General features: G+C 44.9%; 1 protein-coding gene and 1 pseudogene across 1 annotated transcript; both read left to right on the top strand.

The window, feature by feature from the left end:
- The first annotated feature begins 16170 nt into the window (after positions 1 to 16170).
- Tcp11l2 (t-complex 11 like 2) lies at positions 16171 to 53422 on the top strand. The gene is made up of 10 exons (XM_021174104.2): positions 16171 to 16389; positions 24129 to 24433; positions 26486 to 26621; positions 29330 to 29450; positions 30820 to 31040; positions 34311 to 34447; positions 43168 to 43349; positions 43547 to 43728; positions 47303 to 47475; positions 52542 to 53422. The coding sequence occupies exons 2-10, from the start codon at positions 24277 to 24279 to the stop codon at positions 52784 to 52786; spliced, it is 1554 nt and encodes a 517-aa protein (XP_021029763.1). The 5' UTR covers positions 16171 to 16389; positions 24129 to 24276; the 3' UTR covers positions 52787 to 53422.
- A 394-nt stretch (positions 53423 to 53816) lies between these two features.
- On the top strand, positions 53817 to 53911 carry LOC147002705 (U6 spliceosomal RNA; annotated as a pseudogene).
- Positions 53912 to 60948: the final 7037 nt, after the last annotated feature.

Consider the following 60948-nt stretch of genomic DNA (forward strand, 5'->3'; position numbering starts at 1 on the left):
CAGAGGCTGAAGCTAGTGAGTGGGACCACACAATCCAATTCCCAGCAGATACACTGCTTGGTTACGCCTAGGGTTGTAGCTCACAGCCATGTTCCATTGTGAAGGCAACTGTCTCAGCACACAGAGACACTCCTTGCTCCTTACGTGTGGGGCTGGGAAACTTGCAGTTGGCCTCATTTGGAAAGGAAGATATTTATGCTTTGAGCAAGTGCCTGCTGAGAAGCTGAATAGGTCAGAGCGATGTACAAAGCTATTCAGTTACACTGTGTGAGCAGGCAGAAGGTCAAGGGACTTCCTGCTCTTTTCTGTGTAAGCTAGTGTGTGTCGGATATCTGTCTCTTGAGCCCAGCACCTGACTGCACTAAGGCAGCCATCTTGGCACTCCTTCCTTCATCCCCTGGTACACTTGTTGCCCTGGCAAGGAGTGGTAGTTCCAAGGATGCCAGAGTCTCTGGTTCCACGCAGAGGTTTTCCTAGTGGCCTTTGATGACCCTGAGTTCTTCCTCCTGTACCATTCAGTTCTGTCCAACCTTTTCAGCATCGAGTATCGGAGGCAGAAATTTCATCTGTAAACCAGGACAGGATGTAAAGGGGACAACATGCGCTGATATTCACAAGCATGCTCTGCCCTAAGGGACAGGCTCAACAGCATCGGCAGCTGCACAGTTCCCTTCGCCCACAGCTTAGATGACTATGACAGCCTTCCTTATTGACTTCTGCCACGCCCATTGTGAGCAAGCAGGTTAGTCCTTTGAAATAGATCACCTGTCATTTGCCTGCCATTATTCCAGTGCATGAGCTGGCCCCTGGTTGGCTTCAGCCTCTTCTTTCCCAGACTTCCTTCTTCACTGTTTTTTTCCCCAACTCACTCTCTGCCATATCCTTGTATTTATTATGATTATCATTATTGTGTACTGCATGCATGCTCATGTGTGTGTGTGTGCTTGTGTGTGTGGTGTGTGTATGTATGGTATGTGTGTGTGCCCGTGTGTGATGTGTGTCCATGTGTATTTGTGGTGTGTGTGTGCATGTATGTGCGTGTATATGGTGAATGTGCATGTGGGGGTGTGTGCAGGTGTGTGCATGCGTGCATGTGTGTGGTGTATGTGTGAGTGTGGTGTGTGTACATGTGTGGTATGTGTGTGTACATGAATGTGTGGTGTGTGTGTAGTGTGTGTGTATGAGGTATGTTTCTATGTGTGATGTATGTGTATGCATGGTGTGTGTGTCTATATGGTGTATGTGTGTGCATGTGGTGTGTGCATGTAGTATGTGTGTCTATGTGTGATGTATGTGTGTATGTGGCATGTTTGTGTGTCTATGTGTGATGTATGTGTGTATGTGGTGTGTTTGTGTGTCTATGTGTGGTGTGTGTGCATGTGCTAGAGGTTGATGTTGGATATCCTTTTCTGTCACTCTTCACCTTATTCTTTGAGACAGAGTCTCTCACTAAATCTGTAACTCAGATTAGACTCAGGTCTAATCTCTAGTTAGTCCATGTGCGCAGTGAGGTCCAGGGATCCACCTGTCTCCGTGCCCCCTCCCCTTCAATGCTAGAGTTGCAGAAACACACTGCCATGCGCTTCGGTGTTGGGGATACAAAGTCAGGTCTGTATGCTGGCACGGCAGTCACTGGACTAGCTGAGCCATTGTTTGTTTCCTAGGCGTGCTAATTCTTCTGCTCAAGCTCTTGGCACTTGCTACTCTTGCTTATACCCTCAGCACGAAGAGACTTCTACTCTGGATTAAGTAATAGCTAAACTGAGGCCTTGCCTGGCCAGGATACCTCAAATGGCCGCCTACTGCGGTCTCTGCGCTCTGCTTTGCCTTTCTCCATTGCGCTTGATGGACATAGCATCATGATCCGGTTGTTTGTTTTTTGTTTGTTTTATTGGTTGGTTTCTATGCTGTGTACCTCCCCTCTATCAAGAGTTGAACTTCTGAAGGCCGAGAGTTGACCTCTTCCACTCACTGTTGGATTCTCTGGATGCAAACCCCTCAAGATACTGAGCACCTAGAGGTGCCAGGTAAACACTCCAACTCTCTGTCTCTGTCTCTCAGTGTGTGTGTATATATGTATGTGTGCATGTACATATGTGTGTATTACAAATTCCACTCCACAATGAACTGTATCCCTTCAAAGCCAGGAACGGAAAGAAATAGTCAAGTATTTCATCCCATTGACGTGAAAAGCAACCAATACCAATAGTTGGCAGTAACAATAACAATAGCGACAGTGACTACATAGACCTGTGATTCTGGCCTATGGCACCTGAGGGCTTAAGAGCATCTCACATTCTTTCAGAACTCGTGGATTACGGTTCACAAACATCTCAACCTACATCACATCGAATATTATCTGATTAATTAAAGAGGCAACCAACGGCAAACTGCATGTGTGTGTGTTCACAGCTATTCATGCCTCCTGTGAACTTGGAGCATCTGGAAGGCAGGAACCAAATCTGACCTCTGACCTCTGAACCTTCTCTGTCTGACCGTCCATTGTTACAAATTCCATCACTGCTCACTTCAGTTAAGTGAACAGGGCTGCCTTTCCAAACACACACGTACTCAAGTACACAGGAGGAGTGAATAGCTGTGAACAAAAATAGATGCGTGCACAAAGGATTTTCTAAACACAAGGCCATTTCCACACCTAAGATTCTATTGCTCTGGTCTACTTATCTGTTTGATGAGATTCTATTGTTCTGGTCTACTTATCTGTTTGATGAAGCAGAGGTCCACGGGGAGTACCGAGAAGGGCAGGATTACTTCCAGATGTGGCTCTCCAGAAGATTAGAAGCAGTTGTCTGGGCTGATGAGCAGAGATCTGGGGGCCAGTGCTTGTATGTGCATATATCATAGTAGAGCCACAGTTTAGGGGGCCTTAAAGTATAGCAGCAAAATTGGTGGGGTTACAAGACTACCACCTGGATGCATGCACTGAGAATCCACATGTGGTCAGATATCATGAAGCCATGGCTCTACTCTGCTGCCCGCTCTCAGGAGTGCTACAACCTGAAAGGGGCTGGACCAGCTCTCCTGCTGTCACACCCTCGGGGCTGGCTCACCCATGCCTTTGCTATCAGGGCCAGCTGTAATGTTTTGTCCAGGCAAGGTGCAGAGCCTGCTCTCCTAACTGTTGCAGCTAGTGAGAGACCAGCTCTCCTGAACTCATGACCTTGGGGTCAGCTCTCCTGACTGCCTCAGGTGGCAAAGGCACTTCCCTCTTGCCCATGTCACTTCACAGCAGGCAAGAGGTGGTGCCAACTCTCCAGAATGCCACAGCCAGTGGGGGGCAGGGCCAGTGCCAGGTCTGCACAGTCCTTAGTCCCAGGTAGCAGCTTAGACCAGGGGCATCTGCATGGTCTTAATTGGTAAGATGAGCCATGGGCATAGCCACCAACCTAGACAAGGTCCTCAGTGGGAGCACAGGCTTGGACTTCACCTTGCCTCAGGTGGCAGGGCTGGCTACTGACAACAGGCTGTTCTTCGCCGCCCTCACGGCTCCAGTTTCCACCTCTCTTCATAACACTCAAGCTGTTTAGCCTCTTTCTCTCCCATCTGTCCACCACATACTTACACATTGTAGTGGCTCCTGCTGTGGGCAGGCCACGAGGTTGGCAGGCTCCTGAGTGTCCTCCTCTGCCTGTACCATGTGGCATGGAGGCAGGCAGGTCTCTGGGTGTCTTCCAATGCCTACACTGCGTTTTGTGGCTACCGTTAAACTTCTTAAGTCTAGATTTGTCCCCTTAGGTATGCATGCTAGTTCTTCCTCTGAACCCTTTGTCAAGCTGCCTTATCTAGAATGTTCCGACTCCTTCTCTTCTAGAAAACTTATTTGTCCAGACAGTTTCAAGCCACCTCATTCATTAATCCACTTACAGAATATGGATGAAGACTCAAATGTTGTACCAAATAGACATTCGTGTAGAGGATGGATAGATGCAGTCCCTACTGGACAAGGACCCCTGGGAGACATGGATGTACCCAGATGTGTAAACATCACAGAAAAGATATCTGTTACATTTGCTGCCCCCAAGACAGCAGGTAACAGTTGTTGCCAACACCATAAATCAGACTGTGTGGATAGACTCTTACATGAAGTGATCAGAATTCAGGTTCCTGACTCTTGGCTCTTCTCCCACTCACAGGCAAAAGGGTGATGGACTAGAGAAAGGACTAGAATAGGAACATGTAATACCTTTTGAAAACTCTACAGGGGGTTGGAGAGATGGCTCTGTACTTAAGAGCACTGACTGCTCTTCCAAAGGTCCTGAGTTCAATTCCCAGCAACCACACGGTGGCTCACAACCATCTGTAATGGGATCCTATACCCTCTTCTGGGGTGTCTGAAGACAGCTACAGTGTACTCATATAAATGAAATAAATAAATCTTAAAAAAAAAAAAACAACTCTACAGGGCTGTCTTCTAAATGTAGGCAACGGGGAAGAAGTTGTAAATATTGAGAGGAATCAAGAAAACCCAAGAGGCTGTGATGTACAAAAGCATTGATGTTGAGGTCAGTTTCCAATCAATACAGAAATGGAGGACCTGAGAGTCAGCTCTGCATTTAGCAACAGGGATTTTTTCCAGAAGCTTCCCCATAGTTCTCAAATTTGCCTAAATATACCTTTTCCATAGTCCCTTATGGGCTTAAGCACTTAAAACCATTCTCTAATGAAATCGGCTCTTTGCTTCTTAACCCTGGCTACTTAAATTCAAGTATTTAATTAAAATGAAATGAAATCCAATGCCACGTTCTTCAGTTTCACTTGGCCACATTGCTAGTATCAACTGGCATATGTATGTGTTGAGCCTACTGAAAGCACAGATTGTGGACCATCTCCACTGTCAGAGAAAGTTCCGTTACATAACGCTGCTCTGTCTGTGTGTGAGAGACAACAACTGGGCTAGGCAGGAAGGACACAAACCGAGCAGCCTGTTCTTAGATAATGATTCCCATCCCTCCTCTTCCATCATCCCCATTCCAACAAATCTTCATCCCTCGAGCAGTTTAAGCCCAATGTCTTGCCCTACACAGCAGACTTCAGAGAGAGAACCTGCCTGAGAACTAGGAGTGCTTCCCAAAAGGCAGAAGGTCAAAGGAATGGCAGGGAATGAGAAGAGCATTTCCCTCTTGCCCACGGCTACTTCACAGCAAGCAAGTGGTAAGGCCAGCTTCCCCGCACCCCCCTCGGAGCCAGCTCACTCCGTTTCCCTGCCACCAGGGGCTGGGCAGTGCAGTAGAGCGCTGCCCAGCCCAGGTGCAGGGCCCACTCTTCTGGTGAGAAGTGGAGCCAGCTCTCCAGAATGCCACATGAAGGAATAACTGTTGGGATGGTGGACCAGCATATCTCTCTCTCTCTCTCTCTCTCTCTCTCTCTCTCTCTCTCTCTCTCTCTCTCTCTCTCTCTCTCTGTCTCTCTCTCCCTGAAGTCTCCCTATAGCACATTCCTCCAATCACTTGGAAGCAGTAAACCCTTAGGTTGCCTGAGTCCTCTATCCTGTCCTGCTCCCCCCTCCCCCCCCCCCCACCAAGAGGCTGAATCAACTCTGGGAGAAGATGAGAACGAGGCAGCAAGCTCGTTTAATTCTCAAGGAGTGTCCTTTATAACCTCCACTATGTCCCATTGGTGCCAAGCAAGCATGTCTTCCAGGTGTCAGTTCCCTATTTGCTGTCATTGTCTGCGTGCCACCAATCTCAGGCAGACTTCAGTTTGCCCCTCATCCTTGGGCAGTTGCCTCCGAGGCTGTGGGCCCCACTCGCTTGACGTTGATGTTAATGCTGAAGCAACTTCAGCCTGGTCAGTGAGGCCTGCCTTTCCTCCTCCACCTTAGCAGGGGAGAAATACAAATAGCTGAGTCTTGGCCTCAGCATCACAGAATAGAGCTTTGGAAACTTGGGCAGTGTTACAAATCACTCATTTAATAGCCAGATGACCACGGAGAGGTCTTCACACTGCCCACCTCCTTTGCTGCCCTCACTCCCTCTTTCCATAGTACCCAACTGCTACCTAAAGTCATTACATACATTTATTTATGAGTTTGCCTGTTTCCCCTCCTAGCCTGTCAAACTCCCGGCAACTTTGACTATCCAGTGCCCAGGACAGTGCCTGGCTCATGGTAACTGTTCAATAAAACACATTTGAGTGGTGCTGGGGAGATGCTCAGCGGATAAAGTGCTTGCAAGCATGAGGACCTGAGTTCCCATCACCCTGTAGAATCCGGGTATGACAGCGTGTGCCTGCAGTCCCAGCACTGGGAAGGCAGATCCAGAAGGATCCCTGGAACTCACTGGGATCCAGGTATCTTCTGTCTCATGTCTTTTATTCTCTGGCGCCACTCTAGCCAGAGATCATAAAGTCTAAAGACCAGAAAGTGGCAGCTGCCACCTCCTTCCCATTCATCTGGCCAGAATCCAGCACTTCATAAGTCTTTCGCCGTGGGGCTGTGTCAAGAGAAAAAAGGTAGTTCAACTGACGACACATGTCCCCACGTACATCACACACACACACACACACACACACACACACACACACACACACAGACACGCACACACGTGCTTGCGGGCGTGAGATTTAATGTCCAATTAAGCATCTGCCATCCAATTTTCTAGATAGGTTAACTGATGCTTTGAAAGATTAAGCAGCTCACCCAAAGCGGCTGCCAGTCAGAAAAGCTGCAGTGCCAACCCAGGTTCCTGGGAACGGATTCTCTCTTTTTCTACTCGACTATGCTCGCTTCCCTTGCTCTCCTCACCACCTCCCGAAGGAAACTCTTAGACTGCTATGTGTCTTTACAAATAATTATAGTCATTTGAACCATCAAACCCGGGGCTTTACTAGGTTCTGGGGATTTGTAATGAATCCTTCACTTAGTTTGGTTTGTCTGGCGTGTGTTGCAGCTTAGCCTGGCTCTGTAAGAGCTGTCTAGAGTTTCCTCGTAAACTTCTCTTCTAAGCTTCTAGGTAGCCTTGGATCTTTAAAAACAGTTGAGCAATTCCTCTGCCATTTAGAAAGACATAAAAGAATGAATCTCCCTCTCCATCTTCATGGCGAGCACGCTGGTTACTGTGTGCATTTCCTATTTTAAGACAAAGAAGAGAGAAAGAGCAGAACGGAAACCTGGCTTCAGTGAAGCCCCCTCCCTGCCTGTTGACTCCCTGTACTCCCAACCAGTCTTTGTAAGTTTCCCTTTCCTTTATTGCGGTCAATCACACACTATAAAATCATAACATATCATTTGCACACACCCACATAATCCTCTAGAGCACAGCTTCTTAAACTGCAGGCTGCCACCCCCATGTGGAGTCATACGGATGGGTGCTTGTACACACACGTGTGCAGAAAGGTGTAGGTCTGTAGGAGGCAAAAGTTGACACTATCCACTTTTTATTTATTTAGAGAGAGAATGCCACTATGAAGGGGACACTCCTCTCACTGCTTCTTCAGTGCTGGGACTATAGACATGCACCCCTGTGCTCAGTTTTTGCGTGAGTGGGAGGGATCCAAGTCCAAGTCCCTGACTGTTCTGACAGCAAGTCCTACCTACTCTGCCATCTCTCCAGCCTTTCATATAGCATTCTTTAGAGAATTAAATAATAATAATAATAATAATAATAAACCCTGCACGTATTAGGCACAGCATTTTTTCTTTTGAATAGTTTGAATGCCAGGCTCTCAGATACCAAGGCTGCGTCTTCTGTGTCACAGATACCGTGTGTAAAGGATTCATTTAAACGTGAAGTAGGTTGTCTGATAACAGGCTTGAGGCAAACACCAGCCAACACTGCTTACTAGGCTGCACTACACAGTTGGAAAGAGTCCTATCTTAGTTAGGGTTTCCATTGCTGTGAAGAGACAGCATAATCAAGGCCACTCTAATAAAGGACAACATTTAACTGGGGCTAGCTTACAGGTTCAGAGTTTCAGTCCATGATCATCGTGGTGGGAAGCATGGCAGCTTCCTGGCAGACGTGGTGTTGGAGGAGCTGAGAGTTCTACCTCTTGATCTAAAGGCAACTAGGAAAGACTGTCTTCCAGGCAGTTTGGAGGAGGGTCTCAAAGTCCCCCTCCCCCACCCCCACCCCCCAGTGACACACTTCCACTAATGAAGCCATACCTACTCGAACAAGGATGTGAACACAACATCTTTGGGGCTTGAGAAGGGGCTAGAGGAAGCCAGGCATTGCTGAGATTGCTATGGATGCTAAGGCTAGTGCCATCATTGGGGTTCCCTGTCCTTTGCAGACTCTGTGAGACTCATCTCTGCCTTCCTGTACTGGTCAGCATCTAATGGCACCTGCTTAAGAGTTAGTGTCCACACAGCAGTGGTCAGTCTGTGAAAACTAATCTTCCCATTTCCAACAGTAAAATATGAGTGGGCTCACCATATCATACATATTTTGGTTCCTGTAATAAATGAATAATGCAAATACCTTTGTGAGATGTTAATATTGTCAACTTCATGAGGTTTAGGATCACCATGAAAACAAATCTCGGGGCAAGTTTGTGAGGAATTTTCTAGATTATGCTAATTGAAGTGGGAAGACCCACCCTTAACATGAGCAGTACAATTCTGTGACCTGGAATGAATATAAAGGAGATCAGCATATTCCTGCTGACATACCTTCCCTGCCACAGTAGACTGTATCCCCTAAACTATAAGCCAGAATAAATCCTGCCTCAGATATTTTGGCCTAGCACTGCGTAACTAAGTAACTGTACACTTTGGGAAGCTGGCTAGTTTCTCTGACTTGGATATAACGTCAGCATATCCCTGAAGGTGAAGTAGAATAGGATAGAAAAGACCATTTTCTAGACACTGATTTATTAATGCATCTGAGGGTTTACTGCTTTCTTGCTCATTTCCATGCAAGACTGCACCTGCTACCTGGAACAGAAAGATCTGGAGAAATACCCAACCCAACAGGTCATTGCCCTTAACAACCTGACCACAGAGCTTACACCTGTCAGCTTTTGAAGAAAGCCTTTTAAGAGAGAAGGCTGACCACCATTTGTGCTTCTGTAAATACCTTGCTTGCTTGTCCACCCCACATTGTCATTTTAGAGTATAAACTGAGAATGCAAACTGGACCTGGGACCAAGCCTTCCCGGGGGCTGCCCTGGTTTCCACTCTCGTAGGTGTGGGAATGATTCTTGCAGAGAGATTCCTGCCACGACATTTTGTGTATGGAAATGTCATCCCAACTGTGACACTTAAGGTCACAGACACATAATCAGACCAGGTGCTTGGTCGGGGGGGGGGGGGGGGCTTTGGTTGCTAATTAAGAGTAAAGCCACCAGGGTGGTCTTTGTGGATGAATTCCTGTGGTAGAAAGAGATCAGTGGGAACAGTTTGTGTGTTTGACCTTGCCCTTGAAGAAACGTGAACTAAAATAAGCCTCCTTTGTAACCCATCCAGCCTGTGGTGTGATGTTACTGGAAACAAAAAATAGACTAAAGTAGCAAATAGTGCCCTGAGAACGTCCCTAATGCCACCGGACACCTGTGAAGATAAGGACCCGTGCACAGTGAGTGGTGAAACCTGACTATGAACCCGGAATGCAAACCCTCACCCCACCCCTCGATACAGCACTTTCTTCTAATTGGTTTGTTCATTGAGAAAAAAGTACTGATTAACTATGCTTATACGTTTTTAAAAAGTCATTCATACATTTTACATGCATCCTTTCTTCCAATAAAGAATTGGGCTTGAAGTCTAAAATTTGCTCATAACTGAGCCCCGGCACACAGGTTTATAACCCCATCTGCTCAGGGAAGCTAAGGCTGCAGGCACCTGTCTGCATTCACCGTTGAAAACACTGACCAAAATCACCACTGAGGGAGGTTAGGGCAGGAGCTCAAGGCAGAAACTGAAGCAGATGCACTGAAGAACATTATTTACTGGCTCATTTTCCAGATCACTGTCAGTTACCTTCCTTACAGCAACCCCACAGGACACCCGCTCAGGGACAGCACTGGCCCACACGGGCTGGGTCCTCCCACATCAACCATCAGTCAAGAAAATGTGTCCAGCATTTTCTCATTCGAGGCTCCCTCTTCTAAGATAACTAACTCTATCTAATCTGTAACAAGTAGGCAAAAATAAATAAATAAATAAATAAATAAGCCAGTATAAAGCTCAAGTTCAAGTCTAGCCTGGGCTCTAGAATGAGTCCAAAGGCAGTACAGACAATTTGGTGACACCCTGTCTCAAAGTAGAAAATGAGAAAAAGAGAGCCAGGTATTTACAGGTCAGATGTACAACGCAAGCAAGATTTGAGGTCTTGATTCCAATCCCCACTACTGAAGAAAAAAGAAAAGACAGAAAAACCATTTGTACAACTGTGTTATAGCCTGTTGTATGAAACATGTTAAGGCATAAAATCTTTCTCCAGAAACCATTCAGAAGTGCCTTGTATGATTCTTAAACTTCGAGTTTCTCAGAGCAAAATTTAGGTCTTTTTTCTTTCTCTACTTCATTTGTACACATAAGCACATAATACATATGTGGGTACAATATGTGTATATGCATACATGTGATAGAACATAGACAGTCTCTTACTGTAGGATGGTTAAGAGCAGTCTACTCTCCTTGCTTTTTTAGAAGGCATGGCCACCCAGATACCTGGGCCAGGTACTCTACCAAGTCATGGAATGTGGTCATAAATATTTCAGGCACTTAGTTGGCATGGAGGCTGTGTGCTGTTTTCATGTTACTATGGAAACGCGATGGTCAAGAGGTAAAGCCCTATGCATGTGACACTTCCCACATGTGTTTACGTGTGTGCGTCTGCGGAGGAGCCATGCAGTAAGTTCTTCTGGTTTCTATTTTTGATGTGCGGTTCAGTGAGTCACTGCTGAGAATGTTTTTGTTCAGTCATGAGCCCTCACTGTCCTCGTGTGATGACTCCCTTAGGGGGTCAGGAGCTCTGGGAAGAACCACTGTGAAAGGGGGCTGAAGGGTCAGGGCTCTTCAAACTGGTAGAACTGCTGAAGTCGTGTAATTATTGAGCCACCTCTGGACAACCTGCAATTGTGTTTCAAATGCCTTTATACCCTTCTATGGGTATATCAAGGCTATCATCAAAGAGAAAGGGCAAAGGCTGGTTGAAATGAAAGAAAACGCCATGCAGGAAGATAGACCTTCAAGTCAGCAACCTAAAAGAGTAAGGGTCAATGACCCCGCCCCCGCCCGTCCCCGCCCGCCCCCTCCCGCTCCAACTATGTATAAAGAATTTTTAACAAGCCATACAGAGGGATGGTTTGCTATCATGACTTTCAGAGATGGGGAAGCCATCTTTTGTACCGTATGTAGTCATGAGAACTTGCAATGGTAAGACTGGTGGTGTTGTACTGTGGGATGCACTGTGCTTTGAATGAACTTGTGTCCACTGAAAACAACATGAACTGTCTAGATGGATAGATCAATCTGGAGCGCTCCCAGACGGCCATGCCCAAGGCACCGCTTCATCGATCAGGTTTCTTCCTGTCCTTTTGGCTGTGTTTCAAAAGTACTTGGGCAGGGTGTACCCAGGAGGAAACCCTCTCTGGCAGCAATGACAGCGCCTTGCAATTGCCGCTCTGTAACTTGTGTTTGGGAGTTGAATGCTATCTTGAAAGTCACATTTCTCCATGTTTCCCTTCCGTCTTCCAGGTTTTACATCTTATTTTCGAAGCTCTTGGGCGCTGTTGGATATTTGATTTAAAAAGCAAGCGAGGGCCTACGTGTTGACTCACAAAAGCATTTAGAAAACAACTGCCTGGTGGGCCAGAGGTGTGCAGGAGAGGAATATCCTGGTGAGGAAACATAGCCAAGCATCTCTCGCCCCTCCTATTGGTTTTCCTTGGCCCCGCCCACTGCAGTTTGCTGGCCAAAGCACTCTTGGCTTTGTTTCTCATTCTTTTGAGTCCCATAGGAGAGCAGCATTGTCCAGGTAAGTGGAAAGACGGTAGAGGAGATGAAGAAAGCTCTAAGGCTGTTGGTGTTTTTAGTATTTGTCTGGGTTAGGGTCGGCTGTGTCTAAATGTGAGGGGAGATACATTTGATATGAAGAATGACTTTATGCACACTCGGTTCAGCGGAATCCAGAGAAAAATGGCTTTGATGAAAGCTGATTGAGCTACTCAGTTCATAGTTACGACATAGTTATAGCTAATCTTCAAAGACAAAGGGAAAATACCAATATTTTGAGAAATATACCAATAAGGTGAGGGTAGTTATTTTTTAATAGACTTTTTAAGAGCAGTTTTAGGTTCATAACAAATGTGAACAGAAGGCGTGTGGTTGTGGTTTGAGCACTCAGTGCCTTATTCTCTATTGTCTGTATTAGTCAGGTTGTCCCCTTCCCCTGCCTGCAATGGCTTGTCCCCTCAGTTACTGATTTGTTCCTAATCCCCTCTCTAGTGCCTTAAGATGGATAAAAAAAAAAATCTGATTCCATTTAGATTTTCATCTTTCAATGGAATCATATCTTATATGTCTATAAAAGGGAGTACATAAGGCCAAGGATATATTTTGTATAGCCAAAATGTCTTAGAAATTGCTTAAATGAGCTATTATAAAACCTGAGATGCACATAGTTGCTGTGGTTTTGTTTATTTTATTTTCCCTCCAATATTGAAATGGATACAGATTTTTTTTTCCAACCGACCACTGGGTAAAAGAATAAGACTTGCATAAGGGAGCAGGTTCAAGGTCTTCCTGGACCACAGAACAAGTTCAAGATCAGTCTGGAAACCCTAGCAAGGTCTTGTATCAAAAACAAAATAAGTAAATAAGGGTCTGGGAATACAGATGAGTGGCAGAGCGCATGGGTAGCATTCAGGCGAGACCCTAAGCTCAAACCACAGTACTAGAAAGCAAAACAAAACCTAGACTCAGGTTCTTTGTGGGGAGACCAGGGCCAGCTACATAATTCGTGGGGTTCCGCTCAAAATGAAAATGCAGGAACCCCTCATTCAGAAAGTATTAGGAAATGTCAAAACAACAGCAATGGGACATTAAACCAAGCAGTTTGTGGTGGTGGTAATGATGATAATTGTGGTATTTAGTCTTCAAAAACTGAGCCTTTTGCAAATTCATAGTAGCAGTCTCAAGGAATGGAGAAAAATGAGAAGCTTTGAAGTCAGATCAACCCAGGAAGAAGAGCTTCCCAGCCCCAGCAGAGAAATACAGAGGGCTGAATCACTGACAGTGTTTCCTCATTCTTTGGGGCTTATACCACCCCCCAGTCCCACCCCCACAGGCTGTGAGTGTGATACAGCTGTATTGGGGTTCCCTTTAATTAACCCAAGATGCAACTCCATCAGCAAATTGGTTGAGAGAGAGTTGTAGGTCTACCTATTACAATGCTGGTTTGGGGATTTTCTGATTTTTTTTTCCTCCAAGAATTCATTCTAATTTAGAACTCAGATTTCAGAGGTTTGGACTTAGGGTTTGTTTATGGCTTCCAGCTCCTAGCAGCATTAAAAACAAAACAAAACAAAACAAAACAAAAAAACCAAACACACAAAGTGGCTACCACCACACCAAAAAGGGTGTGGGGACTACAACTTTTCAGAGATATAAAAAGGGAAGTATGTGCATTCATGCAAAAATTTTGACCTTGTCTTTTTGCTGGCCTTTTGTTTGTTTTGCCAATAATATCAGATAAAATGTGTAATTTTTAAAACAAGTTGTACTTTGAGGGGAAACAAAGCTATTACCACTAGTCTTCCCAATGGTTCTGAGCAGGTAATTTACAAATATGAAGTACAAAACTGGATGCCATGCCACCTGCTTGTAAACACAGCACTCCAGAGGCCTGAGGAAGAAAGATCAGAAGTTTGTGGCCAGCCCAGGATATGTGGTGAGGCCCTGCCTCAAATAAACAAATACAAGCCCCAGATTAGATGCAATAATAAGATTTCTTCAAATAAAACTTTAATTATTTTACTTACTAAAGTGGTTTCCTTTTCAAATATTTGCCTCCAAGAAAGTCAAACACTACCTAAGAGGTGAGGACTTTATGTTTTGATCTGTGTGGCAAGGATGTGATACAAAGGTTTTTTTTGAGAGGGGGGCGAGAGATCTGCCTTCTATTTAACTGCACAACTCAGGCAGAGAGCAGAAATTCTCCAGTGGGCTTTTGAATAAGAAGTTATTTAAATGAAAGCAATAGAAGACTTGTTTCCTGTATCTTCTGTCTTCCTAGCTTGGCTCTCTGAGGTTAGCCTCTACCCTAGTCCATTCCACTTGGAGAATCTCACTCAACAAGCTGCAAATGGACTCATCTGCTCTGAGGGAAATGGCTCCTTTGTGTTTTCGAGAGTTACATAGTTAAACTTTTCAAAAGAAGTGTCAAAATGGGTTAGTCACCCAGAGTGACTGGACAACTGTGCTGATGTATGCTCACCTGCTCCTAGCTAATGACACAGCACAACACTTAGAAGGTTTAGTAGGAAGCTTTGCAAAGCCCACACTGTTTTCATGTGTCATTGTTACATGGCCACCAGGAATGTAGAAATATTTTTGGTTAATCTTTTTGCTATGGAGGTTTGTAGGGCAGTTGGGTGGTGGCGGTTGTTTGGCAAGCCTTGAGACTGGAGGCTTCTGACATCTGTTTATTCCATCAAGTGATATTATAAATAACAGTGGGTTTATGGGAAAGAGCCTGGGCGACAGCAGCACTTTCTCTTTAATCTCTTGATCTGTAGCAGGTTGTATATTTTACTGCCTTTTTAAGATTTATTTTACCATTGAGGTGAATGTCCCTCTTTGTGGGAGAGTGAGTGTACACGCGCTTATGGCTGTGTGTGCTTGTGTGTGGAGTCGTCCAGAAGACAGCACTGCATCCTTTAGAACTAGAGTGTTCTATAGTGTTTGAGAGCCATCCAGTGTGGATGCTGAGATCTGAAATTGCCTGTGGTCCTCATGATAGAGCAGCAAGGATTCTTAGCAGCCAGTGGCTCCACTTTAGGTTGTGTAATTTCTAGAGTGACAGATACAAATGGATACAAATCTCTAGGTAGGTTTTCTTGTTCAGAATAACTTGCCAACTAGGTTCAGTAGCTAACAGTGAGCTTCTAAGAGTCCTTTAGTTCCATTCCTATCCCACTGAACAAGATCTCTTGGTAGGCAAATGTTAGGGACTTGGTTATAACCTCAGACCAGCCCACGCTGTACAATTGTATTTCTATCTTGCTTTAAACTACTGTCTGCTTTTGGTTTTCTTCTTTCTAGAATGATAGTGGACAATTTGCCTCCACAATCCGATATGATTTTAGTCTTAAACAGGAATATTTCAGCTTATATAAAGTTCATTTACTTTTTTTTTTTTGTATGACGCTACCCACAAGTAATACCAACTTGTACCTGGCAAAATAGTGGTTCTGTTTCTTTATGCCCAGAAGCAAGCTCACAAGAAGTTATGCTTAGTAAGCCTGACCACACAAGAGCCCCTCCCAGCACTTATTTACATTAAGCCTGGTTAAAAACTCTCCCCAAGATAAGCGCCGCCAAAGAACCCTTAGAAGAAGTAAGCGGCTTTATCTTTGTGCACAGGCAAAACCTTCGGAGAGCTTAGGTAGGTGTGGCTCCCAGAAACCAATCATCCAATTCAAGGGGCAAATCAGGACCCGTGTTTACAAGAACATGTTGACACGTGTGGATGACGCGGTTGGACGCTGATGTGCGTGGGACAGCCTGTTTGGAATGTTGTTGGCTCGCTTGGCCCGGTGTGTGTGGCCATTGTGAAGGTGGGCATGTAGTGTTTTTATAGTACTGCCACGAGCGGACACCAGAAGTCTGTCCGTTCGGTTGGAGTTAGTCCATTTCACCCTAGCTGGTAAACTGAAAGAAACAGGGTTGGGGGTGTCACCCGCTGCACTTAGGCCCCGCCCTTACACGGCTAGGCCCCGCCTCCGAACGCTTTAGGCCCTACAGCAGCCCAAGCGCTCCGGGCCGTAGGCTGCCCCAATTCCGTGTTCACTCCTCTCCCCGCCCCTGGCGGGCCGGACCGTACCACCACTGAACATGGGGGAAGCCTATCTTCTCGTGTCAAATGGCTTTCTGTCTGAGCCTTCTTCAGCCTTCACGATAGAAACATGAGAAACTCTATAGTTTTTATAGACAGACTCTTCAAGAGTTTAGGGATCTTCGCCAGAACCCTGCCCTGGATTCTGACGCCGTAGAGCCAAAGTCACCCTCCAGTTCCTTCCAGAATGGTCGCGCCCAGGGAGTACCTCTGGGCCCTTTAAATACCGCGTGGGGCTGCGGGGGGGCTCCAGAGTTGACAGACTGCTGAGTCTCCCCTTGTCTACGACGCTGGTTGAGGGGGGATACGCAGAGCCCCGCGACCCCCGCCACCTAGATTTCCTCGAGTCTCTACGCGGGATCCGGGGGTGCGTACCCATCCCAGGGGAGGGGCCGTGGGATCTGAGGGGACCGCGTCTCCTCATGGCAGCGGGAGGGCTCCTTGTGCCCTCCGAGTTCGGGACATTTGACCTCGGAGTCAAGGCTTGAAGTGGGGCACGGTGGCAGTGGTGGCCCAGGCTCTGCCGGGGCCGCTTGGCCGTGATGACATCCCTTTGGGTGCGTGCCAGCGACTGTGCTCAACGGCGCGAGACGCTCTGGGCTCCCCGTGCGGCCAGGTCCCCAATCCCTCGTCCCTGGAGGAGTGGGACTGAGCCGCGGTGGGGCCCGGCTGGGCCGCGGCCCTATGTTTGGGTCTTGTTGCTGGGTTTCTCGAGAGCTGGGTTCTGTCCCGGCAGTCCCCTCCCCCAAACGTTTGTTTTGACAGGAAACGTGGTGCTGCTAGAGGGAGGGGCGAGCAGAGAACGTGGGCGAGCGGGCGGGACTCCTGGGACTTCCGTTGGGCTTGACTGTCCAGGAGGCCAGCTCAGGTCACATCTGGGTCAGACCCTTGCCTTCTCAGACCCTTGCTTTGCCTTGGTTTGGGTGGCGCCACAAAACATAGCAACGAGATTCGATGGCACGTGGATGACACAGTTACGTGTTTACGTTAGTACAAGAGGAAAAACTTCCATTAAATGAGCGATTTCGCAATGTTTACTTCTAAAATGCGTTTATTAGACTGGGAATGTAGTTTTGTGGTAGAGCACTTTACAGGACTGTAGGTTCTGTCCGCCCCCAACCACAAGAAGCCCAAATCATGTGTTTAAACACAAGAATCCAGTCAACAAAGAAGGGTTTGTTAAACTACCGTTACAAGCAGAGTAGAAACACTTGAGTGGTTCCAGTGAGAATGGAACCTCTCTCTTTCATCGTTGTCCTGGTACCTTAACGGTAAAGAAACCAGGCAACTTGTCTTTGTCCTTTGTGGGCTGCTCAGCACAAGGTGGTGTTCAGTTCTCAGCTCTTAGTTAACCTACCTCCCAACTGATAATTCCAACCAGTTCTTACACTGGTTCCTGGACTAGGAGTCCCCACCCCACCTCCACCCCCACCCCGCTCCGTCTACTCTGCCTTTTTCCTACCCCCATGGATTTCATACATTGCTCCACTTGAAGTGACCCAGGGCTGAAGGGTGCCTCAACCCCGGAGTGTGCAGCACAGGTGTTAAACTAGGCATCAGGGATGGGGGGGGGGGGGCAACGCTTTCCAGGATAAAAAGTGCTTAGAAATCCTTCCCAATGCTGTAATGACACGTGGAGCATGGGCATCTGTCTTTTAGACAGTGGCTGGCTTGTTGGCTTTTGTCTAGCTCTCCGAGGCGGGCAAAGACTTGATGAGGACCAGTACTGTTCTCTCCGTGCTGTGGTTTTTGCTTTACTCTAGGCTGGTGCTAAAGCAGGGCTTGATAGACGATGGAAATTGTCTGGCATCTGCAATTTTTTTCCGTCAGAGCTAAGTCTTGCCTTTACCCCCCTATCCTGTAAGTGCCTTATGCCTGACTTTGGTAAAGTCTTGGAAGGAGAGTACCCACTAAATGCTTCTTGCCACCTCTTTTATCCCCCCATCCTAGCCTTAACTTGGTGGATTTCATTCCCCAGGGCCCTGTTGGATAACCTGAACCATCTACTGCCAAATGTTTTTTACTTGCTAGCTGTAAGCAGTTAGTCCTTTTGGTAATACCTGAGTTTTAAGGAGGGATTTCGAAAAACATAAGGAATGGCCCTCTGATAGAGAACTTTGGTCACTACCGTGGGGTGATCGAATGCTATTTTGTTGAATGATCTCTTTCAGCGATGTCCTCCACGGTATAGTGCTTGAACAGCTGTCCCAGGGTAAGGTCATCTTGCTTCCACACGTGAAAGTGTCCGTGTGATGATCGACAGATAAATTTGGCAGAGAGGGATGGAAAGAATGATTAGCAGGACACTGGTTTCCTCCAGCCATCCCGACTGTAACATGCATGGGCTTCAGGGGTCCAGCCTGCTGCCTAGCTTTTGAGGGGAGCCTCTGCACTGCTGTAAACCTTTGGGGCCATCTCTCTGATCCCTGGGTTCTAATTGTAAACAAGAATAGCACCTACCTGACATAGTTGTATTGCAGATTTGAGGAAATAAATTATCTGAAGCACTTACAGAGTGTGTTACTGAGACCATCTCCAAAGTTGTTGGTTCTAATTGCTACTTTTTTGTATCATTGAGTATCAGAAGAATATAGTGGTACACGGTACAGTGCTCTTTAATCTACTAGGGTTTGAGGCCTTGCTAGCCTTGGAATTGTGTTGAGATAGGCACTGGACACTGGAGAAGGGAATGCTTTCTTCCTATATGCATTTTAAACGTTACTAGAAAGATAGAGATACAGACAGTTAAACTACTACAGTAAGTACCTGCTTAATGAGCAGTGTGATACAGGCAAAACAGCCCAAAACCTCTATTTTATGAGTAGATGCGGGGCCAAATTTGTTCACGTAAGGATATTCACTGGGTTCCTGTCTGTCCTGGGCAGTGAACTGAACTCTGGGTGGCTAATTTACATGAGGCCAATGAGGGGGCTTCCGGCAAGAGTACCTTGAAATTGTGACATTACATTCCAAATGTAAAAGACAAGGTGGAATGGTTGGCATGGCTGACAATCCCCCAAAAGTCTGCTGTGTGAAGAGCCTGAAAGGTTTTTGTTAAGATAAGAGAAAAAAGACGAACTTGTGGCTTCATGCTCTTCCATAACTGGCATTGATTGGTTCTTGAGTCTCATGACCTAAACCTTTCACTGGGCCTCATCTCCCAATGCTGTCAAACTGGAGGTGAGGTTTCTGGGTCCTCTGGAAGAACAGCAAGTGTTTCTAATTGATAAGCCATCTCTCTAGCCCTACAACATTACATCTAAGATAGGATTTGAGCTTCCAAGGTCTTGGTATAAAACTGCACACTGTGGCCCAGGTAATGCTTTCACAGACTGGATGCTTAGACTGACAGCTCTCTTCTGGAGAAATTTAATCCTGTGAGCTCTAACCCTGACTCCATAGTTCCACTGGGCATTGGCTCTTCGTAGTGGCTGTATGCCTTCGACGATTTTCTGTCTGAAGTCCCGGGCCAAGTCAGTGCATCCTTTGAAGTCAAGGTAAAGGTCACCATGGTCTCACAGATCCTGCAGTCTGTGGGATTCTGCAGAATTAACATCATCTGGACATGACCAACACTTAAATTTGTATTTGTTGTTTGAAAAGACTCTTCCTGGGAAGACACAACACCCCAGAATAGGAAGCCCCTAATAGACCAAACTGTGGACACCATAAAAATCCAGCTTGGTAAACCTTGAATGGTTTTGATGGTACTTAAAAGCATATGGGTGAGGGGTTACATACAGGAACAGAGATGACTCAAAGACAGCTACATCACCAAACCCCACCCTGGCATGGGTGACAGCTCACAGAGCTGGAGCACGCTGCACAACCTGCAAGCAGCTTTGAACCCAGACTGTCCCATTCCAGAAGAGCGGACCTCTAACCTAGAGGTGCATTTGGTTCAAGTTCTGGTTTTGAAAAAAAATTCTATAGGAATTCTATAGGAAGCTATAGGATGCACATGTATTTTATGTCCACAATAACAGGTGAGGACAGGGACCTTATCAACTATAGTCAAAAGCTGGTGAATCTTTATAATCCTCAGTCACTACAGGGTCATTTATAGAAAGAGTTTTGTGTAGAAAGGAAATAAGGATGTAAATCAAATATAAACTAAAGAATCACAAGCAAATTAAAAGCTCATCGCCATGGTCTCTGTGGTGGGACATTTGACTGGCTCTTTTAGATTCCTGTATCCATTCCTTGTCTCTAAAATGTTAGTAGTAAACTTCTACTATTCATGAGTAGTTATTCAACAATACATCTTTACCTGCTGATCTCCAGTTATTGCCCTGAGAAGGAATGGCATAATGCCATATGTTACAAAAGAATGGAATGATACATAAACATAATTCAGTTTCTTTAAATAATGACCCACTGTAGTAATATTGGAAGCTCTGCTTGGAGGTAATCTTCTGTCTTCACCTTTGACCAGTGTGTCCTCAGGTTGGATGAAATGTGGCGTTTCTACAGAATTGCTTGATTTACATATGTTGCTTTGGTGACCAGCTAGGGCAGATCTACATTTGTCAGTATGAAAGGCATTGTGCTTCATTAAAACAACTGTATTATCAGCAGTCTAAGAGTCTAATAGCTGAAGCAATCCAGTCTTCAATGCCTTTTGCGCCAAGTTGATTTGTCCCCAGATGACTCATGCGGAAATTCAGGACTAAGGAAGTTTGGTGAACGCGCCTGCAGAAGACCATTTACACTGGGACAGGCCGTTGTCTTTGGGGTTTCATATTTCAGACACGTGTATGAGTTCTGTCCTAGGGTCACTGCCAGCCTTCCTTGTTTTTCTGTAGGGAAACGTGATCTTGAGATAACGATTGTTTTCCTGGTTTAGTGTCCACGGTGATTTGACAAAGGAAAGCACATAATCACCCATGTCGTGTTGTCCCTTGTCACTGTCCCAAGCAACCCTTTCCTTCAGTAAATGAAATCTCACTGCCAGGCATTCTTGGTATGCCCGTAGGAGAAATGGACAATTTCTTAACAAAGTCATGAGTGCCTTGGTTCAGAGACAAGCCTCTGCTTGGATGCAGCGAGTCCCGGTTGTAACAGGGATGCCTTTGCCAGATGCAGAGCATCTAAGCAGTGTGGCACTTCTCAGTTGTCTGTTGCAGCCTCATGCCTCAGATGCCCCCCTCCCACCCACCCAGGGACGTGTTGACACAAACTTAATCCCACACAGTTCAACATGCTCACTGTATGTGTGCTTTCTCTGAATACCTTGTGAGGTCTCGTGGAACCCTTGTCTGCCTTGGAGGAGTACCATAGCAATTTCTGACAGAAAGAATGGGTAATTAACCCACTTCCCTGCCACCCACCTTCTATGGAAAGCAGCTGCGTATGAAGTCACATAGCTGGTGACATACTGAGCCTCAGACTCTGTGTGCTAGCTCTTGACCTAGCACTTGATTTTTTTAAGCCTTTTGCACTTGGCTTCCTTTCTGTGTAATTAAGAGACCTACCAAATGTGCTATCCAGCTGGAATATAAAATGAAAATGCACAGTTACAACTATTAACCTGCTTCATAAATTCCCATAGACGAACACGTTTATTCACGTTTACTTGGAAAATGCCTGTTGGTGTGAGGCCACTGCAGTAGAGAAAGAAAGAGCAGGAACCAGCTCAGGAGTGACAAGGCCTGGGGATTTGGAATTTAAATCAGATAAGCTGGGCATAGATGGTAGTGTCTGGTCTCTAGGGCTTGTACTTGGCAGCAGTGGGGTGTAAATATGTAGGGCTGTCAGTTTACAGATGTTCTAGTTGAAGCTGTACCAAATGGGATTCAATGACCGTGATTCAGCTGACACTGAGTACTTGTTGTGAACTTGGTACTGATGCTAGACAAGGCCGTGTCTGCCTTATTCGGGAGATTCAGAAACAGTCACTGGAAGAAGACAGCTGCAGACGCCTTCTTGTGGGCGTGAGCATACATGTCCATATTGGAGGCCAGCTTTATCAGGCCCTAGGTTTTTGTTTTTATGGTTTTAGAGCTTTATTGTAGAAAACGGGGGAAGGGGGGCGCTCGGTAGAGAAATAGAGGCCAGCCATGGCCACATGGAGAGAGAGGAGAAGGGGGGGGGGAGTAAGAGAACAAGAGCTTGAGAGAGATGAGAGAGACAAGAGAGGCCCTAGTTCCTTGAGACAGGGTATCCCACTATACCAGGAGCTAGGTTGGAGGCCAAGAGCCCCAGGAATCTTTCTGTCCCTCCCTCCCCACAGTCATGGGATTGCAGGTACACACAACTGTGCCGAGGTTTTTAATGTTGACTCTGGGGGCTTGAATTCAGGTCCTTGTGCTGGGCTCAGCAAACGCTTTCCTCGTTGAACCATCTCCTTAGTCTGGTTCGAGTCTTTGTGGAGATGGAAGAGATGTGCTACAGGCCTACTGAGGGGAGTGAGCTGAGGATGGAAGATGAAGCGTTTTCAGGCGATGCTAGCAATGGGAAGATGGCTGGCTTTGGGATTATAAAATAGGGTGAGAGCTTCCAAGTAGTGGGTCCCCCTCTTTCTTATCCTTCTATCTGTAGAAGCAGTTAACAATTCTCTGCTTATTCAGGTTTTGGCCTGCACAAAGGTGCATCTCTGTGAGTGTCAGGACTGAAGAAAGTTTTGGTTGAGACCGTGTGGAAATGTCCTTAGACTGTCCCTACCCGCAAGTTTACTCTTGTTTCTATTAGCACCCAAAAGACAGGGAGATCCAGCGACGTCTGGATCTCCCTGTAGGTTCCCTTTAGTTCTGGTTACCACCCCCCCTTTTATTTCTTATGCTTGTCAGCAATACCTTGTTTCTGCCTTTTACATTTGCTAGCACCTGGCACACAGGTTTAAGTGACCAGATTTGAGAACAGGATCACATCTATTTTGTGCAGCTACTTTTCCCAGTGCCTGGAGATTCATTAAAGAAACTGTGGAGACATTCCCAGTCGTATTATGCACTGCTAAAGGTTTCTCTTTGTTCTGGCATTTGTGAAAGTACCCCATCCCTCACTGCAGGGAATTCTCTTTCCTCAGTCTCCATCCAGGGTTGGATGCGTCTTCTCCTTTGAGCAAATTTGCCTTTTGCCGTCAGCTGATAGCTATGTTCATAGCAAGGACAATTTCCTCCCAGCCCTGGCTGGTGCTCTCCGACCCAGGCATGGCTCCTTCCCTGGGATGCTGTGTAATATTCCAGATAAAGCACTTGACTTTAGAGAACAGGGACCGGTGCCATTAGAACCCTATGGTCCTAGGTACTCAACAAATTGTGCTAGGTGCTTCGTAAGTACAAACTAAACAACAGATCTTAGTCTTCATGCTTCGACAGTTCATATGAAAATGGGAGGCAGAACTTGGTGGCCCACAAAGTCTCACCAGCCTTTGCTTCCCCTGACAGGCTCACAGATGCACCAAGAATTTGAGTTTGAACATCCTTAATATTTTTTTAAGTTTCATTCTTTAGATGTGTCCTGTGTACAGATCTGTGCATGCCACCAGTACTTGGGGGAGGTCAGAGGACAGTTTGTGGAAATTGTTAATCTCCTTCTATCATGGAGGTAGCAGGGTGGAATTCAGGTCATTGACTTGGCAGCAAGTGTCCTTACCCACCGAGCCATCTCACCAGCTAAACTTACTTTATTTCAAACAAAGCACTATGAACAGAAACCACATTTGATGCTGTGATGAGATTAATTCTCTTCAGTCTTCACGAAACTGTGGAAGTTCAGTCTTTGAGCCCAGTTTCCCCCACGGAGTCAAGTGGTTAAGTGACTTCTCCAGAACAGAATAGAGTCTGATTGAGGAGCCCGCTAGAGCCTTGTCATAGCAGCCCAGGAGAGCCTGTGCACCGTGTGCATTTCAGAAGGGTCTGCTACCACCTAGAGCTGGTCTACATTTTCCCTGGGTATGGCTTCCAACACCCCTTTTGTGGAAGGCAGCCTGGGTGATTTGCAACAGTCTCACCCACGGTTCTAGAGGAAGGGTGAGATAATCTGTTCGGGACATTTCCCCCCTAGATTGTCACAGCTGTGGGCATTATTACTCATGCTGGAAAAGGCATGTTGGAAACCAGTGGAAGTATCCCAGAGTGTTGATTCAAGGTCTCTCTCTCTCTGCAGGTTCTCTCTCTGTGTCTGTCTCTGTCTATCTCTCTGTCTCCATCTCTCTGTCTCTCTCTGTGTCTCTGTCTCTGTCTCTCTCTCTCTATCTCTCTATCTCTCGTCTGTCTCTCCCCCACCCCCCATTCCATCCCCAAGGTGATAAAGGATGCCTTTCAATGGTGAGAAGCAATGTGTGAGCGAGGACCAGCAGAGTGACTCAGAGTCTTCTCGGTTCTCCGAAAGCATGGCTTCACTCAGTGACTATGAGTGTTCCAGGCAGAGCTTCACCAGCGATTCCTCCAGCAAATCCAGCTCTCCTGCCTGTAAGCAATGGGGCAAGGTGGGGACGGCTGGGTGCTGGCACTGTGTGCAATGGCTTTGAAAACTCAGAAGCACTGAGCAAACCACACACTTCCCCATCCTTTCTAGATGCACCAGAGTAGCTTGTCAGAGGCACTGTGGTGGTCTGGGTGTGTTCTTAGGCATAAGTTTGTAACCTGCTCATTTTATTTGAGCCTTGTCTCGAACATGTTTAGTTTGAGCATGCATCTAAAACTCCCTCCCCTAGCCCTGTCTGTCTTGTTTCCTAAATGGTAGAAACACTCCTTCTTGAGATTACCTTGTGCAAGTTAGGATGAAATCAAATTGATCTTTTCTTGTTTCACATGGAAGGAACTTTGCCTTGCCGGAAGGGTGGGCAGGAAGTGTAATAATCTAAAGAGGGCTTGTCTGCTGATTTCAAACAGTGTTGTGCAAATACCCCCAGATGAGCCCACTAGGAGAATTTCTCCACTGTGGGTTGTAAGAAAGCTAGCTGAGTGACTGGCACTAGAAGAGACAGCCCTTTCTTTTCTTTCTTTTCCTATTAATTTATTTATGCATTTATCTATTTATTGTCTGTGGACACAGGAGACGTGTCAAGCAGGTAGTTTTTGTTTGGCTATTTTTTGTTTTGGGGTTTTTTTCTCCCTTCCTCTCCACAAGATTTCACTCTGTAGCCCAGGCTGGCTTTGAACCTGTGGCAGGTTTCCTCCTCAGGCCACGGAGGGCTGCAGTTGTAGGTATGAACCACTATACCTGGTTGTGCCTTTTGTTTCTTTGTTTTTTAAGTTTTGAATCAATATTTTGTCTTAAAAGAACATAACATCTTAAACTAGCAAAGCTAAGGTGGGAACAAGGCAACTGATGTTCAGTAAGATCAGTGTTGTTTATTTAGTGGTTATGTTTCCATCTTTAAAATTTGGAAACACCTATAGCATAGAGAAAAGAAGGGTTAGCCTGGAGTATTGCCCAAACATGCAGCTCCTGGCTCTTTGCCAAATCCGCATCCTTCACATTGTACACTTGCCCATAGCATTGTAACCAAAACACTCACGCTAGACTGTTTCCTAAATGCTGTCAGTGTGACCACCTACTGCATCACGATTACTGATTTGTCACTGTCAGTCTCCGTCTTATTTTGCTCGTTTATAGTCGGGGTCATGGCACTGAGGCATTTGAAGAGGGATTTGCCATCCCCAGCATCATCTTCCTTTCTCATCTTCCTCTCCCTCGACACTTCCTCCTCTAAAACAAGCAAGGCATTGCCTGCCTGTGCCTTTATTTGAGGTCATGATTTTTAAGTAACTGAAGCTGAGATTTTTTTCTAACTGTGGTTTTGTCAACTTGATTAATTCAAACAATCTCTTTAAATGATATCTAGAAATAACTCAAATTCCTTACTATCCTACTGAGTAGATAATCCAGCCTCTCACATACATTTTGTTATGCTTTAATTATGTGCCGAGCTCCTTGTATATTCTTTATGTAAATTACCCAGTGGTGGTGGCACACACCTTTACTGTCAGCACTTGGGTGGCAGAAGCAGGTGGATCTCTTGAGTTCAAGGTCAGTGAGTTCCAGGACACCCAGGGCTATGCAGAGAAATGCTGTCTTGGAAAATAAATAATAATAATAATAGTGTTAATGACCTCAGATCAAACCTGTAAGGGGCTAGTATATGTATCTTTGAAGTCAAATGAAATAACCAATGGCAGAAGTTGGAATGGAATTTTCAGCTTTATACTAAACTGCCTATACAGTTAGGAAGAATCCAGCCTTATGTCTGCTGTTTAGTACTGTTTAATGTAGAAAAACAAATACCAATAAGCATTGAGAAGTTATAACAGCCTATATTAAGAGTTTGTCTTAGGAACATTTGAAAATTCCTTATCAGATGTGGTGACTGAAGCTGCAGAAAGAGTGCTTACGTATTGGAAATCGTTACCAAGCCCAGTCCTCTGACTGTACAACCTTGAGATTTACCTGAGTATGAGCCTGACTTGACACTGGGAAGCTCTGGATGACCTCATTAGCTGACATCATTTTTCTTGCAGCAACAAGCCCTCCACGGGGCTTAATGTTTGATGACGTGATGGCTGCAGCAAAGAACTTATCAGACATGACTCTCGCTCATGAAATAGCTGTGAATGAGAACTTCCAGCTGAAGCAAAATGCCCTCCCGGAGAACAGGTAACCTGTTGTGGTGTGTGTGTACCTCTGTGTCTGTCTGCCTGTGTGTGTGTGTGTGTGTGTGTGTGTGTGTGTGTGCATCTGTGTATCATGTTTCCTGGAAATTCTTGTACAATACCCATAGGGCAGACATGGTATTTAGCTCTCTTACAAGGTCTTCTACTTGTTGATTTAAAAGTTCTCTAGGAACATTTATTCAGAGTCTTTAGAACTCAATTTATATGTCACTGCCTGAGAAAAAAAATGGTCTTGGTGTCCCTGAACTTCCTAGACTACAATTAACCTCCTCATTGTGGTCTCCAATCCCTTATTATTAAAAATATTATACTTTTCTTTTTAGTTTTATATAGGTGGGTATTTTGCATGTGTGTGCGTGTGTGTGTGCACGTGTGTCTGTTATGTCCCTTGTGTGTGCCTATTGCTCAAAGAGAAAATGTATGTAGGCTCCCCTGGAACTAGAGTTTTAGACAGTTGAGAGCCTCCATGTGGGTGCTGGGAATCAAATCTAGGTCCTCTGAAAGAGCAACCAGTGTTCTTCACCATGGAGCCATCTCTCCAGTCTTGGAGCTTATACTTTTGAAAGTATAGTCGACACATCTTTATTAGATTTGTCTTTAGGGAAAACCTGGTGAAGTTGGGTTTCTGGCGTATAGCAGGAGCACTTACACATGATTTGATTGCCTGCCCTGCCTTGCCACGTTCTCACATGCTTCTCCAGAAAAATAAAGAAGGTAAAACATAGACTTGAGCTTCTACACAAACATAATCGCAAGCACTGGGGTTCTTTAGGGAGCTATGGGATTGCTTGCCTCGATTCTTCTTGGCCCATTCCAGTCAGATAAGTGTGCCCTGTGAGGTCAGGAGCCCAGAGGTGGTTGTCATTGTCTGGGAGAATGGTAGAACCCGGAAAGGGCCTTTCCCTCACAGGCATCTCCTCAGCCACTAGCATAAGTTGGAATATTTAAAGGGCTAGGTTGAATGTGACGTGTGGTCACAAGGACACATCTAGCTTACACCCCTCAGAACGCTAATGTTTATCTCTCACACACAGTGCTGCAGCGCACTAGGAGAAGCACTCGGCTGCTAATTGTTACCTCACTCAGTAGGCATCCACTGATTACTTACTGAAGGCAGGTATGGAGTGGTTATGAGAATGCCTGAGAAATGTGGTGCTTGCTAGCAAAAGAGGCTCCTTGGGGGTTCTAGTGCAGGAAAATACATGGCTTTTTAAGTTTGTTGTCATCTCAGTAAGTTCTCTTGGAACCAGGGGGGATGTCTCGGGTTCCTACTGCCATGCCAGACAGCCGGAGTTAACATGTGTTTGAGCCTCAGACTCCATATGCTGGAAGGAAAGAAGGAAGGGAGGGAGGGAGGGAGGAAGGAAGGAAGGAAGGAAGGAAGGAAGGAAGGAAGGAAGGAAGGAAGGAAGGAGAAAATCAACTCCTGGAAACTGTTCTCTGACTTCACATGATGCTATGGTCCCCCTCTTCTGCCCAGTGCTTGCTTGCCCACCCCCACCCCCCCCCCGTGTGTGTGTGTGTGTGTGTGTGTGTGTGTGTGTGTAGTTAAACAGTTCTGTGGGAATAAATTGACTTAAAACACTGAGCAAGGTGATGCTTTGTGAGCTCTTCCTGGGAAGTCTCCTGTTTCAGCAGTTTAGTTCTGGCTGCCTTTAAATGGGACTCCTGAGTAGAAGATGGCAGCCATTCAAAACACATGTCCTTGAACCAACCTGTTCTGTCCCTTGCCATAGAACTTCAGCTGTTGAAGAAAGAGCAATGCTGTTAACTTATCCCTAAAATATAGAGCTGTATTGAAGACAATCTAATAAATGATAGATCTTCTTAGGACAGAAGTTTTTGAAGTTATTGAAAGATATACTGGGAGCTGGTGAGATGGCTCAATGGTTAAGAGCACCGACTGCTCTTCTGAAGGTCCTGAATTCAAATCCCAGCAACCATATGGAGGCTCACAACCATCCATAATGCAATCTGATGCCCTCTTCTGGAGTGTCTGAAGATAGTTACACTGTACTTACATATAATAAATAAATAAATAAATAAATAAATAAATCTTTTTTAAAAAAGAAAGACATGCTAAGGAAACATTTTAGCGGTTAGGGGGAAAACAATATTAATCTATAAATTAAAAAATGTATTTTATATGGTGCAGATTGGATATTTTTAAATATTTATATTTAGTGTGTGTGTAGGTCTATGCATATGTGTGTGTGTGTGTGTGTGTGTGTGTGTGTATATACATTTGTGTGCATTGAGGCCACCAGAGGGAATCGGTTTCCTTGGAGCTGAGTTACAGGCATGTGTGGAGCACCTGTCTTGTTAAGAAGGTTCTGATATCTAGCTTCCGGTCCTCATGATTGCACAAGTGCTTACAACCACTAAGCCATGTCTCCAGCCCAGTGTTCTTTACTGTGTGAAACCAATACCATGCTCTGAACAGGGAAAACACGCTAAAATATTAATCATAGGCCTAAGGATAAGATATGTTCTGGGTTTTTTTTTTGGTTTTTGGTTTTTTGAGACAGGGTTTCTCTGTATAGCCCTGGCTGTCCTGGAACTCACTCTGTAGACCAGGCTGGCCTCAAACTCAGAAATCCTGGGTTTTTTAAAAATGCATTTTCTAAGAAGTCTATTGTGAACATGCGTCTTATAATGCTTATTTTAAAATAGTCCATTTCGTTGCTGCAGCCTTGCTGGTCAAGTGAAGCGTGTTGTCCACCAGGCCTTCTGGGATGTCTTGGAAGCAGATCTCAGTGCTGAGCCTCCTCAGTATGAATATGCCATCAAACTGTTTGAAGAAATCAGAGAGGCAAGTCGGTGTTTGTACCATCAATGCCTTAACTCGCTGGGGTCAACGTAATGGGTACCAGAAATGGATAGCTTATAAAAGGTACAAGTTCCTCACAATCTTAGAGATTGTGAGAGATGTCTGAGACTAAGACATCAGCAGATTTGCTGCCTCATGAAGGCCTATTTCACAGGAGAATCCTTACATGACAGAATCAGGCAAAGGAGCTCTCTGAAGTCTCTTCCAGAAAGGCATAATCCCATTCACAATGACTCTACTCTGATTACATAGTTACCTCTCAGAATTGGGTTTTGGCATGTGAGTGTGAGTGAGTGTGTGTGTGTGTGTGTGTGTGTGTCCACAGTACACTGTAGCAGTTGTGTTTCCTCTCCCAGAGACTGTGTGCTATCTTGGTATCATCCCTCATTTTATTTTATTTTATTTTATTTTATTTTATTTTATTTTATTTTATTTTATTAGATTTATTTATTTATTATATGTGTGTAGCTGTCTTCAGATTCTCCAGAAGAGGGCATCAAATTTTTGTTACGGATGGTTGTGAGCCACCATGTGGTTGTTGGGATTTGAACTCAGGACCTTTGGAAGAGCAGTCGGTGCTCTTAACCGCTGAGCCATCTCACCAGCCCTCATCCCTCATTTTAAAAGACTGAGTAGTCAGATCTCAGTAGACTCCTTGGTGCACTCTCTCTAGTTAGGTAGAGTCTAGGAAAACAAGGCAGCAGACAGAACTCAGGGCAGTGCTTTAATACAAACTGAGACCTAAGAGTTAGAGCTGGGCTAGTAATGAGCTCACCTTCTGAAAATGTCAGCGTCCTGAGTGTTTACAGGATAGTTATGAGAACTAAACAAGAAGGTGGTCGTTCTTCTCAGTGGCGTTTACAAAATGCTTGCTCTTCAGCATGCACTGCAGGATTATTATTATGTACATAGTGCTCTAACTTACCCAGATCAGAAGGGTCAGGCTCAGAGCTTTTTGTGTTCCCAGCCATTACTGTGTATGTGAGCTCAGAGTCCACCATACTAAGAGTACTCAGTTAACCACTGGCTTGTGTAGTATTTGTACGCAAAATATTCTTCATGGACTTCACGTGGGGGTTCGGAGAGTCATCTGCTCTTGAGTGGTTTTGGAGCCATGATGTGCAGCCTCACTGAAGGCTTTTTGGAAGTGTCCAGTTTTCCTCCTGAAACATCAGTCATTCTGAAGAGCCGTGGCTTTTGTTTCAGCCAATTGAACTTTCTTCTCCAGATTGAGCCACTGCACGTGTCTGATGTCAGAGGCATAGCTTGTGGCACTGGGGATGATGCAGTGTGAGCGGGGAGCGTCCTCCTCTGGGACAGGGCCGCCACTGACTCTTCTTTCCCTGTGCAGATTCTTCTCTCTTTCCTCACGCCTGGCGGGAACAGACTTCACAGCCAGATCTGTGAGGTTCTGGACATCGACCTCATTAGACAGCAGGCCAAGCACAGTGCTGTCGACATCCAAGGTCTGGCTAACTATGTCATCACCACCATGGGGAAGATATGTGCTCCTGTGAGAGATGAAGACATCCGAGAGCTGAAAGCTACCACCAACATCGTGGAGATGCTGAGGTTAGCCCTTTTGCTGTGTGCGTTTTCTTAGTGGCTTCAGATTCTTTCAAGAGACTGGGAGTAATGGGAAATAGATAACTGGCCTTCCAAAGGAGCTTGTGATGCGAAGGGAAAAACAGAAACGGGGAGCCAGTCAGTCCTTGACACTGTGTGTAGAGTTTTCTAGTGAGGTAGTTATTCTGCATGCAGTGGGCCTTGAGGATATAGTAATAAAATCAAAATTCCTGGCCCCAGGGGGTTAGGATGAAGGGAAGAGACAGACCTTGACCAATGACCTATGCTGAGTAAACAGTTGTTTCTGGTGCTGTGGAAGGAATCATAGAGGGTGGAGCTTCCAGGAAAGGTATCCTAATATAGTCAGGGTTAGAGGAGGCCATGGCATTGTTAAGAGCCATTAGCTGCTACTGAATTCTCATGATTTCACCAATAAGAATCTGTTTGGTGCTGGTGTCTCGCTCTAGGATTATTGGTCAGGCGGCCGTCCACTTGCCTTTGGGGAACCCAAAGCTCCTCTGTCCTTGGCTGCCCTCACCCTGCTTGTGATATTTTCTCCATTCAGCTGCAAGTGGAAAGACTGGGACATCCGTGTGTAAATTCAGCCTCAAGAGGGCATATGCCCTTGACTTTGACTAGCCACACAGCCCCACCCAGATTGAAGGCCCACCCATAGGCTCATATCTGCCAGGGGATTGGTAGTCAGCCATCCAGGTCTGCTACAGTGTGTCCAGGTATTTGAGGCTCACATTAATGTGTGAGAAGCTTGTCTAGCTCTGTAGACAGTAACTTCCTTATGATTCCAGAGGACATACTGTGAACTGCTTATTGCCATCAATGGGAATTTTTTTGTTTTATGAATACAAGTCATATTGAGGACTGAGTTTTGTGTAACAGTTTTAGAAAGCAGAGGAATGGAAACTGGTCTGTATGTAGAAGGTAATTTTATTTGTAGCCCATAGCAGTTCCTCAAGGTGACATTTCACCTGTCTGTAAAATGGGCTTTATATATCTTTAGCATTGTGCTGAGTTCTGGAAGATTGTAGAAGCTCTGCTTCCAGTTACCTATATGATGTCAGATCTTCAGTGTTTATCTTCGTCATGGTCCCCTACTGGATGCCACATGTTTTTGATCCACTGAGTTTAAAGTTGCTTGCATAAGCATGGGTGGAGTCTCACCAGAAGCTACAATCACTGAAGAAAATGCCAGCTCCTCTCCTGGCACCCATTAACTGCTAGTAGTTCCTGAGCAGGGATGGGGCTTCATGATGTCTCTTCTACCCATTCTGGAAGGTTGAAGGACCCAGTCTTGTACCCTTCACTTGCTGTGTCTGAGAGTAAACATACATATTTAAAAGGAAGTTTGACAGTATGTGTATTTAAACAACAGTAACTATCCCCTATGGCCTATGACCTTCCAAATAATAGGATCTTTGACTTAGCATATAGTACCAGGTGTGTATTCCCTCGTGTGAAAAAGGCCTTAAATCCAATCAGAAGGTAGTTGGTTCCCAATAAATAGTCCTGCCACTGTTGCCCAGTAGGTGTGTACTGTAGCACACAGGGTTCACAGCTGGATTAAATCGATGATGACTGTTTCCACCAGCAGCCTGGCTAGCATCTTCTGACACAGTACACTGACAGCCAGGACAGCAGCTAGCTTAGGTCCAGCTTGATTCCTCTGTCTGACAAAGTACATAGAGTCTTACTGTCTAATTCTAGTGGACACCCAAGAGCAGTGTTGTTTGGGGGAAATTTTGAGCCTCTCTGGGCACCAACTCAGAGGGAGATGTCTCACTCCTGACAGTCAGATTTTAGCTTTAAAGACTCATAACTTCTAGGAGCAGCATTACCCGTGTAGGGTTTCTGCATTACAAGCTTTTTTAAAATAGGGGCTTTTTTAGTTAGTGTATAAAGCAATGAGTTTTTATATGGATCTTTAATACATCTTTTGTCTCTGGTACACAATACATCTTTTGTCTCTGTTTTACACACACACACACACTCCCTGGCTCCTTCCCTTTTAAACCTTTCACACATCATATATTTAATACATCTTTTGTCTCTGTTACACAATACATCTTTTGTCTCTGTTACACACACACACACACACACACACACACACACACACACTCGGCTCCTTCCCTTTTAAACCTTTCACACATCATAGTTCTTCCTCCTCAACTTTCATGGTCTGTATGTTTTGCTTCTCACCCTCTTAAGGCCGTCTTCAACCTCCTGGCCTTTTTCTTGTTTCTTGTTTACAGACACCTATACAACACAAACACATGAATCTGCAAAAGTCTAAGCTCAGATCATCCCCTGAGCGAACACATGACGGTTGTCCTTCTGGACCTGTGTCACTTCACTCAGTAAGAGGCTTTCCCATTCCATGCATCTTCTGTGCACTTCATAACTACATTTCTAAACACTTGAATAAAATGCCATAGTATAAGTCAGCATCTCTCAACCTGGGCCATCAGAAAATACAAATGTTTACATTATTATTCATAACAATAGCAAAATAATAGTTATAAAGTAGCAATGGAAATAATCTTATGGTTGGGGGGGCCACCACAACGTGAGGCTCTGTATTAGAAGGTCTTAGCATTAGGAAGGTTGAGAACCACGGGTCTGAGTAGACTACATTTTCTTTATCCACTCATTAGTTGGCAGATCTTTAGGGTGGTTGCATCCTGGCTCTTATGTATAGAGCAGCGATGAACACCAGTGCTCCTAAGCATCAGTTTTCATTATCTCCCTACCATTCTAACCCCATTCCCAGGGGATGTCCTTTTCTTTTGGTCCTGAGCAACAGAGGTGCAAAGAGATTGAGGAATTGTTCACGGCCATAGTTCTGGTCAGTTGGAAAGCTGAATCTGAGCACAGGACCGCAGAGCCTGAAAAGCAGCTTTCCCTTGGTGGCCCACAGCCCTGTCCTTTCATTTACAGAGGTGTTTTTTCTTCTTTCCGCAGTAGTATAGTCCTGTGCACTGTGTTCAGGCTCTTTAGAAGCACAACAGATTTTCAGGGGTGGGTGAGCTGCCACAGTTATCAATATTTGCCACAGTAGATGCTCTTGCAATGTCTGGAGGAGACATTTGGAATACACATGGATAAGACTTCCTTGAAAAATGGCCTTGGTAAATGACTATTGACACCTTAGACACCTCAGATGTGTTTTCAAGAGGATTATCCAGTCTGTGACACATAGGGAGTTGTCAGTTTCAACATAACTTCTCAACCACTTTTTTGTTTCAATTCTGAAATTTGTAGACAAATCTTCCGTGTCTTGGACCTCATGAGAATGGACATGATGAATTTTGTCATTAGGAATATTAGACCTCACATCCAGCATCATCTGGTGGAATATGAGAGAAACAAATTCCAGGAAGTTGTAGAAGAAACTCCAAGTATGTATAATATGTATAATATGTACTTATGTCAAAATTGGTTCAAAATACGGTGCTATAATTTGCCTGTACATGTTGTGTTCCTAAAGAACTTTGGCTCTCCTGTTAGTGTTAAACATGTCTGAATCCTCTTCAAAGTTGACATTGCAAACTTCTAGTTGTTTATTCTGTCTCAGGAAATGTGCTGAGGATATCTTCGTTTTCCATTTATTCCAAATATCTATTGAGAATGTGCTATACCCTTTTGGGAAGGCATGGCGAACAAGCACAAACTGTCAGATGTAATATTGTGGGACAAACAGTAACAGGACAGGAGCTGAAGGTGTTCATAGACGGGATGAGGCAAGGCTTCTTTTAGTCCGTAACATTTGAGCAAAGCTTGCTAAGAACTATAAAAGGGGTATGCACAGGTTTAGGGAAAGGACATTCTGGCCACAGGGAGCTGCAAGAGCAGAGACCCTGAAGCAGAGACTTGCTTTTATGTTTGATGTGTACAAGGTAGATGTGACCAAAGGAAAAATGGTAAGGGAAGGAGGGAGGGGCGATGGGCTGAGAGGAAAGAGAATCACTGGAGAGTCTTGATCAGGGAAGCAGCGTGTGATTTTTCCTGTGTGTTTCCTGCATGGTAAGTGTAAGAGCAAAGAGGGTAACAGCTGTCAGCTGGATAGTCATGGAGTCTCTCAGACAAGAAGAGGGGGGCTTATTCCAGATAGTAGTGATGGAGGAGTAAGGTTGAGTTCTGAGTATGTCCTGATGTCCTGAAGATGGAGATCGCCTAGTGAAGGTTGGATGAGGGAAAATGGCGGCACTGAGGACAACTCAGTAAACATGCTTAGACCAAGCATTAGCTCAGTGGTGGGAAAGGGGAAACCTGGGAAGGAAAGGTGGGAGTTTTAGAGCCATAAACTTTAAGATATTGTCTGATGTTAGTGTGGAGATGCCAGGTCAGCATTTGGCTGTGAGAATCCAATGTCGGGAGACATGGATACACACTGGGGCTCATCAGTGTATTTCTGCTACATAAGGCTATAGAAGTGGGCCATTGACATTTAAAGTGTTTAGCACATTCTAACCACTTTGCCTCTATGAACTAAATCATTACAAGTACATGACGTTGCCTCCCACTTTATAAATGGGGAAATTGAGGCATAGAGAGGTTGAATCGCTTGCTTCTAAATTGCACCTTATAAAGTATGGAGCTATACTCACCCAGGCAAGACAGCACAGTCAGTGCTTTTGCCATTCTTATGCATGAGGTAAGATAGCCCTAGGGCGTGAGTGTAGATGCTGAGGGGACTGGTCAGGAAGTATAGGAGGAGGGAAGTCAAGAGGAGTGGCATCCTGCTGGAACGTAGGGGAAGCTTTGGTGGATGTGACAGGACCTTTTCAGTAGTCAAGAGAGATGAAAGCCAAGACTTGACCACTGGATTTGACCAATGAGGATCATAGATAACTTTGATGGGCGTACTTTCAGTAGGTGTATGACTGGAGAGAAGGCAGAGAGGAATGGGGTTGGTAAATACTGCCTCATTTGGTCAAGTACCCAGCGAGGTCCCTCCTGTTACCCTTTATTTTACTACTGAAGAGTCTGAGGTGCCATGGCAGCTCACTAGCGTCTGGGCTGGGTGGGATTTTATTAGCTGTGATCTAAGGCTGTTGGGCGGCTTCCTGCAGGACCACCATTAACAGAGTGAGCTTTCCCATCACAGTGGTAGCATCATAGCAGTATGTGAACAGGGCACAATGGGTGCTACTCTTAAATGGGTCCCTGTAAACTGGAGCACACCCAGGGGGAGCACATGGGCCCCTGTAAACTGGAGCACATCCAGGGGAGCACATAGAGTGTGGAAGCCGCTCGAGGAATGGCCATACAATTAAATGTGGTTTATGCAGGTTACCAAGGTTCATTCCCCTTTGATATCAATGTAGAGACCTTTATTAAGCTCTTGAGGGCAAATTAAAATCTTCATGAGGAAATAGTAGACAGGAGGCTTGACCCTCCCAATAATCAATTGGAGCTGTCTGAATTTGGAGATAGGCTTCTCTCTCTTGCTGGTGGTGATGCTGTGACCTTCTGTGACTCTTTTTTCATTGATTGGTTCATTCATGTCTGTGAGAGGTCGGCACTGTTCTCACACTCGGTTGACGTATGAGGAAACAGGTTATGTTATAGGAGATCCTGGATAACCCAGATGTTTCTCTGTCTTAGAGCACGCATCTTTTTCTTTTTTTCTTTTTCTTTTTAAAGACGGAGTTTCTCTGTGTTGCCCTAGCTGGCCTGGAACTCAGAAATCTGACTGCCTCTGCCTCTCAAGTGCTGGCCTTAGAGGTGTGTATACTTGCCTGCCTCTCCTGGAATGAGACACTGACTGTCAGTGGGGCATACAGCAGAAGGTTCTATGGTATCAGCTAACTGGTGAGACCAGACCACTAAAGATGCAGTAATGAAAGCTCTGTGACTTCAAGGACTCTATTTTAGCTCCACTGGAAAAGAGATTGTAATTATAAAAAATGCCTGAACTTGTCTCTGCTCTCAGCTTCAGCTTCAGCTCCCTGAGGCTCAGTGGTGGGGTCATGTGTGCCCGTGTGTCTCCAGACAGTCATGCCTTCAATTCAGACAGCTGTAAATTGAGTGCAAACTACTCAATACCTGCTGCCACAAGCTTGGTTTATCTCAAATTATTTGCTTCTTTTTAAAATTTAGGTGACCTTGTCTTCACCTTTCATGTTGACTTGGCTCTTTTCCACAGATTTAGTAATATAGCAAGGCCAGTTATGCTTTGCTTAGCTACAGAAATCAGGAGTGCAGGAAGCCGAGTGTATGTCAGCTGTTAATTATATCCCAAGTCACTCTGCCAAAAAGTTGGTCCTGGCTCTGATATCAAAATAAGAGTCTTACAAGAATTATTAACACAAAAGGACATAAATCTTACTGGAGTTCTTGGTGCATGCCTGCATATATATGAATGTGTGCATGTGTATTTGTGTGTATTTGTGTATATGTATGTGCACACATAGCATATACTTTCTCTTTTCCTGTGGCCTGCTGATCAGGATGTAGAACTCTCAGCTTCCTTTCCAGTAAGGCAGCCTGTGTGCTGCCTTGCTTTTCCCCATTATGATAATGTGGCCAGCCCCCAATTAAATGTTTTCCTTTATAAGAATTGTCCTGGTCATGGTGTTTCTTCACAGCACGAGAAACTCTAAGACAAACTCTAAGCCAGATATTGTCATGCATGCCTGTAATCCCAGAACCCAGAACACTGAGGCAGGAGGATTGCTGTGAGTTTGAGGCTCACTTTGACTATGCACTTGAGTATTAAAGAGCTTGGGTTATGTAATAAGATCCCTGTCTCAAAACAAACAAAAGGGCTAGAGAGATGGCTCAGCTGTTAAGAGCACGGACTGTTCTTCCAGAGGTCCTGAGTTCAATTCCTAACAACCACATGGTGGCTCACAACCATCAGTAATGGGATCTGATGCCCTCTTCTGGTGTTTCTGAAGAGAGCAACTGCATACTCACATACATAAAATAAATCTAAAGCAACAACAAACCCCAAATAACAAAACAAACAAACAAAAAACAAAAGCAACCGAAGCAGCAACACAGAAGGAGCATGACCTCGAGAACTGTGCCCCAAGTAAGGAGGGAGCTGGTGGAAGCCGGGTCGCCCAAAGCCAAGTCCAAACTAACCTGCGACTTTTATCTCTTTCTCTGGATTTTCCCCTAAGCTGGGTTGTGTTACAGGCAACAGAATCCAACTCTAGCTAGCATAGCATAGACAAACAAGTAAACAAATCAGCATCACATAACATAAATAAATAAATAAATAAGTGAGCGAGCAGGCCAGCCAGCTGAGCCACACCAGGACAAATCAAGGAAAGCCAGACTCTGTTAGCAGATGGGTTAAGATGGTTAAGATTGCTTCAAACAAGGGACATCCTTGAACACTGTAGTAGCAGTGAGTTCCCCAGAAGAGCCCAGTGGGCCTAAACTTAGCTGGACTAACCTCTGCTTAGGGAGGCTGGGCTTGGGCCTCTTCATTGATAATCTGAAAAGAATACATGAAAAAGGAAACATGGCAAAAAAAAAAAAAAAGAATAGATGTCATGGACAACTGAAAATTGGAGGGCTTATCTAGATGTCCCTGCCACAGCACTACATGTTCTATGTTTCTACTTCCTGCTGCACTGGAAACGCCTCCAGAGCCTGGGCTGTGTTTATTCATCTCTGAGTGCCTAGTACTTGGTACAGTACCCATCACATAGGAGGTCCTCAGTACGTCCCATTGCACAGATGAGCAAATGGAGAAGCTCTTAAGTAGACTTGGGGAGGTTACAAGATTCCTCACCCATGGATCAGTCAGTGCACCAGCTTTGCAGAGTGGAATCTCAGTATACAGCTGGGAGAGGCAGGAGTGCCTTCTGCTTCTCTGGTCCTGTGCAGTTCTGGCCGTGTGTTAGCATGGCCTGGGTCATTTACACACTCATGCCCAAGCTGACCTGAGACTGATTAAATCACAAACTCCAGGAGCTGGGAGCTGTGCCCAGAATGGTTGTTTTTCTTTTTTAAATCCCTCCGGGTGACTCTAAAGGCAGGCAGAATTGGGATCTACCAAGCCACACTGTAGCTTTAGTTGGAGATAACTAACTGGGCATTTACTGTGAGTGATTAAACTTACAGTCTAAATGCTGATTAACCACCATACTGTATATCTCCCTGGGTTCCCACTGTGGTTGCTGATGGCTATCTTCTACATAAAAGGCCTTTTCTATCTTTATAAGCAGAGCTAGCAAAGGAAGAAAAGTGTTTGCCTCTGAGAAGAAATGGGTTCTGGGGTGGTATGGCTACATGTAGTGAACAGCACCAGTCATAAGTTACCCCTGCTGAATTAAGAAGAATTGCAATGTGGTCTTTATTGTCTCTCTTTTTTGTTTGTTTTTACATCTGCATCTGTATTTAGTCTGCTCTTCTTGGCAGCTGCTGCCTTATAACCTCTACCAGGTGGGTGCTTTTATGAGAGCTGAGATACAAGAAGCAATTTGCTTCTCATGGGAAATCTTAGAAGTGGGTCCTAATGTAAAACAAAATGAATTTTGCCCTAAGGCTGTCACAGCCCAGTAGAAAAATTGCCTCTAGACCTATAAAGTCTTCTAGAATAGTCTTCAGTGTGATTTCATTTGGTTCATGGTGGTAAGAGATGGGGAATTCAAAGTTGGTGGAAATTCTTGTGAACAGAATGTAAATGGACACTAACTCTCCTCTAATCAGTGCTCTCCATCGGTAGTCTTTGCCGCCCTCCTCCTCCCCATCCCCCCACTGAACCATGTCTAGGAACTTTTGACTGCTCTATCCTGTTAGTAGGGGTCCTGGTATTCTGCTGGAAGGAGTAGAGGTCAGGTGTGCCACTGAACATCCCAGAATGGTCAGGACAGTGCCCCACAGCAAAGGGTGTGGCAATCCAGACTAAAACACCAGTGGCTGCTGAGGCTGAGATACCTCATCGTAAGTCAAGAGTTGACGTGAATTCATTTCATGATGACCTAAAGAGATTGCTTTGTGCTTTAGGAGAGCTGGGTCTTCAGTAAACAAGAAAATCTAGTGGCAGCTGAAGTCCCTTGGGATAGTTTCTTGTCATCTTGTTTCATTTAGTAAGGGTGGGTGGAGAATACCTCGCTCTCCTCCCACCATCCACTGTCTGGAGTAGTCAACGCCACAGAAGAGGCAGGACTTTGGATGGTTCAGTCAAGTTACATATAAGATGTAGGCTCACTGACAGTCTTCCATCCTTATGACTTCCCTCATCCTCCCTTCGGGAACAGTCCTTGCAGGCACTAAGAATTGTGCTGGGTAACTGGATTTCCTGTTTTGTCAGATTTCTTACATAGCGTTCCTGTGGAGATTTGAGTTTTCTTTAAGGGGATCTGCTGAGATTACACTTTTTAAAAAAAAAGATTTATTTATTTATTTATTTATTTATTTATTTATTTATAATATGTAAGTACACTGAAGCTGTCTTCAGACACCCCAGAAGAAGGAATCAGATCTCGTTACGGATGGTTGTGAGCCACCATGTGGTTGCTGGGATTTGAACTCAGGACCTTTGGAAGAGCAGTCGGTGCTCTTAACTACTGAGCCATCTCACCAGCCCAAGATTACACTTTTTGAAGCAAAGGCCCTAATTGGTACCAAACCCTAATCCACATTCTTTATGTCTTTGAGATCATGCTGACTGAGGTAACGTCAGCATTGATTCGCACAACTGACCTGTGACAGAGAACCTGCTTCAGACCCTCTGTGCTTCACATACCAAATCCGGGTCAGGTGGGGACAAGTCTCCCCCATCCCTGAGGTATCTGGGGAGCCAAATGAGTGACCATCACAGTTGCTGCCTCTTATTAGACATTTCTTATCTGCCAGAGCGTTGCCTGTACTCCTCTCCTGAATTCTTACCACAGCTGCGGGAAGGGACTGTTGTTCTCTGGGTCCAGTTTACAGATGTGGAACTGGAACCACCACTGTATGAACTGAGTTAGCTAAGGCACAGCACTAACTAACAAGTGTCAGCAGGCCGGTTTGAGTGAGGCTCTGCTTCCAGCTGACTCCCTCGGGGGAGGATACATCCCAAGTCATGGCCGGATTGCTTTGATATTAGGTTACCCTTACTTGAGACTTCTTAATCAGCAGTGCAGGTTTGACTCTACAGTTAGGTGCTTTACCACACGCTGTAGGGCTTTCTGAGCTCCGTGGGAGCAGGCTATTGCTGTTCAGCCCCTCTACTGGAAGTGACATTTGCTCTCACCAAATCAATTGCAAGCAATCCGATGGCTCTCTGCTTGCTTCTTCCTGTTTGGGATTTTAGAAACAGGCAGTAGTGGGTGTGGGTGGCACGTCGTAGAGACCTTTGCTGGGGTTTCAGATGCTACCACCAGGTCCTGTCTCTTGAGGACTTTCTTCTTAGCTTTCAGATGCCCACCTTTTTAAAAATAACATTCTTATTTTATGTGTATGGGTGTTTTGCTTACATATATGTCTGGGTACCACATGCTCGACTGGTACCCATGAAGGCCAGCAGAGGGTGTCAGATGCCCCTGGAGATGGAGTTAAGGATAGTTGTGAGTTGTTAGGTGGGTGCTGGAGTTAAACCCTGCTCCTGCAGAAGCACAGACCGTGCTCTTCTACCTGCTCGCCACCTCTCCAGCCCCTCAGACACCCTTCTTGCTTTTGACATGTCTGTGTTTGAGGGTGTACATGAGGAAGGAAAGTGAGCTGCCTTAGGTCTCTGAGAGAGGCATGGCACTCGCTGTCTGAGTCCTCTACCCTTGTGCTAGCATCTAACTTGAATGATCTTCCTAGAGGCTTCACCTCCAAATGTCATACCCCGGGATTTGAATGAAGACTTCAAAATACAACATTTGGAAGAGAATGAAGACTCCAACATCCCATCTGTAATCATGACTCGATGCTTGGATTCTCTTGATCAGTGGTTGCCAGGGAGGAGGTCTAGAGTGAGAGGGCAGCTTGTAAGAGGGGACATGAGGGAGCTGTGCACTTCCCCTGAGGCGGGGGAGGGAGGGAGCCCAAGAACCAGAGGATGAGGAATCACAGAAATGAAGAAGAGAGGCCTGCAGGAGGGGCATCCACAGATGAGAAGCTGCACAGTGGCTAAAGGAGGATGAATGAAGTGTGTTAGTAGATGTGACATTTAGAGGATAACTAGTAGCTTTCAAAAAATGTGTGTGAAGACTGGATGTCATTAGTGTGTGCAGATGGAATGTCATTGTCCTCAGAGCTATACTTTGTATCTCAGGAAAGGACACAGCATTCATTCAGCTGCCTTAGATAGGGATATGGGGGTCATCCTACAAGGTTTCCATGCTTTTTGCCTTTAAGTGGTCTTCAAGACCCACGAACACTATCCCTAAATAACAATACTTCTTTGCCATGATTGCTCCTCCTTCAGTGCCCTGGTCCATTCACTCTCTTGACTGGCCTCCAGTTGCCTGCCATCCTCTCAGTTACCCAGCCTTACTCTCAGTTATTTTTCTCACAGATCTATCTGATTATATCACTTCCATGTTGGAAAGAATTATGTAAGGAGACCTTCTTTCCCATAGCCGATGTTTGTAACATAAATCTAATAAGAAAGTATGGGATACAGGAACATGAGCACACACGTGAATCTTGGTAAAATTGTAGCTCTAATTAGACACTCATATAGTTTAGCACCCAAAGGGCTTTAATGCATTGAGTCCAGACTCAAGGGGACTTGTGAGCAAGTTTGGGATAAGCTGGTTTCTGACTGCCAAACCAAAGCCATCAGGAGTTGTTCTTTTTTTTTTTTTTTTCTCTAGCCTCTTGTGGACCAGCAATACATATATGATGGACAGCTTACAGCCTGTACCATCTGCCCTCATGTTTAAGTCTTTGTGTGGGTGTTCTCATTGCTAGCATGCCAGCCAGCCTTTTCTCCTCTGCCATCAGGTGTCACTCTGAAGTTCTTTCTCGTGAGCACTCCTGAGCAACCCTTCTCTCCTGTTCCTCTAGAACCCACTGCATTCTGTTACAAGCAGTTGTTATTTATAGAACTCAGGGTCATGGCGGTGTCTTTTCATTCATCCCTGGGACCTTCTTAGAAGTCTGTCATGTAGGATGTATGAACAAAAGGACTGAATTGATAATGAGCAACTCTATGGCTTTTTGTTCTCCTTTTCCTTAGATGCCCTCAGTCAAACCACAGAATGGCTGAAAGAGTCCATAGATAAAGAACTGCTTTCTGAGACTGATGTAGCTCCTGCAGCTGAACATAGCTCCACGCCAAGCCTGAGCCCTCTGATGGTGCTAAATAATTGTTACTTGAAACTCCTTCAGTGGGATTATCAGAAAAAAGTCTTACCAGAGGTGAGTGGCTTTGTCCTCCCCCCAGATGCGCAGTGTTTGGATTCTCGACTTTGCCCCTGAATCAGAGGGTCCGTATGTGTGCCATATGTGCATTAACTAAAATCAGATTGAAATGAGGATGTGTCTAGGACATTGCTTATTTTACGTTTTCATGGCATTGGGCTTCCTTTTCTGTTTTTACATTTTAAATATGCTAGACACTCATGACAGATGGACCACGGCTTCAAGAACTGACAGAAAAGCTCAATCAATTGAAAATGATTGCCTGCGTGGCCTTAATTACCAACAACATGGTGGGTGCTGTTACAGAAGGCCTGCCTGAACTTGCTAACAGGTTAAAAAGGATTTCAGCTGTTCTGCTTGAAGGCATGAATAAAGAGTAAGTTCTTCATGTATGTATCTGTTCCCTCACGTATGAACCTTCTGCGTGTATTTCCCGAAACAGGCAATGACTCTGGCCATGCAGGCAGAACAGTCACCACTGGCTTTGAAGTTCCTCACACCTCCTCTTTCTACAGTGTCCTGCAGCTTGTTGGAAGTTCTAGCTGTCCTTTCATAGGAAGGCAGAGGCGTGTCCCTTGACACGGGCCAGGATAAGTGTTGTGTTTCCCCTTTCAGTGGTGCATATAAGAGCTTTTCTGTGACAGTGTTAAAGCAGAACCAGAAATCTACAGAGCCATGTGCGGAACTACTTTGTCAGAGAGGGTTTTCCAGATCGGATGGGTCTGCTCTACCCTTTCTCTTTGATGACTTCACTGGATCCAATGTGTGAAGGTTTTAAAACAGACAGTTGTGTGTTAACATGAGCGTAATGTTTGCTTTTGGGCCTCCGTCTCCAGCATGGCTCTTTCATTGGATGTTAGATCCCACTTGGACTTTTGCTTTTACTGCCATCCCATGAGACACTGTCCCCGTCAGGAGACAGGCCGTGCCAGTGTTTCCATGGCTCTCATATGGGTCAGCTCTCCCTGCTGCTTTGTCTTTGGGGTGTTTTGAGGGCTTTGTCCTCTATTCCTGCCACCGAGGGGAGATGCACCTGTCCTCTCATCTGTTATAAAGACTGTGAGCTACATGCTCAGACCTACAGTAGGAATCCAGGTGGCTTGGAATCCACACTTCTCATTTGGGGCTGAAGCTCAAAGGAGAGGGTTTGTCTTGAGCTGTGTGAGTGGAGATAGGCAGTGCAAGCCTCAGCTTCTTTTACTGTCAGAGGCCCATACCCTTTCACTGGCTCTGGTACTGGCCCGACATGTACCTTAGTTCCTACTTCAGGGCCCAAGACCCAACAGAAACAATAACTTCTCTGTCCTTGCAGATGGGCTATCTCTGCATCTCTTCCCAGTAGGAACCATTGCTTTCCTGGAGGTTTTTTTCCTTTCATAAGTGTTCACTGAGCACCCAGTGCTGCCGAGTGTTAATATGAAGTTTAAAGAAACAGCACGTAGAAACTCAAGAGGACAGGCTTTCAGATCGGGTGACCAGACCAAAGTCACCTCTGTAACCGTCTTGTTATGTGATTGAACATATTCCCAAGCCTCTCTGAGCCTTAGTTCTCATGTGGAGGGAGCATAATGGGCTGGTGAGATGCTTGGGGGGGGGGGGGCGTGTACAGCGCTTGCTTTGCAGTCATGAGGACCTGAGTTTGGACCTGCAGTAGTTGTAAAGTCAAGCATGGAGGAGCGTGTCTGCAGCCCCAGTGCTGGGCAGGGTGCAGAGGGAGAGACCCAGATCCTGATGTGTGTGGGCCTGCCCATCTGTAAACATAGCTAGCCCCACATTCAGTGAACAGCACTACAGCAAGAAAGAAGGTAGCTGACGTTTATGTCTGGCCTTGACATGAACACACATGAGGGAGCACACACTCCACCCGACGTGCACAAAAAAGGGGGAATACTAACAATTTCCTCTACTTGGGAACTGCAAGAATAAATGATGATTAATGTGAGACTCTTAGTGTAGGTGTTGGGCATCAGTGTGTATGCAATGAATGTTAGTTATTAATAACTGTTGAGGTGTTCATTCATCCTCCCTATAGTTTTATTCACAGTTTACTGGATGTTTAATACAACATAGAACCATTCCTTTATAGGAGGTGAACGCATTCACTGCCCAAGTCCTCACTTTATAATATAAATAGAATAGTGAATTCAGAATACAAGCTAGAAGATGCTCTCACATCATCTGTAGGCGCAGATGTGATTTGCCTGTGGCTTGATGATATGTCACAGAGCTAAGCAAGGTTTTGCTTTTATTGTGAATGGAAGGCGTTGGCTTATATGAAAATTTAATTTTTCCTGTGGCCTAAGAACTTGCTGATTGAAAGCAGGAGAAAGCTAGATCATTTCTCTATAGTGAACTAAAACATCAAAGGAGAGTCTGGGCAGTGTGGCGCACGCCTTTAATCCCAGCACTTGGGAGGCAGAGGCAGGTGGATTCCTGATTCGAGGCCAGCCTGGTCTACAGAATGAGTTCCAGGACAGCCAGGGCTACACAAAGAAACCCTGTCTCAATAAAACAAAATAAAACAAAAACAAACAAACAAAAGAAGAAGACAGTGAAATTTGGCTAGCAAATTAAAAAAAAAAAAATCAAAGGAAAGCATTTTATCCAAACGGTCCACCCTTGGGCTGTAGAGTGCCAGAGGCAGGTCCAGTGTGAGTGCACACAGATTTCAGGTAAGGCAGCAGAACACCAGGGATGCTGCTGTGCCACGCCCATGCTTTCCTCACTCAGTATTTATTTAGCAGCACTTGAGATCCTGCTAAGAGCTAACGCTGGCATATAGCAAGCTTACTGGAGGAGCCTGGATCTGAGCCACGGTCTTCACCATGTCAGACTTAAGTCCCAGTTTACTCATTGAGTAACTTGCTCTCACCAGGTCACCTCTCATCTCAGTCACAGGTTTGACAGTGACAATATAAGAACCCTTTCTATAGTGAGATGCCATTTCAATGATTTTTTTTTTTTTGATTTTTCGAGACAGGGTTTCTCTGTGTAGCCCTGGCTGTCCTGGAACTCACTCTGTAGACCAGGCTGGCCTCGAACTCAGAAATCCACCTGCCTCTGCCTCCCAAGTGCTGGGATTAAAGGTGTGCTCCACCACTGCCCAGCTCAATGATTCTTTAATAGTGCAGCTCTAGCAAACACCCTTACTAATTCTCTCTTCCATTACTGGTGAAATGACCTGCTCCTTAATTGCAGTTTATAATGTCTAGACTGTATTTGGGATTATTGTTACTTACTGGAAAATAGTAATGGGGCATTTGATGCCTTTGGTCCCCGTCAGTCTAGTATTTCAGGTAACTTGGCCTCTCAGTATCTCTGTTGTTTTGATTGGTGTTAAATATTTACTGCTGTAGGCACAGAAAAATTCATTTTTCTATACAACTTTATAAGGCCATTAAAAATGTCTATGAGATGGCTAAAAGCACTGACTGCTCTTGCAGATGGCCCAGGTTCAATTCCCAGCACCCACATGGCAGTGCACAACTATCTATAACTCCAGGTCCAGAGGATCATGACCTCTTCTGGTCTCTGTAGGCACCAGGCATGCATATGATATACATATGTTCATGCAGGCAAAACTCTCGTATATGTAAGATAAATGTTTCAAAAGCATACATGAGTGGATCAGAGCAGTGGGTTTAAAAAGTAAAGAGATATTTTCTGTCCCTTTTGCCAAACCTGTAAAAATGGGGTTCTGCACGGCCACCCTGGCTTTTCTGTCAGACACTGGGTGTACATTTCGTGGTTCTCAGCACTTGAACTCTGTTAAGTGAGAGCATTGCAGTTGGGAGAGGCATTATTCTCTGTTCATGCTGATAAAGACAATTATTGTTGCTTCTAAGAGAAGATTGGCAAATTTCTGCAGTAACTTAGTGTATTTAAAAACAAAACAGAAAGCTGCCGGAGGCTCAGGCTCAGCCTGACGCAGTTTGCTCTCTGTTCTCTAGGACCTTTAACTTGAAGGAAACCCTGCATTCTATTGGTGTTCAGACTTGTGCTGAAGTTAACAAGGCCCTAGAAGAGAGAGGCTCGCCCACTTTAAATGCTGAGGTTCAAGCTAACCTTGTTGGTCAGTTCTCCAGCCTTGAAGAGAAGGACAATCCTGTCTGCACCTTGATGGGTAAGGTCTCTTTATTTTTAAACCAGTCTCTGTTTCCATTTCAATCTGCTTTAACTTGCTGTATTTGACAATGCCTATGTGTCAGTCATATTTTAGTATTAAACACTGTAGTGAAAGCAGTTTGGATTTTTGGATTAACAGATTGAGGATCCCTAAGATCCTGTAATAAAAACAAACAAAAAGCCCAGCAAAATCTAAAATGCCTGTGATACACCTTGCATTTTGGGCAAAAGATACGGTCTTACTATTGTTGTGATGAAACACCCTGAACAAAAGGAGGATGGGGAGGAAAGGATGTATTTCACTCCCACTTCCATATCATAGTTCATCATCAAAAGCAGTGCGGGCAAGAACTCACACAGGGCAGGAACCTGGAGGCAGGAGCTGATGCAGACGCCTTGGCAGGAGCTGATGCAGAGGCCTTGGCAGGGTGCTGCTTACTGGGCTGCTTCCCTTGGCTTGCTCAGCCTGCTTTCTTACAGAACTCAGGACCACCAGCTCAGGCTCAGCACCACCCACAATGGTCTATGCTCTCCCCTATGAATCGCTAATTAAGAAAATGCCCAGCTGGGCGTGGTGGCGCACGCCTTTAATCCCAGCACTCGGGAGGCAGAGGCAGGCGGATTTCTGAGTTCGAGGCCAGCCTGGTCTACAAAGTGAGTGCCAGGACAGCCAGGGCTACACAGAGAAACCCTGTCTCGAAAAACCAAAAAAAAAAAAAAAAAAAAAAAAAAAAAGAAAATGCCCAACAGGCTTGCCTCTAGCTCTATCTTATGGAGCCATTTTCTCCTTTGCAGATCCCTCCTCTCAGAAGACTCTAGCTTGTGTCAGGTTGACAAGTAGCCAGCGCAGAGGCTTAGCTTTTCCTTGTGGATGACAAATATTAAAGCCTAAAGAATACTGGTGTTTCATAGGTCTTACTTCTCTGCTCATATGAACTGGGGATGGTACTTCGTAGATTATTGCAACGATCCAGCCATGGATGTTATGAAGGCAGTACATGGAGATGTGGGACTCCTGGGGATGCAGCTCAAACCCACTCTCAGCACACTCACAGAATGAGGCTAATGGTTCTGCCGTGAGCATCCCTGAGATAACTCAGGTCCTCTTTTTGTTCAGGATTAAATAGATAGAGAGCGAAGGACTGGAACTGGGAAGCATCATGGGTGGACACATCAACAGCCTTCTCAGTGTCAGGCCAGGCTGGGAGTTGGCAGTGTGGAGACTGTACCAGGCCTCTTGCTGCTGTTACCTGTGACTAGTAGAAAGGAGCAGTTGTTTTCTCCTCCAGCTGAGAGGACAGGGGTGGAGCTGGCTGCTGACAGTGTCATTGGAGATTCTGGTTTCCCACTGCCATCTCAGCACCGTCTTCTCCTAGGCTAAGTGCCTGCACAGTAAGGTGGCATGCTCTACCATCCTCCTTCCATGTTTAAGTCAATCAAGAGCCAGGAGTCTTAGCTCTCTGTTTGCTAACCACTGACCCAGCGTGGAGTCCTGTTGGCTGTAGGTGGCCTAGCTGCACAGGTTCTGTCCTTGAATTGGACATGGTGATCAGCGGCAAAAGAACGTGAAATGTGCATTCCCTTCCTGGACAGTTTGCTGACATAGAGTAGTAGTGAGAGGAGGGGAGACACGGCTCCCTTACCCCAAATCAGGGTGTCGTTACCATTAACGAGGACAAAAGCCACTGTCCTTAAAATGTGCTTCATTACTGCAGACACTGAGAAATAGAGTCTGGGAGAAGGAAAGAGTGAATATGGAATTAGAACGGACTAGTATTCTGGGGTTAATCTATAAACCTAACAAGCGCAGTGCCAGTGTCCTAACAGTGTGGGCACATTTTATTGTGGGTTGAGGTGCTCTGCAATGGATTTTCTTATTCTTATCGCTGGGAACATAGGGTTCCAGGAATTCAGGCTACTTAGGTGGGCCAAAGTCTCACCTTATCCTCGGAAAGGACCAATGCCAGGGGACAGCATTGTGGGTGACAGTCAGTCTGCTACCTAGAAGACAGTTGATAATGGCAGTCGGCACAGTCGCTTGTCACAGCCCTTACCTTTATAGCTCACTTCTGACCTGCCTCTGCCCTCTTGGTCTCTAGAGGAACAGTTGTAATCTGAGAGACTGCTCCTTACGGAAGAAACAGACGTGCTGCTGGCTTCCCACTAGTATGTAGACCTCATGAACACAGGGGTGTGTTTGCTGTCTGCTTTTTCTCTACATAGTACTGAGTATGTAGATGGCATTTGATACATGCCATACAGTGCCCACAGCTAAATACCTAACGGGCAGACTTGGGATTCTTACCTGCCACTGTGGTTCCAGGGCTTGTATTCCTAACTGTTGTGCTTACAGCAGAGCTAGAGCCCTGAGAGGCCTGAACTCCCAGTGTGTCTGTGCCCTAGAGAGCAACTGGGAGGCAGGAGGGGCAGGAGGGGCCTCTTCAAATCTGGTAAACCAACTTTTGTTTCCCGGTGCTGCCCAGGGCAGCTCTGTCTGTTGTTCTGCACATTGAAAGTATTTTTAAATCGTATTCAAAGTGTCATTTCCTTAGCTACTTGAGGGACTGCCTTGAGTGTCTCTCTCTCTTGACTCTGGACAGGCCTTTGGCTGGGACTCCTCTTGGCTGCTTCAAACTGAGCAAGTACTTCTGTGCTATTGGCCTGAAAACTTGACCTGTCCAAAGAGGAGGCAGAGCCACTTGCTGACATAATAGCCATTTTGAAAGGATTTCATTTTTAGGCGTTCTTGGGATAAAGTGTTTACATTGTGTCTGTGATGAGGTTAGTCCCAGGTCTGAAAGAGGCAGCCAGTCCTAAGGGGAAGGTACTGGGGTTTTTGAATTGTTTGAAACTAGCATAAATTGAGCACTTTGATCTTGGCATCTAGAACAGGCTCTGCTGGCGTTGCATGGGCTCTTCCTGTGCATGGCATCCATGCTCTGCCTTATGCCCCATTGATATGAGTACATTTGCCAAGGGCATTACACATCTCACCTTGCCATGACCTTCAGAAAAGGTCATTATAGTGGGAATTTCCTTTCAAACTGAACCCTTTCCATGTATGTATGTATGCATGTATGTATGTATCTGTGTGTATATACATATATATGTGTATATGGAAATGTATATGAATATATATACATATATATGTATATAAAACAAGTAAAAAAAGTGTCTATGGATTATATGCTATGTCTATGCATGCTCACAGCCATTTACATTTTTGAGAGGTGATTTTTTTCAATAGCCTAAGTGGGACTAGTGTGACACATGAATATTTCTCCTTGCTCAAACACATAGGTGAGAATTATATTTACCTATGCCTGCCTTCTCCAGGCTCGACTCCCAGGCTTCCATTGTTTTCAGTTTGGTATTTACATCCTTGTTCATTCTTCTCTCATTTTAATTCAGTCAGGATCACTGTGCCATGTATCAGGCCAGGAATGCAAAGATAAAAAGGCACAGCCCTTCCCCCAGTGCCGCCCCCAGCCAGAGCTTACTCTCTTAAGATAGGAGAAACACATTCACACTGAGAGGAAGTCTGTAACCGAGGGTCAGGGTGGTCACAGAGAGAAGCTACTTAGACTCAGCATTGAAAGAGATCTGAACAGAGTAGAATGGAATAGGATTAGTAAGAGGACAAATCCTGACTAAGCATGGATATTGGAAACTTTGAAGTTCTGGGGTCAGTTCTGCTAGAGTGTAATTTGTGGGGAAAGATGTTTGAAAATAAGGATTTTATTAATGTCAAAAGCCAGGCATCCTGACACATGCCTGTAAATCCTACCACTTGAGTCGTGGAGGCGAGAGGATCCATAGTTCAGCCATATTTCATGTTTGAGGTCACCCTAGGCTTCATGACCTTTTCTCCAAAGGAAGAAAAAAAAAAGGGTTTCATTTCACGTCAACTGCCTATGCTCAGTGGACAGTGTTAATAGTAAACATTCTTATTTAGGAAGGTTTTGTTTCCAAAGCTAGAGAGTCCATGGAGCTGCACGTGCTGTGGTGGGCCTGGTTGGCACTACTTTATCTGATGCAACCGTAGCTACATCTACGCATTCATTTCCTTGTAGACAGTACTTACAAGGTCAGATGCAGTGAGACAGCCAGGGACAGTGACTGGTGTAGCACTGTTGGAGCAGCCCTTCCTCCCTCCGTGCCTCCTGTGCAGAGTGGCTAGATACTTATCCAACCAGGGTGCTTCAGAGAGTATTGTTTTTAGCTATATCAGAGCAGTAGGCATGAACTTCAGCTAGCGCTGGAAACCTGGATGTGTGGCCAAACACCCTGTATATTATGTTGAAATCCCAAGTGTGCTGCATTTCTGAATTTTTTTTCTTTCTTTTCAAACCAAAGATTTGGATTTCCGTATGAAATTCCTGATTTTAAGTTGCTCTTATAAAAACAAAACAAAACCCCAAAGAAATAGGATCTTGGCTAAATTGGCAGTGCCAGCTTCAGTAATGATTGTGGATGTTCGGCATTGACTTTTGTAGAAGATTGAAGCTCAGAAAAGCACTATTTCTCTTTTTTAATTAACCATGTCTCATTGTATAAGTTACCACTCTGTAGCCTAAGCTTTGTTTATGTCTCAGTCTGTAGAACAGTTAAGAAGGTCTGTGCCTCTTCAGACCTGTGGTTAGCTGTGGTGTATGTTGATAGCCCCGTGGGTCTTGGCTGGGCTCTATCAGGAGCCTGGGCAGTGGCTCATCTACAAGGCTCTCCTTAGAGCTGGGAGAGCTGGCTTTCTCTCTCTGTCTCATCCTCCAGCCCTTGCAGCCTTATTTGCATGGGTGATGGTCAGGAAGTGGATGTCAGCCATGCATCCTGAGGCTTAGGCATGCAGCTGCCATTCTGGCATTTCCATAACATTATACATTAGCACAAACAGGTCACAAAGCCAGTTCTGATGTGACAGATGAAAAAGTACTCTTAATCCTTAATGGGAGGAACCGTAATGACACTTGAACCCAGGCAGGGGTAAATGGAAACCTTACTGCTGATTATTAAAGGTTATGTACTTCAGTAATGGAACCGGTAAAGATATCATTTTTTTCCCTTTAGATAAACGGATCCAGTTGTACATGAAAGACCTGCTCTGTCTTCCAAGCACTCAGAAGAGCAGGCCTCCTGTGCCAGGTGGCCTTGACGTCATCCAGCGGGAGCTGGAAGTGCTTGGCTGCCAGTATGCAAACATTGTGAATCTCAACAAACAGGTGTATGGACCATTTTATGCAAATATATTCCGAAAGCTGCTCTTCCGGGATGAAGCCATGGGGAAGATAGATGCTTCACTTCCCACTAACTAAAGAGACGAGATGGAGATCAGCACTTGGTACATGGTCCGTTTCCACCAGTGGCATCGGAGATGTGGCCCATTCTCCGCGCTGTCCCTAGACTGAATCTGTGTAACCTGGTAATGAGCACTAGCACCACAGAAGGGCCTCATATCCCTCTTGCGCTTAAAGCAGATAGTTTTAATGAAGAAAAGTAATTTGTAATGAATTATATTACCTATATAATATTGGTGTTTTCTTAAACATTTATATTGAGATTTTTTTTTTTTTGTTTTTGTTTTGGACAGTGTGTCTGTGTAACAGCCCGGGCTGTCCTGGAGTATATTGCACATTTCTATGTGACTTGTTCATTCAACCTGAAAGGAAATGATTTTTGTTTATATACTTGATTATACTGCAGCTGCCTGCAGGAATACAATGTGCAAACATTTAAAAATACATTGAAAATGAAGGGCATTCTGCTTCATTTTTTGTTAAGTGGCAAAGTAAATTTGTGTCTTGGATATGGATTTAGCCAAGTACATTTATTAGGGTTTTTTAGAATCATAGCTCTTGGCATGTTTATTTAGTTTTTACTTAAATGTTTACTTCAACTTTTGTGGCTTTCCTAACATGGTTGTTTTATAATAAAAACTTTATTAAACAGAAGACATGGTAATCTTTTCATTCTTTTATTGCTAAAACATGCGTTGTTCATACTAAGTACAACTTAAAAAAATCTTTCAGCATAATCAGTGCTTCTGTTTTCTAACTCATCTTGGCATCTCAGAATGGCGTATTGGTTGGGCATTTGTTTTTTCTTTTTCTTGCTTCCTTTTTTTGAGACGGGGTCTCACTCTGTAGCTTGCCTGGATTTGATATGTATATCTGACTGGCCTTGGACTCACAGAGATCTTCCTGCTTCTGCTTCCTGAGTGCTGGGATTAAAGATGCCCTAAACCCTTTTTATTAGTTATTCTTGGCTGATTCTGTGCTGCTTCTCAGAGCTTAACAGACATGGTGTCATTACTGTTTATTCAACCCACCGTGTGTCAAGGAGGCCGTACTCTGGCAGTAGAGATACTAAAATTGAACCAAAGATTAGCAGGGTCTCTACACAAGGAGAATATGAAAATTCCTGAGATCATCTGTATTTTAAAACAAAATAAGCCATATCTGGAAAACACCATCTTCCTCTCTCTCATGCAGAACCTGTGCATATACTGAAAACATCAAAGGAGGAGGACTATTCAATGAAATTAAAGAGGATCAGAGTCATGGGGCATGGGGTGGAGGGTGAGAGAGTAATGGAAGCATCAGTGTGATCAAGTCATATTACAGACATGGATGGAAATGTTATCCTGAGCCAGGCATGGTGGTACAATCTGTGTAGTACAAGCATCCAGCAGGCTGAGGTAGAAAGATCCCAAGACAAGGCTAGCTTAAGCTGCAGAGACTGACTAAAAAAAATTAAAAGAAAAAATTCATAACAAAATCTATTATTATAATTAATATATGTTAAAAAACAAATTTTGAGACAACTTTCTCTGTGTAGCCCTGTCTTGAAACTCCCTTTGTAGACCAGGCTGGCCTCACCCTCAAGAGATCCCCCTGCCTCTGCCTCCCAAGTGCTGAAATTAAAGGCATTTGCTAGTAACACCCAGCTAAATCGCAACATTTTTAAAGACTCCAATAGAAAGAAAATTGTGAAAATTAATAAGGGCTATAAAATAGATATGATTCATGCTGGTAAAGATCCCTGAACTCTCCCAGGAGCAGGATAATCCTTGGGCTAAAATCTGAAGGAGAAGAGGAATGGGCCAAGAACCAACAGGCTTGGGAGTGGACTCAGCAAAGTGTGGCTGCTAGTGCACACAGTGATGAGGGAAGCAATGAGCCCAGATAGTAGCAGCTAAGAATGATGTGACAGAAGCAAGACAGAGGGAGAACATCTTTTGGGTGCCATACTCAAGGTTTTTGTTTGTTTTGTCCTGAAAGGTTTGGAAATAATCACTGAATGTTTGTAACAAGAAAAGGCCATAAGCCAACTTAACTGTTGGGAAGTGTCTTAGTCAGGGTTTCTATTCCTGCACAAACATCATGACCCAGAAGCAGGTTGGGGAGGAAAGTCTTTACTCAGCTTACACTTCCACATTCCTGTTCATCACCAAAGGAAGTCAGGACAAGAACTCATTCACACAGGGCAGGGACCTGGAGACAGGAGCTGATGCAGAAGCTGTGGAGGGGTGCTGCTTAATGGCTTGCTTCCCCTTGCCTGCTCAGCTTGCTTTCTTATAGAACCCAGGACTACCAGCCCAGGGATGGCAACACCCACAATGGGCTGGGCCCTCCCTCCTTGATCACTAACTGAGAAAACGCCTTACAGCTGGATCTCATGGAGGCATTTCCTCAAGGGAGGCTCCTTTCTGTGTGATAACTCCAGTCTGTGTCAAGTGGAAACACAAAACCAGCCAGTACAGAAGATAACTCTTGGGTGGGGGGTGGGGGTGGGGGAACACGACTCTTGGTCCTGAAATCACAATCTTGTATGTGTGGTGTGTGTGTATGTTCACTTGAGTGAATCTGGACCAAGTATCCAGACCCTAAGTGGTGAGGCTGAAAGGAGGAAGTAGTTGATCCTATTCCTGGGGCCCCGCGAAAGTAACGCTCTCGTGTAGAGGAATGACATGGGATGAATGCTCCCAGCCTGCTAGCTTTGAGGTGACTGAAGGATATCTGGGAATCCCAGCATACTGGGACAAAGAGTGAACATACTTCCTCTTCAGAGAATCCTGATGTCTGCCAAGTAAGGGACATGTCTGAGGAAGTGGCCTTCATGATCCTTTTCTCATGAGAAAGTAACTTCGTTTTTAATTATAAGACACAACACATCAAAAACTGCTGGCAGATTTCTCAGTCTGTAAGGGGGTTTGGGTCACTGAACCCAGATAAGCTATTGTTAAAGGAACAGCACCTGGTGAGAACTAGATACTGGGAAATCTATATTCTGCTTTGCCTTTAAAAGAAGCTGACACTTTGAATAAAGTGTGCATTGGCTGACTTGGCTGTGTAACCCCTGTGTCTTGTTAATGCGGCTCTACCCTTGGGACCCAACACACTAGATGGCTGTTGCCATTCTTTTATTTGTTTGTTTTTGTTCTTTTGTTTTTTCGAGACAGGGTTTCTCTGTATAGCCCTGGCTGTCCTGGAACTCACTTTGTAGACCAGGCTGGCCTCGAACTCAGAAATCTGCCACCTCTGCCTCCCAAGTGCTGAGATTAAAGGCGTGCACCACCACGCCTGGCTCGGCATTCTTGTTCTAATGCTGTTCTGAAAAAGTAGTGTAGGTCTGAGACCACAATAAAAAAATCCAAGTTTGAATTCATCTCAGCAATCCCAGAGCTATGAGTTCAAGCCATCTTTTAACCTTCATGAAGCAGTTACCTAACTTGCCTTTCCAGCAGACCTCACAGGATGAGGCTCAAGCGAGATGTGTTTGAATGGTGTCATGGCTATCCCTGGTTGTCAACTTGTCTCTAGCTAAAATGAACTACAATCCAGAAATGGAGGGCACACCTATGATCCAGACCTTGAGAATGGAAGACACAGGTTTCTGACCTATATCTTGACCTGGAGATCTTGAAGCAGTGGCCATGAAAAGTTTAGGCCCAGGCAACGTAGTCCATGTCTTTAATTCTAGGAGACTGAGGCAAGGAGATTTCTGAGTTTAAGGTCAGCCTCAGACAAAGCAAGTTCCAAGTCCAGGCATGGTGGTACTCACCTTTAATCTGGGCCTCACCTCCTGCTGGAGACCTACATAAGGACACTGGAAGAAGGAAGACTCACCTCTTCCCTTACTTGACAGCACACCGGTAGGAACCAATTCTACAGAAGACCAGCCTCATGGGACTGAGCAACTACTACATTTTTGGACCTTGCATTCACAGCTGCCCATTGTTGAGTTAGTTGGACTGCAGACTGTAAGTCATCTCAATCAATTCTCTTAACATAGAGAGACATTCCATAAGTTCTGTGACTCTAGAGAACCCTAATACAAATGGTCTGCCAAGTACAGCATGATGTAGCCAGCATACATTACTAAGTAACTGTAATTTATGAGTCCTAAATCTCTTTCAAGCTTCAAGGGGTTTTAGTGTTTTGAGAAATGATGGCCAAGTGCTTAGCTGCAGATGAAAGAAATTTGTCATATCTCATCAGAACCACGGCTCATTAGGCCCAAAATTGACATTGGCAGAAAACCTCAAGGGTACAGAGAAGGCTATGGTGGTTGTCCTTGATGTCAACTTCTAAGGGTGGTAACAAAACTAGACATGCTCTTGATTCATTTAGCAATCATTGAGTTTATCCAGAGTTTTAACCTTTCCAAAAACAAAACAAAAACAAAACAACAAAACACCCTTTAATGATAAGCTTTCTCCAAAGCTGTCTCCTTTGCTTCGTCTGCAATGAAGCCTCATTTTCATTTCTAAGCCTAAAATGTGAACTTCTTTAATATCTCAAGGGACTCAGCACATGGCCTTATGAAGAAAAAAATACCTGGGGCTTTCTCAGCAGCTACTGTTTCAGGTGTGCTGGAACAGCTGGATATAGTTTTTGGTCTTTTCAAACATGATAAAATAATAACCACTTGGCAGGGCCTACCCTGAACACTTGTTATATCATTTTCATACACGTAAAGGCCGATGAACTTGCCTATGGTCATGGAGCTGCTAAGTATCTGAACCAAAGAGTCCCATCCTGGATTGTGAGCTGTTAGCTACTTGGTCATATGGCTCCTTGATTCTTCCAACTGGAAGCATTTTCCAGAGCTGTGACGCTAACAAACGCTAACTCAGCATTCACCTCTCCTTCTCTCAGGGTCTTTCTTCCCACTTGACTGGTCTTAATGTCCTAAGAAAGAGTGGTATAGATTGTTTCCCCCTGGTTTGGACTCGTCTCCTGCGCTGGGTAAATTTCAACCTCTCACGTGTGTCCAGCCTAGATGGCTGTCTTTGTGGGTAGGGGAGAATAATGTGCTGTGACAAAAAGCAGGATTTTTCAGAGAAAGGACTGTGGCTATGGAGCTAAGTCAAGATTCTTTCAATTCTTCAGTGTTGCCCAACACCCAGAGTCCTCTCAGTAGGCCGGAACGTCTGGCCATGCACATCCCCACTCACTTGTGGAAAGATGGACTTTAAGGAACATCCCTTTGCCTTTCCAAACAGAAGGGCCCTCCTTTCCCCAGCAGGACTTCTGACCTCCTGGTTCTTTGTGAATGTATCCAGCACTGGAGATATTTTCTTACACTTGGAATGTACTGATGGGATATATTCTATCATATTCTGATAAAGCCTCAGAAACATATCTAAGTTCTTTAACATGAAACAAAGGCTGTGAAATGCACAGCTCTGCTGGCTCTCCAGTGCCACCAAACAAACTTGTTCTTGGCAAGCCCTGCATGAGCACCACATATAGTTGCCAGCTAGAGAAAGTACCCAAGGAGCTAAAGGGATCTGCAATCCTATAGGTGGAACAACAATATGAACTAACCAGTAACCCCCTGGAGCTCGTGTCTCTAGCTGCATATGAATCAGAAAATGGCCTAGTCGGCCATCAGTGGAAAGAGGCCCATTAGTTGTGCAAACTTTATATGCCTCAGTACAGGGGAATGACAGGGCCGAGAAGTGGGAGTGGGTGGGTGAGGGAAGTGGGTGGGGGAGGGTGTGGGGGACTTTTGGGATAGCATTGGAAATGTAAATGAAATAAATACCCAATTAAAAAAAAAGAAAAATAAATTTTCATAGCTCTGTGTGTTAAAATGTCTTTGCCTGCCCATGCTTTTGGTGTGGTGTCAGTATTGAGTGATTTAAAAGTATTAGGTCTCAAAGAAACCTGAGTTTGAGACCTAACATGTCCTGGGCTAAGATAATTAGGGATTTAAATCCCAACTCCATTTGACAATTGCTTTTCCTTTTTCTCTTCCTTCCTTCCTTCCTTCCTTCCTTCCTTCCTTCCTTCCTTCCTTCCTTCCTCCTTCCCTCCCTCCCTCCTTCCCTCTCCCTCCCTCCCTTCCTTCCTTTTTTTTTTTTTTTTTTTTGAGACAGGGTTTTTTTGTGTGTAGCCCTGGCTGTCTTCAAACTTACTCTGTAGGTCAGGCTAGCCTTGAACTTAGAGACTCACCTGCCTCTCTGCCTCCTAAGTGCTGAGATTAAAGGTGTGAGCCAAATTTCTTAACCACTGCCTTAGCTTGTCAAATGAAGATCTCCACTTACCACCAAAGGTGGATAATTAGAGAATCCACCTAAAGATAGTATTCAAATACCTGTTAAGGAGTAATGTTCAAAATAATGGACACTTTTCCTAGTTTCCCAGAGTCCTAAACACCTCTCCCATTACAGTGTCCTTCAATTAGCCATTCTTGCCCCCATGGCATTGGATAACTTTTCATTTGGCTCCATGTACCCATTCGCCTTGTATAAAGGATCGCTCAGGATGCATAGCACTTGTCCTCCGGGAGCTCCCACACCTTTATGCAAACCACCAGGCTTTTGTATTAACACCTCAGTAAAAGGGTATGGTAGCATAATACTGAGGAAGCACAAAACTACCCCTGGCTTTTTCCCCACCTTGCTTCCAAAGTCTAGCCTCCTAGAGATCAAAAAGAAGTCATGGGTTTGATCTGGGATACAGGTGTAATGCAAAAAAATCTTACAAGGAATTGTGGTCTAATAGCCAACATCATCACTGTCAACCAAGTGTAGCCATGAAGATTAGGGACTACATCCTCCAAAGTGTCCTTCATTTCAAAAGAAACTTTAAAAACTCAGGGTGAAAACCAGGAATACAATGTTAAACTTATTATTACCTACTGCAATTCTATTTTCGAATTATGAATTCAACACAAACTTATTAAGGAACAAACAATGCACTAGAACCTGGAAAGCAAGGCCGTTTGCATTCCAGCATTCACAGCCTGAAGAACTAGACAAGTACAGAGGTTATGGTATTAGGTCCCAACAGCAGAGAGCTTGCTAGAAATGCAGATTTCCAGCTCCAGCCTGCCGATCAGAAAGCTGAGATGTTTAGCTCTCCAGGTGTCTGTGATCTGGTTTACAGTAGAACCATCTTCATAGTGGGAATCCAAGACGACTCTGTAGAAGACAGCTGACATGCCTGAGCCAAACTTGATGTCCTGAAGTCTTCAGCTCCCTTTCCCAATCCCTTCCGGACTACACCCTGAGTAGGGTGCTCTCTGGTATAATAACTCACAGGCATCATTCAAATGTAGTCTCCCTGAGTAAATCTTAAGGATTTAAGGGGGGAGGGGGGCTGATCATTCTTGGTTTTAAATGATCTGTCTTACACGTGAGTATGGGGATCAGAGGACAGCTCTTTGGAGTTGCTTCTCTCCTTCTACAATGTGGGTCTTGGGGGCTGAACCCGGCTTTTCAAGCTTTGTGGCAGGTGACTTAACATACTGAGCCATCTTGGTGGCCTGTATTTTTTTTCTTTCTTTCTTCACTTAGTTTCAGACGTCTATCAGCACAACGTTTAGATACAAGCACTGAAACTTAACTAGCTAATTCTGTATGCAGATTACCTTGGACCAGTTTAAAAAAAAAAAAACGAACACTTATATTATTAGATGGTGCTAATTATACAGGTGAACTATTAAATAGTTCAACTAATAAATGGCCAGCAGCATTGTACACAGTCATGTGACACCATCCATCTCCACAATTTTTGTATGTTCCCAAACTGAAACTCATTTAAAAACTGTTGGCATCTTTTACCTCTTTTTTTTCTTTTCTTACCATTGGACTTGCATGAACTCATTTCCAATTTCAGTGACGAATCCTTTTGTCTTCTACCAACTCTGTGTGTGCTTACTATTCATAGAGATTTTTATAGGTGTATCTAATTTTTAAAAAATTAATGGGATACAACTTTTAGCAATTCTTATGCTTTCTCTGTTGCCATCCTTGAAATCTTTCACCAAGTCAATGTTATTAGTACATTACCTTTTCTTTGGAGACAGGGTTTCATGTAGCCCAGGCTGGCCTCGACCTTGCTAGGTAGCCAAGGATGCCCTTGAATTTCTGGATGCCCTCCTACTTCTAGCTTCTAAATGCTGGGATTATAGGTGTGTGCCGCGGTGGGAGGATTAGGTGCAATCCTTCGTTTATTCGGTGTAG

Source organism: Mus caroli, unplaced genomic scaffold, assembly GCF_978045245.1.
Source record: "Mus caroli unplaced genomic scaffold, Mus_caroli_1 scaffold_9, whole genome shotgun sequence".
In the NCBI taxonomy this organism is placed as follows: domain Eukaryota; kingdom Metazoa; phylum Chordata; class Mammalia; order Rodentia; family Muridae; genus Mus; species Mus caroli.

Excerpts from the sequence above, each read along its gene's own strand:
- Tcp11l2 (XM_021174104.2), top strand. The coding sequence starts at position 24,277 with ATGCCTTTCAATGGTGAGAAGCAATGTGTGAGCGAGGACCAGCAGAGT. Across the intron at positions 43,729-47,302 it reads CTTGAAGGCATGAATAAAGA|GACCTTTAACTTGAAGGAAA; the intron begins GTAAGTTCTTCA and ends TCTGTTCTCTAG. Across the intron at positions 47,476-52,541 it reads TCCTGTCTGCACCTTGATGG|ATAAACGGATCCAGTTGTAC; the intron begins GTAAGGTCTCTT and ends TTTTCCCTTTAG.